This window comes from Neomonachus schauinslandi, chromosome 11, assembly GCF_002201575.2.
Source record: "Neomonachus schauinslandi chromosome 11, ASM220157v2, whole genome shotgun sequence".
NCBI classification, from domain to species: domain Eukaryota; kingdom Metazoa; phylum Chordata; class Mammalia; order Carnivora; family Phocidae; genus Neomonachus; species Neomonachus schauinslandi.
Window position 1 is genome coordinate 84954676 of NC_058413.1, and position 72089 is coordinate 85026764.

General features: G+C 43.5%; 1 protein-coding gene across 3 annotated transcripts; it reads left to right on the forward strand.

Annotated features, from left to right (window-relative positions):
• Nucleotides 1-13151: 13151 nt before the first annotated feature.
• Nucleotides 13152-52533, forward strand: SNX19 (sorting nexin 19). Of its 3 annotated transcripts, XM_021696589.2 has the most exons (11): nt 13152-14972; nt 17176-17314; nt 18343-18443; nt 18560-18679; nt 20574-20704; nt 21962-22058; nt 22554-22734; nt 25187-25316; nt 49423-49607; nt 50830-50917; nt 52021-52533. In XM_021696589.2, exons 1-11 carry the CDS (start codon nt 13266-13268, stop codon nt 52151-52153), a joined length of 3012 nt encoding a protein of 1003 aa, XP_021552264.1. In that variant the 5' UTR covers nt 13152-13265; the 3' UTR covers nt 52154-52533. The 3 variants fall into 3 exon arrangements, with proteins under 3 accessions (XP_021552264.1, XP_044775791.1, XP_021552263.1); XM_044919856.1 differs by lacking the exon at nt 18560-18679; XM_021696588.1 differs by lacking the exon at nt 49423-49607 and having other exon boundaries at nt 52021-52148.
• The last annotated feature ends 19556 nt before the right edge of the window (nt 52534-72089 follow it).

Genomic DNA, 72089 nt, shown 5'->3' on the forward strand with positions numbered 1-72089 from the left:
CACTCCCGTCTCCCCGGTCTCTGGCCACATTCCGTGCTCACCCGGCCTGTGACCACACATTTCTATCTCTGGCACCCGACCCCGCGTGGAGTCTCCAAGCCCAGCAGATCCCTGCAGTGCACTCCCGCACCGCTCCTCCCGGGGGAGGAAGGGGAGTGTCCCCTGATCTGCCACTTGTTGGGTCCCTGCTGGAGGAGCAGTGGCCCGACTGTGCCGCAGATCACGGTTTATGGTAACCCCAAGCTGAGAGCCCGCGCCTCAGCTCCATCTCTGCAGCCAGCTTCCCCACTCTGACACCTGGGAGCTCTGCTGCACTCAGACACCCCTGGACTTTCTGTGACCCCGAGGGTCCTGATACCACACTCTCCCGCGAGAGTTCCACCCCCGCTTAGGCACTGGAGCGACGTCCCTCAGCAGAGCCGACTTCTAAAAGTTCCGATTTTGTGCTCCGTGGTTCTATCGCTTGCCAGAAGTGGCCGACAGAGGCCCCCTCCCCCACCATCTATCCTCCCAAATATTGCCTCGGATTCACTTCTCCGCACGTCCTACCTTCCAGAAAGTGGTCCCTTTTCTGATGAGAGAGTTGTTGCTCTTCTTTTCTTCGATCTCCTGTTGAGTTTGTAGGTGTTCAGAATGGTTTGATCCCTATCCAGCTGAATTCCTGAGAGGAGACAAAATCCAGGTCTCCTACTCCTCCGCCATCTTGCTCCGCCCCTCGGTATAATATTTTTTAAAGATTTTATTTATTTATTTGAGAGAAAGAGAGAGAGCTTGAGTGGGGGGAGGGGCAGAGGGAGAAGCAGACTCCCCACCGAGCAGGGAGCCTGACATGGGGCTTGATCCCAGGACCCTGAGATCATGACCTGAGCTGAAGGCAGACGTTTAATCGACTGAGCCACCCAGGCACCCCAAGTGATATAGTGTTTTAAAATATTTTTTTTAATTTTAAATCCAATATAGTTAACATACAGTGTTATATTTGTTTCAGGTGTACGATATAGTGATTCAACAATTTTATACATTATAAAGTGGTATATTACCTGAGGATAGACTATACTGCATTAAAGATGTGTATATAAACCTTAAATGAGAGGTGCCTGGGTGGCTCATTTGGTTAAACGGCCACCTCTTGGTTTCAGCTCAGATTATATATATATATATATATATATATATATATGTAATAAATAAAAATTTTTTAAAACCTTAAATGAAACACACACAAAAATTGCAAATGAGGCAACAAAGGAGAAAATATGGATACTTTACTCTATGGTATACCAAGGCAGTTCCTGCATGTCAATTTCATTCAATGTTGGCCAATTTTTGGTCAGTGTTTCAGCTAAGAAACCAAACAATTAGGGCCCTTTCCAACTCCTGGATCTGTACCATTGAAATGAGAATCTCTGCAAGAGGACTGTATCAATAAATTTGATCTGATCCAATTTTATGTTCCTTCCATCATTCTTCCACACCCTTAATATCTATTCCCACACATATTCCCCAGATTTCTCTCTGTATAAATTGGAAACCCATGCAGTTATTTTAGAGTGCATACACTTCCTTTTATCTCATCTTTAAGGGCCTGCTGGACTTGAATCTTGCTGTAGGTCTAGAAGCAATGAGGGATCCCATGGAGGTAGACCTTGAGAAGAATTAGTAGTATCTTACAAGGCAACTACCTCAGGAAAGGCCATTACAGTTCCCTTGGGCAAAGCAGGTTAATCTTTTCAGACAGGGGTAGGGGCAGCAAAGAAGTCTGCTGGCCAAGAAGACTCAGCAGAACTTAAGCGTTCAATATCTCCAGCTTCATCAGGATCTGCCCATCTGCCCCCATTCGAATTTTCAGGATCCTATTCCTTCCTAGACAATGTCCTTAGTTTAACAGACCATACCCTATGAGGTTGAGAATTCAATTTGCTTTGTAATTCAGCTACTTTGAGGATGAGACTCTGAGTTTGGTTTTAAGAAAGTATCCAAAAGCTTAGGAAGATTAGAATGTTACGGTGATTTTTATCAGGTAAGATCTGCTTGGCCTCTCTGGGAGGGTCCAAGTGATATCCCTTTCACCACAACTATGGGAAATAAATTGTGACGTGAGCCCTAGCATTCTTATCTGTGGTCATTCTTCTCTGTAGGCCAGGAATTACAATGGGATTTGAACTGCCTCTGAACTAGGAAACTTAAATGAATGGATATAATTGGATCCCAAGGTAGCAGGGTGTTCAGCGGTAGCACTTAATCATCACAGACAAGGTGGGTAAGGTTACAAATGGACAGCATGGTCAAGGCAGTAATCAGAATAATCTGACACAGAGACCTATGCTGTTTGTTATTTGATCATTGTCCCTAGAAGAAAAATAGATGGGCAATCTACTAAATCAAGCAGAGGAATTTTAGGTCAAGTGGACAGAAATCTAATGTGAATCACCAAAACAGAAAGTATTGCCCCTTCAATCAATTTTCAGACTTGATCAAGTTTTACCAGGATGACTGTACATTGGAGAAAACGAAAATAATTAGACTTTGGGGGTTTATTGAAACATTGGCTCTGAACTGTCACTGATTTTAGGAAACCCAAAATGTCACTGTGGCCCACTGGTCATAGCAGGGCCTGTGCAGGTCAGATTATCAATAAGGTTCTAGTTCAACTCTATCCAACAGTGGGTACAGAGGGTCACCAAACACAACCCATGGTTATTTTCACAGTTCCAGAATGCATAATTGGAATAGACATATTGAGCAACTGGCAGAATCCCCACCCTGCTTCCCTAACCTGCAGAGGAAGGGCTGCTATGGTGGGAAAGACCAAGTGAAAGCCAGTAGAATGGCTTCTACCTGGGAAAAGAGTAAACCAAAAGCAATGCCACATTCCTAGATGGATTTGGGAGATTGGTGCCATCATCAAAGACTTGAAGGATACAGGGGCAGTGGTAATTCCACATTTTCCCATGCAACTCCCTAGTTGGTCTGTGCAGAAAACAGATGGCTCTTGGAGACTGACAGTGGATTATCATAAATTTAATCAGGTAATGATTCCAATTACACCTGCTGTTCCAGATGTGATTTCATTGCTTGAACAAATTAACACATCCCTGATACCTAGTATGTAGTTATTGATCTGGAAAAATGCATTTTTTTTCTTGATACCTGTTAATAAAGACCACCAGAAGCAATTTACCTTCAGCTGGAAATATACCTTCACCGTCCTAATTTAGGAGTATATCAATGCTCCAGCCTTATGTGATTATTCAGTCCACAGAAACTTGATTGCCTTTCCCTTCCACAAAGTATCACACCGCCCCATTACACTGATGACGCTGATGTGCTAGTAAGCCAAAAACAGCAACTATTCTAGACTTATTGGTAAGAAATTTGTGTATCAGAGGTTGGGAAATAAATACAAAAAAATTCAGATGCCTTCCACCTCAATGAAATTTCTAGAAGTCCAGTGTTATCATCCATGTCAAGATATTCCTATATCTCTTAGGTCCAATGCCTAGTGACCCTCTAGGTTTTAGAGGAAACATATTCCTCATTTGAGCATGTTACTCTGGCCCATATACCAAGTGACCCAAAAAGCTGTTTTGAGTAGGGCCCAGAACAAAAACAGGCTCTGTAACACATCCAGGCTGACATGCAAGCTACTCTGCTACTTGAGCCATATGATCCATCAGATCAATGGTGCCTGAAGTATCAGTGGCAGATAGGGATGCTATTTAGAGCCTTTGGCAGACCCTTATAGATATTTCCCCAAGAGAAATAAAAGGACATCTCCATACAAAGAACTGCACACAAAAACTCACACCAGCTTTATTTGATATAGTCATAAACATTAAAAAATCCAATGTCCATCAACAGATGAATGAATAAACATATTATGACATATCCATTCAATGGAACATGACTCAGCTATAAGAAGAATGGATCAATTAACAATTGATCTGTGCAACAATATGAATGAAACTGAAAACAATTATGCTGAGTAACAGAAGCTAGACACAAAAAAAGTTTATGGTGTCTGATTTCATTTATATACAATTATGGAAAATGCAAACTAATCTAAAGTGAAAGAAAACAAATCAGTGGTTGCCTGGGGGGGAGGGGGCAGAGCAATGCTGAGTGGGCAAGATGAAAGTTTTGAAGATGACAGATAATATTAGTTATTACTGTGGTAGTGGTTTCATGTGTGTATATATATATGTCAAAACTTAATCAACTTGCACACTTTCAGTATGTGAAATTCATTTAATGTCAACTATACCTCAATCAAATTAAAAATATTTAAATATAAGAAAATAATTACATGGGGAAAATGCCTGTTTCCCATTCAAAATGATACTGTAAGTTAAATGTCCTCTTATTATAATTTGTTATGAGATGTTTTGTTTTCATTTTATTTTATTTTATTTTTATCCTCATTAAGTTTATAAAATATTATATAAATTTGGAATGACCATATTACATTTGGACTTGATCTGGGAGAATTGGCTGGTAAAACTCTCCAGTGTTTTATTTGTGGCAAACTTTAAAAATATTATTTAATTTCTTAATAGATTAGATTTATCCAGACATTCTATTTCTTCCTGAAATTATTTTTTAATTTACATTTTTCTAAAATTTTTTTCCATTTTATCTCAGAGTTTAAGTTTGCCTTTACAGTTTTTTTATCTTTAATCTCTCCTATATCTGTAATTATGTCTCCTTTTTTGACTCAATATTGTTACTGTGTTTCTCTCTTTCTTATTCTCACTTTACTTTTTCTTCTTTCTTATTACAATCAACTTTTGACTTTCTTACAATCAACTTTTGGCTTTGTTGAGCTACTTTTTATTACTAATGCTTCCTGAATCTGTGTATATATGTCTTCATTCCAGTTCCAGAAAATTCCCTGCCAGTAGCTCTTTAAATGATTCCTCTTCTCCATTCTATCTATATATTATCATGTTTCTTATCTCCTTGCTCTCTGAGAGGCAGTCTAAGTAATTTATTTAAACATATGTTCCAGGTCATTAATTTTCTCTTCAGCTATGTATAATAAATTATTAAAGACATCTATTAAGATTTTTATTTCAGTAGTGTGATGGAGGAAAAACTTTTCCTCTATCCCCCTGGGTTCTGTGGCTGATTTAATAATTACATTGACATTGGGATACCTTGGTGGCTCAGTTGGTTGAGCGGCAGACTCCTGACTTTGGCTCAGGTCATGATCTCAGGGTCCTGGGATGGAGCCCCACTTCGGGCTCTGCACTCATTGGGGAGTCTGCTCAAGGATTCTCTCTCTCCCTCTCCCTTTACCCTCCCCCTGCTCACATGCTCTTGCTCTCTCTCTCTAAAAAATAAATAAACCTTAAAAAAAGAATTAAATTGACATAAAAGAGATAAACAGGCTAAAAACATTTTAGTTATGTATGTGTGCATGGGACTTTCATAAAAACATGAGACTCAAGAAGGCAGCCAGATAATTGAGTCTTATATACCATCCTGAGCTAAGGAAGAGGAAGAGGGATTTCAGGCTTCTGCAGATGGGGAAGCAAAGTATGGGAAGGAGAGAGGATGAAATAGATGGTAAGTCAAGGTTGCCATGTTATGCAGTTAACTGCATAACTACTCTGGGAGTAGCTCTCTTCTGGGTACAGGTACATTTACTAATGGTAATTTCATTTTTAAGTGTAAATTTTCTTTATAAGAGGGAGAAATTAAACTTTATTTTAGGCTTTTTTTTTTTTTTCATTTAGCTCAAAATAGTCCATATGCCAAAGTGGCATATTTTGGGGTAGCATGTTCTGAATTCCTCCAGCTTTTTTTGATTTATGGAAATCTCTCTTTGGCTATTTTTTAAAATCTATATGGCCATATTTGATCATCTGTCATTGTTAGGTCATATTTATGCTTCATTTCATACACAGATAAGTATCAGTTAATTTCCATTTCTACGGTCCTGGTGGTCTAATTCTGATCTATTTGTTATTTCTTCTGATTCTCACTCAAGGTGGCTTGTTTTCCCTTATACTTGATGACTTTGGGATTCATATTCAGTCTATATTAAATGTGAGGTGATTTGGGGGAACTTAAAATGATAATATTTTCTTCCAAAAGGATTTGCATTTATGTCTTCCAGAAGCTATGTCTTCCAGAAATCCACTGGTCTGGAACCTCCTCAAGCTCCCCTCAAGGACTGTGGCTAAGACAGGACTCAGGGACTGCGTTTTACTACCTTCTGCTGGAACAAGGCTCAGAACCTGGATTACAGTCCTGCTGAGGACATCTGTCTCTAGGGCCACCCTGTCCAATACTCCCATTCTACTTTCATCTCAGTTTGTTTTCTGTTCTCTTAGTTTGAGGAGAGGAACGGGATGGTGTACTTTGAACTCATTACCTACTTCTCCTCTGATGAGCCCATCAATTCACCAAAAAGAGTTTCCATTCAGGATCCAGTTGTTCTGCAGTGGGAGGGCTTATTAGAGCACCTAGTATCATGTGCGGTCAGGTGTAAAACTTAAATCTATGTCTCTTTGACTTGTAGTTCAATGTTATTTTTATTTTTGTATGCCATGAAAGCAAATGTTGGCAACTATTAAAACTATCATCCTCCTTCTCAGTATCCTGATCATCAAAATGTAACCATCCACATAACCCACAGACAGAAAGGAGCTCGTATGGACTGATTTGTGTCTCCCCAGAATTCATACCGTGAAGTCTTAACCCCTAGTACACCTCATAATATGACTGTGTTTAGAAATAAAGCCTTGTTCTAAAATTAACAAGTCAGGAAACGACAGATGTTGGCAGGGATGCAGAGAAAGGGGAACCCTCCTACACTGTTGGTGGGAATGCAAGCTGGTGCAGCCACTCTGGAAAACAGTATGGAGGTTCCTCAAAAAGTTGAAAATAGAGCTACCCTACAATCCAGCATTTGCACTACTGGGTATTTGCCCCAAAGATACAAATGTAGGGATCCAAAGGGGTACGTGCACCCCGATGTTTATAGCAGCAATGTCCACAATAGCCAAACTATGGAAAGAGCCAAAATGTCCATTGACAGATGAATGGATAAAGAAGAGGTGGTATATATATACAGTGAAATATTATGCAGCCATCAAAAGGAATGAGATCTTGCCATTTGCAACGACATGGATGGAACTAGAGGGTGTTATGTTGAGCGAAATAAGTCAATCAGAAAAAGACATGTATCATATGACCTCACTGATATGAGGAATTCTTAATCTCAGGAAACAAACTGAGGGTTGCTGGAGTGGTGGGGGGGAGGGATGGGGTGACTGGGTGATAGACACTGGGGAGGGTATGTGCTATGGTGAGTGCTGTGAATTGTGCAAGACTGTTGAATCACAGACCTGTACCTCTGAAACAAATAATACAATATATGTTTAAAAAAAAAAAGAAGAAGAAGAAGAAGATAGCAGGAGGGGAAGAATGAAGGGGGGAAATCAGAGGGGGAGACGAACCATGAGAGATGATGGACTCTGAAAAACAAACTGAGGGTTCTAGAGGGGAGGGGGGTGGGAGGATGGGTTAGTCTGGTGATGGCTATTAAAGAGGGCACGTTCTGCATGGAGCACTGTGTGTTATACACAAACAATCATGGAACACTACATCAAAAACTAATGATGTAATGTATGGTGATTAACATAACAATAAAAATTTTTTAAAAATAAAGCCTTGTAGTGGCTAATTTTGTATCAAGTTGGCTGGCCCCAGGGTGGCCATGTTAAACATTATGTCTGGGTGTGTCTGTGAGGGTGTTTCTGGAAGAGATTAGTATTTGAATCACTGGACTCAGTAGATTGCCTTTCCAAATGGAGGTGGTCATCATCCAATCCATTGAGGGTCTGAATAGTACAAGAGGTGAAAGAAGAAGGAATTCACCTTTTTTTTTCCTGCCTCAAAAATTGAGCTGGTCATCTCATCTTCTCCAGCCTTTACACTGGGATTTGCATAATAAACTCCCCCGGTTCTCAGGCTGTTAGACTTGGACTGAATGATACCACTGGCTTTCCTGGGTATCTAGCTTGCCAATGGCAGACCGTGGGACTTCTCAGCCTCACTGGCATGAGCCAGTTCCTCATAATGAATCTACATCTACGTGTGTGTGTGTGTGTGTGTGCGCATATATACTGGTTCTGTTTCTCTGGAGAACCCTGACTAGAGAAATTTAAAGTGGTGATTAAAGTTAAGTGAGGTTATATGGGTGGGCCCTTATTCTATAGGAGTGGTGTCTTTAAAAGAGAGAGACACACCAGGGAGGCACACACACGAAGGAAAGACCATGTGAAGACACAGCAAGAAGGCAGCCATCTGCAAGCCAATGCGAGAGGCTTCAGGAGAAACCAACCCTACCAATATCTTAATCTTGGACTTCCAACGTCTAGAACTGTGAGAAAATAAATTTCTATTGTTTAAACTACCCAGTCTGCAGTTTTATTATGAGTTCTAGCAAACTGATACAGGAGCTTTCTCAGTGTTCCTCATGTTTTCCTTATTCCTGGAATGACGTGTTCCTCTTGTCTTCCTGAGAAATTTAACCCATCCTTTAAGGCTAACTCAATTGTCACCTCTTCTGTGAAACTTTTCCAAATTCTCTGTGTTCCCGTATTTTGACATTTTTCTTTTATAGCACTTTTAATATTGTGTCAGTGCCTGTCTCTTGTACAAGACTGTGAATCCTTTAAGAAGATCAGCCATACAAAGTTCATATTTGAATTCCCAATACCGAGTTTAAATGCTTGTTGGATGAATGGATGAATGGGTATATGAATGGATGGATGAATGAGTATAGGAGATGCAATTTCCCCTTAAGATGCCGTAATCCCTGCTGCCCTCTGGTAGCTATTTATTCTACAACACTGTATCTTAGGCAGTTCATGGATTCTTCCAGGTAACTTGTTCTCCAATTTATGAAAAACTCCCCCCTCATATTTTGGTATTACCACAATCTACTCTTCTTGTTACATCATCCATCAACTTCTGATCATCCTCCTCATTTATTGAGAACTTTTGTACCAAGACCCCAGTCTTCACTACCCTAACATCAGTGACTTCCAATGACATATAGATCATCCTTCTCAAAAACAGATTCAAAATTTCTTCCTTAGTCCTAACATGTTATCTACATCTTACTTCAGGAACTCATTACTTGGCCATACCCAGGCTTCATCATCACAAAAAAGATTTTCGTATCTGGATATTTTGGCTCTGTAGTAAGTTGAATAATGACCCCCAAAGATGTCCACATTCTAATTCCCAGAACCTGAGACCATGTTACCTTTTATGGCAAAAGAACCTTTGCAGATGTGATTAACTTAAGTATCTTGAGATCAGAAGATAACCTTGGGTTATCTGGGAGGGCTCAATATAATCAGAAGGGTCTTTATAAGAAACAGGCAGAAGGGTCAGAGTGAGAGAAGTGACAACAGAAGCAGAAGTCAATGTAATGTGAGGCCACGAGAATCAGAAGGCAGGCAGCCTCTCAAAGCTGGAAAGGGCAAGAAAGCAGGTTCTCCCTCAGAACCTCCAGAAAGAACACATTTCTGCCAACCGGGTTTAGATTTATGACTTTTAGAACTGTGCGAGAAAAAACCTATGTTGCTGTACCCACTAAGTTTATGGTAATTTGATAGAGCAACAAAAGGAAACCACCACAGGTTCCAACAGACCAATCTCTAGCCACAGGCTTTTGTTCTTCTGGCTCACTCAGTCTCTTTCAGTACAACTAACCCTATCCTCACAACTGATGTTCTCTCTCTGGCTACATTTCCTTTCCTAGACACATAGACACGATGATTTTAATATTTTTTTTTAAGATTTTATTTATTTGACAGAGAGAGACACAGTGAGAGATGGAACACAAGCAGGAGGAGTGGGAGAGGGAGAAGCAGGAGGAGTGGGAGAGGGAGAAGCCCCGATGTGGGGCTCGATCCCAGGACCCTGGAATCATGACCTGAGCCGAAGGCAGACGCTTAACGACTGAGCCACCCAGGCGCCCTGACACGATGATTTTAAATGCTAACATCTCTCTTCGCAAGACATCAAGGTCCTAACCTGAGAGAGGTCCTCAGTCTCTCTTTATTCTTTATATGACCTTCAGGAGCTCCTTCTTTTTCTCAGAGCAATAGTTCTAAACCAAGTCACCTGCCCCATCACTACTTCTCTCTTTAGTAAGTTACCTTGACTTCTATTTTTGAGATAAAACTGAGGTGTAGCAGGAGCTGCCTCCAGCATGCCCCCTTGCTGCAGTCTCCCCAGCTCGCACTGTCCCTGCTTATTTCTCTCTGCTGCCTCTGCCTTACAGACCTTCCCTCTCTCTTCCCTGTGCTCTCTCTGTGCAAGTTGATTAAGTTTTGACATATATATACACGCATGAAACCACTACCACAGTAATAACTAATGTATCTGTCTCCTTCAAAACTTTCATCCTCCATTCACCTAAAATAACTTACTTACTTCTTTACCTTTTCCCAACGTTTTCCAACTTTCTATGAAGACTTTATTGACACCACCCAATTCCCTGGTTGACCACCCTTCCTTCGCATTCCCATTTTATTATACATACTTCTACTGCAACTGTCATACCACACATGATAATGTTTTGTTACATTGATCTATGTGTCTTTCTCCTTAACTAGACTGAGAGTCCCTTGAGGTGAATTACTGTGTATTATTTGTCTTGTTATCTCCAAGTACTTTGAGCACTTGCCTGTAATGTTTTAAGAAATGGTAAGAAGGAAAGTAGAAAGGACCTAGTGAGATGGTGAGTGATGTGGCCAGACAGCAAGCCTCCTCCCACCACATATACACACCGTCACCACCACCAAACATCAGTCGTGCCTCTCGCCTCCTCCTTGTGATAAATCTGTTTGGAGACTAAGGCTGGTCCCAGATCTCTAGGCAGAAACTCATTCCAGTCAAAATGACAAGTGTGCTGGCATGTTCATCTGAGAGTCCTATTTCATCAAATCCGCTTCAGAATCAGGAAGGCACTCTTGGCTACCTCCGTACTCCAGACCATCTGGTCAGGTGGCACAGCGCCCACTTACAAGGTCAGTTTCTTACTGCCCTGAACACTCCAGTTTATGCTGTAAACTTTCTCTCTGACCTATCACAGGAAAATCTTCAAAATCACATTAGTCTCTTTCTCGTCCACTTCTTTCAGTTCTTGGCTGAGTGGCAGGGATATTTCTCCAGAGCATCACTGTGATCTAACTGTCTCTCTAACTGAGGACAATGAAATGGTCTGGAGGACAAAGAGGGCAGCACCCACTTCTTATATTCCTTTTTTGTGGAATGGAGAGCAGCAGTGAAGTGGTCTCTGCCATGGAAACAGTGAACCACGTTCTGGGTTCTCAAGGATGTGTCCAGTCAGCTTCGTGGACATTCTGATCCTAAATCAAACTGTTTGTATTAGAATTGACAGGCATTAACTATGCTTCACATCTAAATGATGGTTCCTTTTGTATTCAAAAGAAATCGTTGCCACAACAGTAGAAATGAGAGAAGCCACGATATGTTTGCTTCTTGTTGGCACATTTTTGGTTGGAGTTTGCCTGCAGAGTCCCCTAACATCTGGGAACTAATGCTATAATGATGAAGCCTGCTAACATCATAGAGAAAGCTGAAGATGAGCAATCATAAATAACTATACAAATGATATGCATCCTGTGCCAAAATAAAAAGGATAGCCACATTGCAGGCAGAGCTCCTAGGGACCAAGATGGGGAAGAAACCTGCCTTCACATGACACCAACACATTCTTATACATGGTCCGCTCTACTGTCAGGCATTCAATTTACCTGTAGGTAATTCTGTCCGGGTAGATTTCAAAGCAAATATATTTGAGGATTGTCTGAAAATGCATCTCTACCTCTGCCTTCTTTTCCTATACATTTGGGAAAAAGGGGGAAGACAACATGGAGGGGGTTAGAAACCAACTCTCACCCTTGAAGATTCAACATAAAGGCTACCTTCTCTGTGAGGTTCCCTCTAAACCACTGCAACCCCCAGTGACCTGTCCTTCCCCTGAATACCTATAAGATTTTGCATTTTACTATATACCCCACTGACTTGCATTATTAGTTATCCATTCATGAGTCAGGAACTTGTCTCCCCAATAGACTGCCAGGTCCTTGAGGACAAGGACTGCTCTATTCGTCCACAGTACCTATTCACAGTGATTGAATACAGCAGATGCTCAAAACATCTGATTGCTTGGGTAATGCCACCAGCAAATAACCCCCAAGTCACAAATATGATTTTGTTGCACAGTATATGAAATTTAAGGAATAAATCTATCTCTGTATTAAGATTGTACGCCTCGTGTTCTGCAATTCCTGAGAACAAGGTACGTGAGCTATGTATTGGGGATTGCACGGGGGCGCCGGAGGAAGCGGGGTAAATTGTTAAAATGTATCGGGCCAATGAAAAAAATGCCCACATGGGATTAAAACAAACTGGATTACAGAGAGTTTGCCTAAGCAGTAAGAAATGTTGGACGACTCCATTTAATAATTAAAGCTAGAAGTCTCAGTCCTCGAGCGTTACTGCCGGCACGGCCGCTCTCTGCTCCACACCCCTGTGGGAACTTTGCCCCACCGTTGAGCACGGGTTCTGCAAGCCGAGTTTGGGAGACCACTTTCCGCTGGTGCTGTCACGGCTGTTCCTCGCCACCAGGGGGAGCAGCGCGCAGCGCCGCGCCGCGCCTCAGGCCGCGCGGCCGCTCTCCCAACATGCCCCGTTCCGCCGCCGTCGACCCGGAAGTCGTCCCCGGCGGCCGCTGGCCGGCAGCCGTGACAAAAGCCCGGCTGCTGGTGGCAGTCGCCCGGGGACCCCAGCCCGGCGGAGGGTTCCTCCGAGGGCGGCGGCGAAGACACCGTTGTGTCCCCCGCACATCGGGACTCGGTCTGGGCGCGCCCCCCAGCGGTGTATGACCCGGTGTTCGGCGTCTGTGAGTGTTGGGTGAGGGGCGCCGTAGGCCCTGCCCCGCCCTCCCCAGGCAGCGCGGCGCCTCTCCGACCTCTGCCTTGTAAAGGCTGCGGAATCTCCGCTGGAACGGGCGGGCGCGAGGGGGAGCAGTACCGCCTCTGTCGCTTTGCAGTGCCTGTAGGACGCCGAGGGCCCAGACCCCCGCCCGGGGCCCTGAATAGAGCACGCCAGATAGCCTTGTCTCCGTACACAGTTAACGTCCCATTCCCGAACTCAAGTGAAGTAGAAGGAGGGTGATCGATCGTCTGAGTAGCCATCTGCCCCTTTTAGCCATGAAGGCAGAGACAGTGTCCTCGTTACAAGAGGCTCCAGCTGAGTCCAGCTGGAACCTCAATAACCTGCTGAGTAGCCGGAAGCTGATGGCTGTGGGGATCGTGCTCGGCTGGCTCCTGGTCATCCACTTTCTGGTCAACGTGTGGCTCCTATGCCTTCTGTCTGCATTGCTAGCGGTGCTGGGAGGATGGCTGGGCTCAAACGCCATTGTGGGGGCTTCAGGTCGACTGCACCTGGAACGCTTCATCCCAGTGGCCACCTGCCCTCCAAACCCTGAGGCAGAGAGGCAACTGGAACTGGAGATCGACCGTACCATCCAGATGATTATTCGGGACTTTGTGTCGTCCTGGTATCGCTCAGTGAGCCAGGAGCCGGCCTTTGAGGAAGAAATGGAGGCCGCCATGAAAGGGTTGGTCCAGGAGCTCCGGAGGAGGATGGGCATGGTGGACAGTCATGCCCTTGCCCAGAGGGTTCTGACTCTCTCCGGTTGTCACCTGCAGAGCTATATTCAGGCGAAGGAAGCCCTGGCTGGGAAGCAGAGTGGTACAGTTGAGCCCTCCCAGCTCTGGGAGGCTTACTGCCGGGCTACTGCCCCACATCCTGCTATGCAGAGCGCCAGCACTGAGGTCACTTATACACGTGGCATTGTAAATTTGTTGCTTCAAGGACTAGTGCCAAAGCCCCACTTGGAGACCCGGACTGGTCGCCATGTAGTGGTGGAACTCATTACCTGCAATGTAATCTTACCACTGATTAGCAAGCTGTCAGATCCTGACTGGATCCACCTCGCACTTGTGGGCATCTTTTCCAAGGCCAGAGATAATCCAACAGCAGTGGTTAAACCAACTTCCCCAGCCAGTGCCCTGGAAAAGCCCTCAGTGCCCACATCTCTGCCACTGATTGTTGAGGTACAGAGCCTGCCAGAAGTGAGAGCCCCTTCTCCAGCAGCAGCAGCGCCGGTGCTCCTGAACTGTAATGAGCCAGACCGGCCTTCCCATCACTCCCCAGAAGTTGAAGAAGGCCATGAAGCACTAGAGGGAGAACTGGGTGGAGTGCCAGAAGAAAGAAAAGTAGGTAACAACTCATCTCATTTCCTACAGCCAGATATTCGAGGCCCTTTGTTCTTATGTGAAGACACAGAGCTGGAGTCTCCATTGTCTGAACTGAGCAAGGAAACCATCATGCTCATGACCCCAGGCAGCTTCCTCTCTGACAGGATCCAGGATGCCCTGTGTACCCTGGAGGGTCCCCAGTCTCTGGAGTCTAAGGATGTTGAGGGATCCGAAGGAATTGAAGGAGCAGAGGCCGAGCTGGGTCCAGGAACAGAAACAGAGACAGGGCTGCTGGTCTCCTTGCTGACTTCCTGCCCAGAGATCCACATTGACACAGCAGACAAGGAAGTAGAACAAGGAGATGTCACCTCTCTTACAGCTTTGCTGACAGATCCAGAAAGGACCTGCCCCCCACGACCCTCATGCTTAGAGAAGGCTCTCACCAATGGTGTGAGCTCCGTAGATCCTAATCTGCCACAGGTTCTGCTTTCCTCCTCTCCAACTGGTCCTCTCAGCTCAGCCACCTTCAGCTTTGAGCCCCTGACCAGTCCAGATGGCCCAGTTGTCATCCAGAACCTTCGTATCACTGGTACCATTACTGCTCGAGAGCACAGTGGCACTGGATTCCACCCATACACACTCTACACGGTGAAGGTAATAGGATTAGAATTATGGTCACCCACTCTGGGCTGGGAATGGGTTTGGAAAGCAGAGTCAATGAAGCTAGTATTCTCAGGGAGAGAGGCTACTCTTCATTTACTGTTTAATTTGACAAGAATCCATATGTAAATGGTCTAAAGATCATTTGTAAAGCAGAGTTGGCTTCTGTTTAGTATCTATGCAAACAATCCTAGAATCTCGGGGTTCTTAGGATACTGAGGGTCATATTTTTCAGTGCTTCCCAATAGAGTCTTGTCCAGAAATTCTCTTACCAAACTTCCCTGTTAATTTCTTTCTTTCCTTTCTTAATTACTAGTGTCTTTTGTACTTTGTTTAGGAAGGAAGTTTATTTACGTGTATATGTAAATATGTATATTTACATATAAATAAATATATATATGTATAATATCTCAGAAGGTACCAGGTTTCTAATTCCTAGAGTTGTTTAAGCACAGAAGTAGGAACTACTTGGCAGAGATGATATGAAGGTATCATATGTATCATCATGTATCAGGTGGTGAGTTCAGTTACAGCAGCGGCTCCCTAAAACTGGCTTTAGGATAGACTGCCTCCCAATCACCTGAAGAGGGATTTTTGTAAATTCTCATTCAGATCTATCAGAGCCTATCAGAATCTATTTAAAGAGCAGCCCAATTGATTTTTGAGGTACAGCCAGGTTTGGGAATGTCTGAGTATCGATTAGTGTCGCTCAGGGAGCAGAATATTCCACAGAAACTCCCAGGTGCCCCAAGTTTGAGAGCCCCACCCTGAATTCTATCTGTGTCTCTTACCTAGGCCTTTCCTTCTCAGTGCTGGTCTGAGGGACTACTGCTTTGCACATGTCAGTTCATAATGAATACTTCTCTCTGGCTCTAGAAAATTTTAAGACAGCCTTAAGCCCCACCAACAAAGAGATCATTTTTTCTGTCACCTGCCCCATAGTATAATACCTCCTCCAGACAATAATGGTAACCTACCCCTAATGAGAACAAGTACATACGTGGTTCTTGCATATCATTTCATTATATCTTAACTACTCTATCAAAAAGTCTACCCTGTACTGAGTTGCAGCTTTCATGCTGTTCAGGGTGTTTGCTCTGGGGGAACATTCAGTACAAGTTGTCTTTTCCCACATACTGGCCCTCTACGCATATGAAGACAGCAAACTTTGACCCCTTACAACATCTCCAGTCTTCGTGTGACTTCCAATCATACAGATGATACGTGCTTAGAAAAAAAAATTTCAGTTTAGCTCCAAGAATAATAATCTGCCCAAAGCAAAATAAAAACACATGTTCCTTTAATGCGTTCCAGGCAAACAAATGATTTTATTCATCAGCTGTTTTGGATTATTTGTTCTTCCCCCCCCCCCAGCTAACATAAATAATCACTGGTCAAGTATAATGGCAAATGGTTATCCCCTTATAACATCCAACCCATAATTTAGGAGTGAAAGAGGTGCTCTTGTGCCTTCTGTTTTATACTCTTTGAGATGTGAAAAATAGTAATAGAGCCATTTTAAGATTCATTTCAGAGCGAGAGAGAGGGAGACAAGCGGGTGGGGCAGAGGGAGAGAGAATCGCAAGCAGACTCCACTCCAAGTGTGGAGCCTGACACGGGGCTTGATCCCGTGACCATGAGGTCACAACCTGAGCCAAAGCCAACAGACACTTAACCGACTGTGCCACCCAGGAGCCCTATAGCCATTTTTGTAAGTAAAGAAAGTGTTTGCAGGAGGGAGTTTTGACGTGGAAGGAAGGAATGAACAGCAAAACTCATTGCTCTTTCTGGGCCACATATGTTGGGAAACATCTCATTCCTTAATTCAGCAGCCCTGGAAATTTGAGTTATTCATTACAACTCAGCAGCAATCACATCTACTAGGTTCAGAAATAGGGGCACCTGGGTGGCTCAGTCAGTTAAGCGTCTGCCTTTGGCTCAGGTCATGATCCCAGGGTCCTGGGATTGAGCCCCACATCGGGCTCCCTACTCAGCGGGAGCCTGCTTCTCTCTCTCCCTCTGCCTGCCACTCTGCCTACTCGTGCACGCTCTCTCTCCCTCTCTCTGTTAAATAAGTTTAAAAAGAGAAAAGAAAGAAAAGAAACAGAATAGGAACGTCTCCCTCCCTTTACCTCTACTCTGCTCTTACTGTGTGACCATTGAGCTGATGCCCTAAACAAATGTGTTCATTCAACAGTATGAGACGGCCCTGGATGGTGAGAACAGCAGTGGCCTGCAGCAGGTGGCCTACCACACTGTGAATCGCCGCTACCGCGAGTTCCTCAATCTGCAGACGCGTCTGGAAGAGAAATCAGATCTCCGAAAGTTCATAAAAAGTCAGGAGTTTCCCCAGCCCGCTTTACACATCTAGCTCCCTGATATGAGAGGCTGGAGGCCTACTATTTGTGGGGAAGGATGGAGGAGGAGAACACAGCATCAAGGGGCCCGTGTTCCCCCAGTTTTCTTTCAGATGTTTTGGGTTTTAGTACTGGCTAGCACTGATCACATTCTTTCTGAGGCACTTCTTTGCCACTTAATGCTTTGTTCTGGGGCCCATCTAGTTTAAGCTTAAGAAACTCACATTTCCACCTGTGTCTGTGAGGTAGCGTGAGGCGTTAAATCAACTTTTCCACATACACAGAGATGAATTGCTCTAAAAATAGTTTCCAGAAATGCTTGCCATCCTTCCTTTAACAACCAGGCTTTTTGGGTGTTTGCTATTTGATACCCATAAGGCACAGGAACAGTAAGAAAATGTAATAAAATTTAACTCTAAAAATAAGCTAGTAAGCAGCTACTTTGTTTAAAAAACAACAACAACAACAACAACAACAACTGATGATCACCCAAATAAACTTTTTAATAAGTTTAGAAGCATAAGTTGTGGATTTCAGTTATGCATTTTCTTTCTTAATAACAATAGTTACTACTGAACCAAGCTTGAAAATGTATGCCAGGTTGTCTTCTATGCACTTTACACATATTAGCTCATTTAATTCTCCTAAGAGCTTATGAGATAGAGAACTATCATTATCCCCACTTTACAGAGAAAAAAGTCAAAGAAGAATTAGGCATTCTTATAGTAGGGATTGGAGCAAAAATTTAAACTCAGGCACCTAGACTTCAGAGCCCTCATTTGTAACTACCGTAGCATATGGCCTCCTATACCTTAGCGTGAACACTGATAACGAGAGTAGATTGTATGTACTATATCCTTGGGGTATATTTGGAACTCCTGAAATAAAAAAATCTCAGGAATATATTCAACAGTTCTGTTTTCTTTACATATATGATGTATTTTATATGGAATATCTCTCAGTGAATGTAAAGTGAATGAGTTTGTGTTTTTGTTTTTTTTTTTAAGATGTGAAGGGTCCTAAAAAGCTCTTTCCGGACCTTCCATTTGGAAACATGGATAGTGACAGAGTAGAAGCCCGAAAGAGCCTCCTGGAATCCTTTCTAAAGGTCAGCATCCTTCTGTTTCGGCTGTGCTCTCATTCTAATTATCAGATACCCAAGCCAAGTTGGAGAGACTTGGGGACCAGAATTTCTCTTTGAAATCCTTCTTGTGTCTTTTGCAGCAACTCTGTGCCATTCCGGAGATCGCTAACAGTGAGGAGATGCAGGAGTTCCTTGCTCTGAACACAGATGCTCGTATTGCCTTTGTCAAGAAACCATTCATGGTGTCCAGAATAGACAAGGTACCAGCAGGGCCACTGTGTGCGCTCAGCTTTAGTTTCTCACAAGAGTGTAGGTAGTGATTGAAAAATAAAGGAAGTAGCGGGTACAGAGAGAAAGCAGAGAGGAGTCCATAGGACGTGGACTAGAATTTTTAAGACCTGTTGCAAATATTGGTTGGACCATCACCTTGCTGAATTACAGTGAGCAAGTCTGACACTATATGTGTACACATACCTCCTGGGGGATATTATGACATTGTTATTCTAGCGGAGGAAGGTGAAGATAGATCTGTACCTCCATAGATCCGTGGGGGCAGGAAAGTTTCTCCTGGGGATAAAGATCATTCCTGGTGTTGGTCACTCAGGAAAAAGAGCCCCAAGACAGGACACTAAGCTTGATTTAGACTGGTATAGTCTAAATCTCTGCTGGAGAACAGAGCATGGAAAGAATTACACTTTTTTTGAGAGGGTGTCTCAGAACCTTTGGAGATGGTAGGAGAAGGACATTTGTGCAACACGTATCCTGTAAGCAGTGATTACCAGCTGATTTTAGAGTCTCCAGGGCACAAGTCTGCAGTTTATGTTTATCCAAAGATGGCATATGTTTTAAAAGGTTAGAAAACACTGACTCATTGGCAGAAGGCGGGCCTCTCTCTAGACTTCAGAGGATAAAATGAAAAAGTGGAATTTCATGTGGTAGGAATTAGGAGACATGCACTGCTGTGAGGAAAAAGCTGCAAACTGGAAAGGGATGAATGAGGTAGAATCCCCAGAATTCCATGCAGATGTGTCCATCCACACAGATGTGTTCACTCACTGACTCACCAGCCACTTAACTGCTTGCCTGGTCAAGTACGAGCTTGACCATGAACAGGACTAGCTGCTGGTGATACAGCAGTGAACAGAGCAGATAAGGACCCTCCCCACAGACTACAATTTGGTGAGCCTTGAGAGCAAGTTATGTTTTCTAAGCTGCGTTATCTATTCATGCGGTCCTCTGTGTTCTTTCCCTGGTTTGTTATCCCCTATGCTTTACTGTCATCTTGCTCTGACACTTCAGCCCTGTCTCAGCTGTGCTGGCTGTACTCCTTGTAGAGGGTGAACACAGGCATGAATTAAGGAAGGCATGATGCTGCTCTGAGCCAGCAGTGTTAATTAGCAAGGAGCACCAAAAGAAAAGTAAAGATTTCTTCTCATTTCTTTGGTATTTTAGGGTTTCATTTGTACATTTTATATGTACATTTTATATCTATATGCCATTTTTCCATTCTGAGAAATACAGCTCTTACTCTTCAGTGAGGATTGTTTTATTTGGTCTTTACGAGTAGTTTATATCAAATTCAGATTCCTAAATTTTGACATGAGTGATTTTTGTTACTCTTTCTATAAAGAAGAGAAATTGTTTGGATTAACTGGAAAAACCAGTTCTTTACTCTGTGAATTTACTCTGAACATGTTAATATTATATATACTTCTAGAAGGTATTTCTCATTTGATAATCTTTGCTCTTTCTCTTTTCCATATATTCCTACCTATATCACTTCCATTTATTCAGATCTTGGTGAAAGTATTATTGATTTGGAAATTAAAAATCATTCTTTCATATACAAGGAAAGAAATTGAAAAATGAAAAGTATTTCACCAGCCGGCAGAACTCCCAGCTTTTTATTTATCTCACTGTTTTGGTTTCTTTTCCCATGACATTGTTTGTCTTAACTCTGTGAGGAAGCAGATTTTTATGGCCATCGAGAAAGGGGGGGATAGTTGCCAGTAAATGTGCCTGGTATCTGACTATGCTGATGAAAAGTCTCCACTAGCTACCCTAGCTATCTGCTCATCTTCATTGCATAAAGCACCATGAGACAACTGCTCATTTGGTGGTTTCTGTCTTACCCTGCACCTCTGACCCCTGCAGATGGTGGTAAGTGCTATCGTGGACACCTTGAAGACAGCATTTCCTCGCTCCGAACCCCAGAGCCCCACAGAAGAGCTGAGTGAGGCCGAGACAGAAAGCAAGCCCCAGACAGAAGGCAAGAAGCCTAGCAAGTGAGAAGCCCTTCAGTCACCCGGGGACCCTTTCCAGTTCTCAGGGTGATTGCCAGTCCTAAGCCAAAGCCTATCCCCACTCTCCAGCCCTAAGAGAGAGGAGATGGGTCATACATACCAGTTTTTATACAAAGCCAGACCTACACTCCTCAGTCCTCAACCCAAAGGAGCCTGAGATCCAGCATAGGCATCCCTGCTGAATGTCTTGCCATTGGAACCCAGAACTTAAACTGACCAGGGAGTTTTGACTAGAAGGAAAACTGTAGAATATGGATAATCTCCTTTTCTATTTTCCTGGAAAATTGAGGTGTTTCTTTCCTATTAAGAATTAAGGCTTATAACTGATCTCTGTTTGTCATCATTTCTGGAAATCTTAGCTCAGAAGATGCACGTACTAGCAATAAACAGGAAAGGGCCAGAATAAACATGCGTAGGGCCTATTTTAGCCTATTCTGTCCTGCACTAGAGTCCCACATACACCCTTTCAAAGCGAACATGTGGAAAGGAAGGGCACCACACTTAACCCTTACTGTAAACTTCATATCTGTATCTGGACCGTTATGAAGAGAGTGAGTGAGTGAAAGAGAGAGAGAGAGAGTGTGTGTGTGTGTGTGTGTGTGTGTGTTGGGGGGTGGAGAGTTTGTATGTTTGTGTCTGTATGTCTGACTGACTGTCTTTGTCTCTGTGTTCATGTCTCATGGACCAGCAATAAAACAATTTTTAGCCTTTTTTTACTGAGCCCATATTTTGAAGAGTGACCATGATATCTGTGCTTTTAAGAGCCTTGAACATGAGGTTAGCACTTGTGGTCCCTTCCCTACTTTTATTTGGAACACTAGGAGAATAAGTGGATGTATGAAAAGGGTACTAACAACAACAAAAACCTTGGTTTATGCCACTTGTCAATTTAATCTCCAACATATTTTTAATGAGTATGTAGTATATGCTCACCATTCTTTTAACTTATGGGAATACAACCATGATAGACTGGTCCCTGTTTTACATTAACAAAAGCCCTTTCCCAAATGCATCGTGGACACAACTTAGTGCAATGGTTGTACTATTTATAAAGAGTTGCCAGAATGTATATCGTTTTGGGAATTTCAGGGCCAGGTCTTTCCTGGCAACTCTGACCACAGTAAACTCCCAAGAATAAGTATGGGTGTTCTTGTTTTAAAGCATTAATACTTGTCAGCCCTTGTTTGGAGATCAAAACCATGAATCATGTTCTGTTTCTGCTCTTTGTCTCAATACCAGGTCCAGATTGAGGTTCTCCTCCAGTAAGATTGCTCCAGCACTGACTATAACTGAGGCACCTGAGAAGATTCTCTATTGTCTCCAGGAAGGCAATGTGGTAAGAATTTCCTAGGTAACTCCTGGAATTAATAGCTGGGATGTTGATACTGCAGTTACGGACAATTGAGACATTCTCCAAAGTCAGGAGAGATGTAGGTGCCTTGCTAAAGGACTTAACCAGCATCTGGATCTCTAATTTTTATTCTAAAAGTATTTTCTCTTAGTGGTTTCTAATTCCTACCCACTCTGGGCCAGTAGGTTGGCTTCTCAAGGGTCATGGCCTTGGAATAAAGGATGGCAGAATGAGAAGGACAGCCAGTTCTTGGGAGAGAACAGATGACCCAAATGTATTTGCAGCGAGTGAGAATAAAAAAGGCACTGTTTTACTTGCAATTTAGGTAGAAAGTGAAAATTTTCTGAAGGTGGTCACAGAGCACGTTGCGTTCTGTACTCATGATACTGATGCAGGGAAGGAACAGGGAAAAGCTGAAGGGCCACGGTTACTCTCCTATTTTCTTCATTCTTTATGTGATGTGCCTCTGGCTCTTTCTAGGAGTCAGAAATCCTATCCATGTCTGGGATGGAATCCTTTATTGAAAAACAGACAAAGTTATTAGAAATGCAGCCAGCAGAAGCCCCAGAAAAAGATCCTGAACAAATCCCCAAAGATTGTATGGATGGTTACTTGTCAGATGCAGCTGTGCCGGCCCGAGACCTCGGCAACGGTGATCCAGGTACGTGACAAGATCTCAGCTCCCACAGAGAAGGGAGGTAGGATGTGATCATTGGGAGTTGTTGATGTAATTTCTCTTGTGTTCAGCTAAGCAAGCCATGTGTTAAACACCAGTGTTTGAGGTGCTGTGTCAAGTCCTGGGATACAAAGAAGAATTTGACACGGTCCCCAGAGCTGAGTCAAACAGAGGAGCAGGGCACAAAAATGGGAAGTTCTGGTCCAGCAAAATAAGATCCATGCTTATCATATCATTATCTTATTTATGTTATTTTTGCCGTGCTTTGGCATTTTTGGACTACTCTCTTTACAAACTTTCTTTCGTGTCTGTGGTACCCCTTTCCTGGTTTTCTCTCCACCTCTCTTGTGGTCCCTTGTCAGTCCCCTTTGTTGGTTCCCTTACTAGCCTTCCAGAACTTTATTTTTGGCTCTCTGTTCTTACCCTGCGTACTACCCTGAGTGATCTCATTTGTACTCTTGATTTTAAATCTAACGTGTGCTGACGATGCTTAAATATTGGATGTCGTATTTCCAGTTGCTTACCGGAAATCTCCACTTAGATATACCATAGGGCAACTGAAGTACAACATGGAATTCTTCCTTTTCCCTGGATCTTTTCCTTCTGTTTTATTTACTGCCATAGCAAATGACGCCACCTAGTTCCCCAACATAGAGCAGGAAGGGAGAAGAGGTGAGGACAGGGAGGTTTGCTTCCCAGAAGAAGTGCAGATGTTTTTTTTACAGAGGAAAAAGTGGGAGCCCTGGATATTAGTATGCTTGCTGAGCTAGAACGTATAAAAAGGTTTTTCAGTTCCACCAAGACAGAGGCTCCCACTGAAAAGAAAAGATCACAAAACCTGGGGTTCAGAAGGGGAAGAAAAAAAAAAAAAAGGCTGATTTCAGCATTGTTTCTCAGGTGCCCTTGAACGACGTCACCTGACCTCTACCGTATGGACCTCAGCTTAACTGTGTGAAAAATGAAGTTCACAACCCCACCTCTTCCCACATATCTCACTGGTTAAGTAAATGAAGTGTTAGGACCGCAAAAGCGTCAGAGAACTGTAGGAAGTTACAAATAAGAGGAAATGGGTAAAACAGTATAATTCTAGCCAAAGTCAAGCCTGTAAATTTTGAACATCATATCTCTAAGGGTATAGTTTATGCCTGAGCTTTTCTTCTAGCCCTGAGAAACTCATAATGCTCACATGACAGGAAATTTACCATTTTCTTCAGAGGACTCAGTGCCTCATTTTGCTTTATTTTTTACTGCTATGACTGGCTGTCACCACATGGTGGCAGCTCTAGGTAAACGCTAAACCTGAGAAAATCATAAAATCCACAAGGGTGGCTGATGCTCAGGATGGTGCTGTTTCCTAAGGAATTGAATATCCTGTCTTTGAGCAAATGACTAGAAAGAAAACATATCAGTTCCCATGCCCCCTTGAAAAGCAGCGCAGAAAAGATATATATATTAGATGGGATTAAGAAAAAAGTAGGATTCGGTTCTGGAAGATTCATCCAAATCTGAAGTTACTAAATGTCCTAAAGAACTCTTCAGGGAGGAGAGCTTGGACAAGCTGGCCGAGACAATACGCATTTGTCCTAGACTAACAAAATTACTGTTGATGATTAATTATGATACTAATCACAGCAGTAGCACCAGATTGCTGAGATTCATTCTGGAACATTATGTATTCCTGGGGACATCTCCTGGGAAGCAAATCACAGATGACAAGGGACCCCCTGAACGGGGTTAAAAGAACAGATGCTTCCATCCATAAAGTACATCTGTTCAGGAGACTTCAGCTTAGCATGCATGTGAAGTCACTTGTGGTCTTTCCAGTCTTTGAAAGAGGAAAGAAATCAGTCATTGTTATGGCATATTTTACCAAAGGTAGAGTGCTCTTCCTCGAACCACATGTTCTCTCAAAACCAGACTGAAGCCTTCTGGATCCCAACCCAACAGCTCTGTGTAATGGAGATGCTTTCAAAGCAACTTGTTTACGGGAGAATGAATCCCAAAACTTTCCCCAAATCTGCTGCCCACAACATTTCCATGATGTTTTGTGGAGGCCAGTGGAATATAAAGATGGAAGAGACTGGGCCTTGCCAGTTCCAGTTAGTCACTAGTTGGGAGCAGTTACTTGGAACAGAATGTATTTAGTTTCCCGGGGAAAATACAAAAGAAACAGAAGCTAGATAGGTAAAATAATTATATGCAAAATCATTTAGAAAGATAAGTATTACTGAGTGACTAAGGAATATAAACAAAGAATTATAAAGAAATACAGAGCCTATCACTGAACTTTTTAGATATAAACATCTCTTGATTTAAGTACAGAAGAATTACAGAAATACAAGATGATTGATATAAAGGTGAAGATCCAGTGCACTGAAATATGTTCCTCCAGAATGGGTCTCTTCTGAGTTACTTTTGATGCCTTTTCATACCCCAGGAGCAGAGACAGAGCTCGCTGACACAGCCCTAGATCTGCTCCTCTTGCTGCTGATGGAGCAGTGGAGATGGCTATGTACAGAAAACATGCAGAAAGTTCTTCATCTTATGTTTGGGACCCTAGTTCAGAGGTAAGATGGCAGAGTTCTCCATTGTATTAGAGTCTCAAGTTGGACAGGGGTTAGTTAGATGTGATGCTGAATTCTGCACTGGAGAGGGAAAGTCTAGAATCCAGGAAACCTGCAGCCATAAGGAAAGACAGAGACTCTGTCATAGGTGCACAGGGATGAAGACTGCCTGAAGAGTACCAAAAGGCTTGTGTTAATCACCGCATCATCTAAAGTATAAATGGGTCTGCTTCTGTAAGACCTCTGGCATAATCCACTGAGTTATAGACACTGCCTGTGATCTTAAAACACTTCACCTCAACTCCTCCTGCTCGGGGATCAGTTCTCCACCCAGTTATACCCCCAACCCCTATACCTTTCACCTCGTTAAAATTGACATTTCTCTTCACTGACAGTATGTATTTACTGTGATGATAAACAATGAGACAAGGAGAAAACAGATCAGTGCTCTGGAAATAAAGATTGTTTTCTCCAAAAGGTGTGTAAATATTCACAACTAAAGAAGTACTTACACAGGATGGTAAGGAATAAAAGTATACTTAGATATAAAATGTGGACTGTGATCCCAGCACCACTTGCATCTCCTGAAAGGTCTGCACATGGATGGAGTTTTTAGGTGCTAACTTCCTAACCATGAAACTGACACAAACTTTGCTAAACTCAGGATGGCCAGAGACACGGTTTCAGAACCAGACAGATATAAACAGTGCTTGCTTGTGTTTTGACCATTCTTGTTTTGATTTCTCTCTTTTGAGACATCCTGGCAGGTCCTAAAGTAACAAGAAGCCCAATTCTGACCTCTTCTGTTAGCATATGGCTCATGATAATAGGTCATACCAAGAAGAAAAACTGTTTTTAAAAACAGAATTATGTGTCAGTTCTACAAGTAGAAAATCCATTAACAAGGAGCAAGTAAATCTTCCCTCCTACTCTCAGAGTTACTTAAGATCAGGGAAGCTTAAGGAGCTTTAATAGTAAGAAGACCTAGTGAAAGAAGAGGATGCACTTTCATATTTGCTGAGCGCTCATCATAGGCCAGCACCTGACCTCTGTGTACATACATTTTCTTGTAGCAGCCAAGTGAGGTAGGTAGCCCATTTTATAGAAGAAAATAGAGGTTGGCAAGGTCAGCTAGCATACCCAAGGTCATAGTTAATGACACCTGCGCTTTGAAGCTAGATGTGTGTAACTCCAAAGCCAATGTGCTTTTTCCTACATGTTGTAGCTGACAACTGGTCTCCAAGCGAAACCCACGTATAAAATGCTGACTAGTCTCCATGCCATTTGACTTTCCCCTTTGTCCCTCCTCCATACTCAACTCTGCCACTAGAGTGCTTTTTCCAAAAAGCAAGTATGAACATATAGTCCACACTTAATATCCTTCAGTGGTGCCCTCTTGCCTACAAAAGTGATTTTTCCACTGTTTCCCAGAATTCTAGGGTTCCACAGAGGTGCTTTAGAAGCTAAGGCGAAAACTGAGTGGACAATGATCTAATCAAAGAAATTTCATTTTGGTCAGTGTAATAGGCTAGGGATCTGGGTAATTTTTTGTTTGAAAAAGGGCTCCACTGTGTTTAAAATATATATTTATTATATTAAAATTTCAGCTCCTTTCTTATGTGACATGGTTTGGTCCCAGCCTTATTTCTAATTCTCCCCCATGCAAACCATTCATCGTGACCTGAACACTCAGTAGTCTCTCTTCCTTCAGGCCTTTGTTCATCCTCTTATCTCTACCAGAATGGTCTTTCTCTGTTCATTCTTCTCCTACTCATGTCTCTCTCGTTCTGTCTCCTTCCCTATGTCCAAAACTCTCCCTCTTGTCTGCTTGGCCTACTGCTAAATATTTTTCAAAAATTAAGCATTAAATGTCATTTATTCTGAAACTTTTTTGTGGTATCCTCTCCCACCTTCCCCCAGAACTAAGGAGCCCTCTTTTCTACTTTCAAAGTTGTGATGATTATACTTATCACAGTGTATTAGAGAAATGATATTTTTTCCCTAAACCAGTAGTCCTCACATGGGGGGCAATTTTCTCCCAGGGGTATTTGGCAATATCTGGAGATATTTTTGGTTGTCACAACTGCGAAGGGAGGCAGGAAGTTATTTCATCTAGTGGGTAGAGGCCAGGGATGCTGCTGAACATCCTACACTACACAGGACAGCATTCTCCCCACCCCCCCAAACAACAATGAATCATCCTACCCAAAATATCAACAGTGCAGAGGTTGAGAAACTTTGCCCTAGACTACCAGTTCTTTAAGGAGTAGACCTGGCTATATATCCCCAGCAACTTACACAGGACCCAGGACATAGAAGATGCTCATTAAATGTTAGATAAAAGAACAAACATTTCCTTTCTCATTACCTTCGTACTTGAAGTAGAGTCTCTCTGTTTTTATTCAGTCATCTGTGAATGTTGCTAACTGAGCCTTCATTTCTTTCTTCCTCTATTAAGTTTCCCCTTGCTGATCTTCCAAGTGCTTTCCCAAAACTGGAAGATTCTAAAACTAGCTAGTATGTGATAATTGATTACCCCCTGTCCTTGAAGTCATTTACATGATGAATTGGTTTCAAAACACAAGAAATTATTCAGTAGGAACAGAAAAGTATAGGTGAGTCAGGAGAAATTTTTAAAAGATTAAGATTCAGGTAGGAAGAAGTTTACCTAAAGTTTGAACAACTCAGAATATTAAAGGGCTTGAGCAAGTTAACAGGTAAGGAAAGAGAAATATATTTGGGAATTATAGGCAGATCATTGAAGAAGTAGTATTTTACATAGTTAGGGTTCTATGGGAAATTAAATATAAGGGAATTTCTGATTGAGAATTCTAAGCCAGATTGCATTTACCTCAGTGGGCGATGATTATAAATTCTCTAGGGATAAGGAAGAGACAAAGATAAAGTGGAGCGGGTGGGATGTGCAGAAGTAAATATATTGTGCCTTCTGGTGTGAGCATACTGGTAAACAGTTGTCCAGGCTGTTTGTAGCATTCATCCACTTTACCTTGAAATACTCTTACCTCTCTGTCCAGCTGGGAAATTGTTTTGGTCTGACTCCTTTATTCACCGGGCTGGTCAGTAGGAATGAAACAGACTCAGTCCCTACTTTTCACATTTTGTACAGTTTCATGGTGGTTAAAGCTGAGGGCCTTATCCATGATCATTAAGCTAATGCGTGGTGGAGCCAGAAATCAAATCCAGGTATTCCAAAGCCCAGGTTCTTATCTACACTATATACTACTTCTCTGCTATGATTAATCTCTCTGAGCTTTGGTTTCCTCATCTGGAAAATAAGAATACTAATAGTATCGATCTGTTTAGGTTCATAAAAAGTGTCCAAGTAGATATTAGGTCTTAATATTTGCACTTCAGAAAAAGGAAAGAAGGATAAAAAGTATTTTCTTTTTCTAATTGCTCCAGCTAGTGGCCCGAAATTTGCTCTACTTTTATGTCTTCAGGATGACTTGTGTCTTCAGGATGACCCACTCTATACCAGTCTCGTCCCGTAGCTACCACTGTCCCCACTATGCCTGTCCGTGAGTTACACAGAATAGAGCTCCTAAACAATAGAGACTTTGTAAGGCCTTTCAAGGTGACTTTGTGCCAGTGGGCTCATTTGTTAAAGCAACAACCAGAGTGTTCCCGTGTCTTACATCGGGAAGCAGACTACCTGCGTCTCTTTCCAGCATAGACAAGCATAGGTTAAGTACAGAGTTCAGTATTTTCCAGGATTACTAGTGCTCCTGGTTACATGGGTGGGGAGAGCTGCTGGAATCAAGTAGTGCCTTTCCTCATGAAAAGAACTTTGAATCAAGATAAGTTTTATCCTTCATGTCCCCATCTGTTGACACTTCCACTAGAACCACGCTTCTGGTTAGCTGGGTACATAGCTGTCAGGTGAATGAAAACGAGCAAAACCCACGGGTAGCTCACACCATAAGCAAAATCAGGGAGAGGGCTTACAGCTAAATTTCCCTTGACTTTCCTTTTACTTTTTTTTTTTTTTTAAATGAGGTGGCATCTCTTTGTTAAAGGAGGGAAATTCTGGATGTATTTAGTGAATTTGAATGAAGCCAGTATGAATCTTGTGCAAGAGCAGAATATTGTGGCTCTTACTTTTGGAAAACTCTTTGTAACTGTGGTCTGTTATAAATTTTTCCAGGTGATGATATTTTATACTTATTCAGTTGTCTAATATCCCTTCCTGTCAAAAAGGTCTTACTTATTTCTAACCAAATTTTATCCTTAAGTCTATTTTGTTTTGTGTTAGCTGCAATAGAAATAGGAACACAGCCGGCTGACACCCTTCTCACCCTGAGTCTCCACAGACTAGAACTAAGAGTCTTATCCTTCCCTGGTCAAGGCCTTTCATCTTTCCCTAGAAATCATTCCATCTTTTTAATGATATATAAACATGACCCTCTTCTCAAATATCTTGTGCTGGGTTCACAGTGCTCTTGAAGCTTTTTTACAATAGGAGTCAAGAAGAAACCGTGGCTATCTGGAAAAAGAATCCCAATTCCCCTTCCAGAGGCATGAAGGATCTGTGGTCTGTGGTCTCGTACCAGCAAGTTCCCCTGTGTGTGGTAGACACGGAAAAGACAGGTCTTATTTCAGGACTCAAATTGTAGACATTGATCACATTGTCACCTTCAGGATATTTAGTATCCAGCAAACCTCTGTTGAGAGTTTACTTTGTGCAGACACTGTGCTGAACACACAAGCGTATTATATCACTTAATCCCCTCAAAAGCCCTGTGAAAGAGGTATTATGATCCCCATTTCAAAGATGAGGAAGCTGAGGCTTACAAAGAATTGTGGTTATTTAATCCAGATCACAGAGCTAGTAAGTATGCCACAGGCAGAATTCGAACCCATGTTCATGTGATTTTCAGCTATAATGACTTTATCTTTCATGGATTGCCCTGGGATTTGAAGGGATTAAAAACCAACAGATATCTTTGCCTCAGAGTAGTCTACATTCCTCCAGAGGAGATTATCAGTCACTTTGTAAACTCCACGGTTCTGTGATGCACATTCACATGTAACACAAAGGGCCCTGCAGCATCCTAAGGTCAGCCCATGTTACTTCTCCCCTGGACAGCTTACATTTCTTTTTATTTTTAAAAAGAGGTTCATACAGTGTTACATTCTTGGGCTTTACTTGCTTTGGTAAGCAAATAAGCTGAAATTTGATATCCCCCCAAAGCTACAGCACCTTCCCTGCCACTCCACCTACCATTGCTACTCTGAGAAAAGGTATGGTGTGGTCCCTGCCTGCTTCCTGCTTCGGTGTTGGCCTCTCTGAGACTGTCCCCATCACTGCTGCCCAGGGAGCACCATGTTTGCTGTGTCTCTGAAACCACAAGGATCGGAGCTGTATCCTTTTGCAGATTACGTGGGCTCTCCTTTGAGCTCTGCACTTTAAAGAGAAGGATAGTCGGTATTGTGGCCACTGATAGTTACTGCCGCTTCTCTAGTATCATGAACACACTGCAGCTGGGGCTTCAGGGACTGTACAGCCATCTAGATTTGCATTCATCTCCTTAAAATGTCCTAATTTTCCAACCTCCTGCATTATCATCTCCAAAAAGATAAGTTCTCCCTTCAGCTTTGTTTACTCTCCTTGCTCCCTTAAAAGACCTATATATGCGTAACTGCCTTGGATGCCAGGAACTCTTGCCAAGTCATGAGTGTGCGCTCCCTCACTCTCAAGCTTGCGCTCTAGCCTGCAAAAAAAAAAGGAGAGTAAATTCAACCTCATGACCCCTCCTTCTAAGCCAAGGTTGGAAGAGTTCTGAGCTGAGCCAGGCTTCATAAATCTCCCTTGATTGTTGATGGCGTGGAGAGAGTGGGGGAAGGGAGCTGAAGAGAAGTTAGATGCCCAAAAAAGGCATTGTTAAGTCAAAGGGAAATCTTGGACGCATGCGCGCCTGACCTCGTGTGTCAGCTTCTGTGCTGGGAACATCCAATTATGTAAGAAGGAGCACTCCTTGTTTGGAACTAGAGACAAAGGGAGGGGCAGAGGAGTGAGGGTAGCAGGCTAAGCCAAGGAGTGAATCCAGCTTGTGCAGACTGCTCATGTCCGAAAACAGAAGAAACTTACCAGTATTCCTGCATGCATCAGAATCAGGGTTAGGAAATTGGACAAGTACTCAGACATGACTAGGTTGGAGGGAAAGAGGAGGGATGTACTGTGCTCCATTGATGGTAGAAGGTTTGGGGCAGGAAGATCCAGCCAAGGTAAGGGGTGAGATTATTATGGAGTCCTGATGGAGAGCAAAGGAATGAGAAGAAGCTGGACTGGTTCCCTGCCTGGATGCCCAGAGCAATGCCATGATAAAAATATGAAGCAGGCTAGCAGTAGAGTACACGAATGCCACGTCCTGTGGCTCTGCCCTCCCCATGGCCCCAAAGATGGCATCAGACTCTGTGTCAGAAGGGCAGTAGACACATTCCTGGCATCTACATCAGGATTTCTTAAAGAGTGAGTGAGTGAGTGTGTGTGTTTGTGTGCATATGTGGTGTGGGTTGGGGGGCACGTGAGAATGGAATAGCGTAAAAAGAGGAAGGAAGAAAAGAAGTTCTGTAATCTGTGGGCAAAGGAGAATAGAAAAGTATGTGAAGTCAGGAATTCTATAGAGATGAAGGAGAAAAGAAAGAATGTGTCAGGTTTAAGGAGTCCAACAAGCAGTGGACCCAGGAGAAAATTAAATGGCAAGCTCTGGACTTTATGCCAGGCCATGGACTCATTTTCTTAGAAATGCAGTCCCTACAAACCATCTCCCAGGAAAGGTCAGGAGAAGGAGTGTGGAGAGAGAGGAGGGGACCCCTGCAGAGGGCTGTGCTGCCAGGCACGCGTGTTCGTCTTCCTGAAAGACAGTTACGAATGGCTGACTACGTCCTCTGCACTAATTCTCATAGGTCACCCCAGAATCTGAGGTGTTCCTTACGTCTTTCTCAATGGGCATGTCTAGGTAGCAGATAGATAAAGGGTCTCTCTGACCTTGGTTAGATCTTGAGGGAAACTCCAGGCCTGCCACCAAAGGATACAAGCAAGTGCCCCAGGAAAGGAGCTGACATTTAATACTAACTATACCAGCTAAGCAGCTTTGTGCTTCATGGACTGATGTGCAGTGCAGTTCTGTGAGATAGACCTATATTTACACATCTTACAAGTGAAGAAAAGGATATTCACATTAAGCTTCCCAGAATCATAGAGCTAGGAAGTATGAGCCCCAAGATTTCTACTTCAGTCATCCTGGCCTCAAAGCCCATGCAATTTCCGCTACTCTGTACTGCCTCCCCACTCTGCTGGGTTTCTCACCAAGCTGTGCCCACTAGAACTGGCCTCACGTGCAAGTCCCTCTGCCTTATTTGTGTCTAGTCTCTCTTGCTTTCCATCTGACTGGACTCAAGGACACATGCACATTTAAGTAGTATATAAATTGATTTCCATCTACATATTTCTGATTTTATTCTTAAAACACTCCTGGATCAGAGATTGCATAGTTTCCTTTGGGTATCCCTCTTCTGCATCCTGTTCTCAGTGAGAAAAAGATTTTCAGAGTTAAGATTCAGAGTTTTCTCAAGGAACATAGATTACAGCTTTTCTCCTTTGCTCCATAAATTTCTCTTTCTTGTAATTCAGTTCTGGCGCCTTGTGGTTTCTTACACCTGATCTCTTTCTATGCAGTTTCTGTAGGAAAATAGCATACTTTTGCAAGAGCCCCAGATACAAACTAAATCTCAAAATTCTTTCAAACCAAGTCTCCAGATTTTCCTGTCAGATTATTTTCTGGCCCTTTATTGACTTGAGTCATTACTGACTCGAGTAGTTTTTAGAGGTCCTGAAAATAATTTTTTGCACTGATGGCTTTGCTCACGTTGTATTGTGCTTCCTTGGGAGAAAAGGGACGCTGCTTGTCTCATGCCTCTCCCACTAGACCTTGACAAAGGGAAGTTCTCAATTTCTGTAGATGGGGCCAAGAAGGGCCCCAGGAGTCTCTCCTATTATGAGCGGCCTCCCTGTCATATTTCTTGGGTGTCACTTACTCTACACCCACCTTCAAATGAAGATACCCTGTCTTTTCTATCCTATACTGACAGGTTCTACTTGAATACAGCTTTAAGGTTGTAAAAGATACGTGGTACCTGATTGCCTGTGCCTGTGTGTTTTTGCACTTCTGCGTGTAGATTCTCATACACTCAGGCAGAATTGGTTATTGCATCAGTTAAGAATAAAACAGAATCTCTTGAGGTATTTAGACCTCAGTACCTTTCTTCAGGTCAAGTTACTGGTACCTCTTGCCCATCTGTAGCTACAAATAGGAACCCAGGACAGTTCTGAAGGACAGTTTCAGTATCCTCAGAGCGGGGACTCTGTCTTATTCATCATTCTGTCATAAGCACCTAATCATATACATGGAAGGCACTTAACAAATTTGGTCGAATGAACATCACATGCCATTCCAATCAAATCAGTCCCTCTGTTTATCACTAGTGAAGTTCTCAGGGATTCCTCAGTCATGCTGGGGGACAAGAAACACCAGTGTAAACTGAGTCTCTGTTATATCCCTCCCCCACAGCTCTTTAAGTGAGCACCTCAAATTCCCAGGGCCATGGTTGAGCCTGAGAAGAGGTTTTTCCTTTGGGCCCTTTAGGCCCTCTCCTAGCCTAGTGGCACTCTCCTTTCCAGAAGAACATAGTGTCCTCTCTGCCATGGGCTTCCCACTGTGAGGCCCATCTAAGCTGGCCCTCTCTGGAAGCATGTCCTGCTGTTGTGCTTCTCAGCCTCCCTCCTTCCACACAGGGAAATGAGAATATGGGCTTGGAAGTCAGACATATCTGAATTCAAATCCTCCTTTGTGTCTTACTATATGTGTGACTTAGAACAAGTCACTTAACCTCCCTCTGCCTCCATTACTCTCCAAATGGGAATAAGAGTGCCCAGCTCATAAAGTTAGTTGGAAGATAAGAGATGATAATGAAAGCCTCTTGACGCATACCTGGCACATAGAAGCTCTCAGTAACTGTGAGTTCTCGTCATCTTTACAAGCTCCATGTTCCATTTCCTTGGGAACTCTAAATTGCTAGGGCAGTAGCATATCTGATGTAAAGAATATGTTTACATTTTTTTTTTTTAAGATTTACTTATTTGAGAGAGCGAGAATGAGAGAGAGAGAGAGAGAGAGTACACGAGAGGGGGGAGGGTCAGAGGGAGAAGCAGGCTCCTCGCTGAGCAGGGAGCCTGATGCAGGACTCGATCCCAGGAGTCCGGGATCACGACCCGAGCCGAAGGCAGTCGCTTAACCAACTGAGCCACCCAGGCGCCCAAGAATGTGTTTACATTTTAATGTGTTTTTTTGGAAAAGTCCTTATAGTGTGCTTGCTTTGGGATCTGTTAGTAGCAAAAGACCCTGGGAGACAGAAATTCTTTTCTGCACCCTTCAAATCCGGGTCCCTTTCTTCATATGATCTTTAACTATGCACTCTTCCATCCTGTCTTATATACTTAAAGTCTTCCCTGGTCATATCCAGAGCAGAACGTCAGAGTTCCTTCAGAACCAGGGAACTGCCTAACCGGGTGCTCCTAACCCTCTTCATTTGCTTCCTAGGAAACTAACTTTATGTAGTTCTTGTTATGGTGACCTCTTTACAAATAATTTTTGAAAAGTCTGTGTAAGATTTGATGCCTGTGTGTACTTACTAAGTAGCAGCTGCCGGCTAGCTCTTCAGATCTAATGTTTGACTGTTTCTACTTCAAGGTCCTTTCAGGCTAAGAGAAGAGAGAACCCATATGAATCAATTAGAAATATTGAACAATGTGAAGCTAAATGATGACTGTAAACACAGTAAAAAAAAAAATTAGGATTCTTGGGCGTAAACATTAGAGAGGCTTTATAGAGGAAAATAAGTGTTTAGAACTAGATGTAAGATAGGTATCATTTAGACAGGTTTAATGTAAAGAATATTCCAGACACGAAGCATTTTAAAGAGAGGAGAGGGCATTATTTCTGCTTCTAAATAAAAAGTAACCTTTAAACATATTTTTAATATCTTCATCTAGTTACTCTCTGAGAGAGACAGAGACAGTGTGTATATGTGAGAGAGAGTGTTCATGCGCACAGAAGACAGAAAGATCATTTTGTTAAATATGTCTTGGAAAGCACAGCAAGGTATTGCGACTTGGGGAGTTAGAACAGGAATTCTCCCTCTGGGCACAAGGTGGCACTGCAGGTTAAACTATACCCATTTGCCTTCGTTGAGGGAGTGTTCATTTTGTAATCACAGGTCCCTGTCTTGGTGGTGATAGTAATGGAAACCATTCCCTGTCTTGTTCCATGATTCAGAAGCTACTTACCTGCCCTCTCCTCCAGGCCAGTGACTTTTAGATGAGCCCAGTTTCTTTTATCTCTTACCCTTCTCCCCTCTCTTCCGATCAGTCTTCAGTGGACACTTGCTTCTTTGAGCAGTATGTACTGCCAGAAGTTGCCCCTTTGAGTGCATTCCACCCCTCAAGGAGTCAGTGCTAGAGCTGATTCATTTGAGAACATTTTGACTCAGAAACCTACAGTAAACCAGAGAGTCTACAGTGATTAAACCAGCTGGACATCCGAAAAAAATCTGCTGGTATTCTCTATAAGCTATTTGAAAAAAATCTTTTGGTATTCCCTGTAAGATAGTTGGTCCTATACTCAAGGCCTTTTTGGATACCAGAATCCTAGATCTCCATCTCACTGAGGTAGACATTGTCAGTGCTAGATTGCACTGATGTTGGGAATCTTATCCACCTCTTAAATGATTAAGGGTGTTTCTTACTGCTTTCAGCCATGGATGGAGATCATTTGGCTCTTTCCTGTTAACTTTGTGTTGGAGACACAGCCATATGTTAATTCTTGAGGTTCGATCTTTACCTCTGTCTTAATTTTTTATTATTTTTTAAAGATTTTATTTGAGAGAGAGCGAACAAGCAGGGGCAGGGACAGAGGGAGAGAGAGGAAAGCAGACTCCCTGCTGAGCAGGGAGCCCAATGCAGGACTGGATCCCAGGACCCTGGGATCATGACCTGAGCCTAAGGCAGCCGCTTAACCAACTGAGCCACCCAGGCACCCCTACCTCTGTCTTTAGATATAGATTCACCAAGTGCCCTGTGGAGGAGTAGACCTTACGGTACTAGTGCAGGGAGGGAGTAGGGGTGAACTAGTAGGAAATACACCTTAATCTAGTGCTGATGTAAGTATGGTGCCAGAGATTTTCGTGGGGGGAATTTAGCCTTTCCCCAATAAATATATAATCTGTGTAAACATGGTATGCTTGTTATATAAATGCAGCTTCAAAATAAGTCCCCTGTCTACCTCCTACCCTGTCCCCCTTGTTTTCTAACCATAGGTGGTAGCCCCAAAATCCCTACTAGTATGTGGAGATTGTGGAGTCATCACCACAGCTCTGTTACATATCCTTAGTATCAGGATGGATAACCGTCTTTTTTGGAAAGGTTTTAAAATTCAGGCTATAGATAAGAAACTGGAAACAAATACCTTTGGGTTACCTCTTCTTCCCCAAGGTGCTTCTGTTCATTATAGTTCCTTTTCCCTGTGTTCCTTCCAGTATTTTCCCTGTTTCCTTAACTTTGACATCTGCTTCTGTCTGTCTCTTGTTCTCTTTGAGGCTGGTCTTTTCCAGCTTCCTCTAACCATTTTCACAGCATAATTTGGAACCCTATCATGTGTGCTTATTTAAACCCAGTCCCTAATTCTCTTCCAGATCATGGCTGAGCATACTCTAACCTGTAATCTAATTAGACGTCGGGAGCCAGTCCCATCATGCTAGAGCACACAGTTACCATCTTTCCATCCTCCACATTTCCCTCCTCCCTCCTCTCCTGCAGTGGTGGGGTTTGCCCAGAGCAGAGCCTGGACAGCTCGCTGTTAGGTAAACTCACCAAGAACAACAGGGGTTTGGTTGTCAAGACAACAATGAAATCGGTGCCTTCTGCCCTCCTTTGTGTCTTGCCTTTCTTTCCAGTGCTCCAGTTCTAAGCATTTCTCTCCCTCTCTCTGCCCTTTGCCCCTCCGTGGACTCAATATTCTTCTGAATGGGTGGCCATTTTAATCAGCCTTCCCCTTCTTCCCCCTGTCTTCGAGCCCTAGGTGCTGAGAAAGAAAGGCTCATGATAGCTGCCTGGTGACTGAGAATGACCCAAGCTTGCTGTTCACACGGGAGTGAGGAAAGACAGGAAAAGAGAGATTTTGGATCCTGCAGTCCAGTCCTTGCAGTTGAATTTTCACTGTTACATAGGGGTCTTGTTTTAGGAAGAATTCTGAAATATAATCTTCACATTACCCATAATCCCCTGGGGTTTCTCCCTAATCTTCCTAAACATACAGGACAGAAATAGTTCACTGTTCTAATATGTATACCCCTGAGCCTGCCAGGAGGGGAGTCCCTTTTGCAAAAGGGACATTTGAGGCATGAAATGCAAAGCTCACTCAGGATCTTTCTATCATTTCTAGGACCTGGTAGAGTTTTTTAAGAGGACCCAAAGGAGCCTTCAACTCATGCACAAACACACAAGCACTTTCAAAAATGCTTTCATTTTTCTCATTTGATCTTGATACAACTTTGTGAAGAAGGCAAGGCAAGAATTAGACCATTTTATTAAGAAGGAAGTTCGCTCAAGTGGTCAAGCCAGGCTCAAAACTGCGGCTTCCCGGTGTTATTTCCACTCATTACTGCACACTGCCTGTGTGAGGCTCTCTGACCACTCAGTGTGTCTTTTCCCTAGAAGAGTATGAACTAGTTTTATACTCAGTATTGCCTTGAAAAGTGTGGTGACAGAGGAATCTCTTGGGCTTGGAGCAGAAGCGTGGACTGTTCCAGAGACTCTAAGGGGGTTTCTGGTTGTGAGGCAGATGTCCTGCTGCTTTTACATGGATCAAACGTAGAGCACAGAAGCATCCAAGAAGCATGACTTTGTGCCTAGCTTTCAAGTCCATCAGCTGTGATGTTTCAGAGCTGGATTATGGTGCATTAGCAACATAGTAAGGGGCCGAGAAAAGTTAATCTGAAGGTCTTCAGAGGTACACTAGATTTGTGTAAGAAGCTTTCAAATTGGAATCCTAAGGCTATCACAATACTTAAATCTAGAACAAATTTCTAGAGCTCTCCCTTTGCAATTAGTCTCATTTATCCCGTGAACACAGAACTTCTCAAATGTGTTCCTCTCCTTCTGTATTTGTTAGAAAGGTAACCTGACCCTTGCTTTTGGTCACTTTTTACCCAAACATTCTGCTATCTTCTTTTCTTCTTACTAGCTTCAAGTAATGGTCTGGAATCAGTTTGATGATGTTCCATCCATCAGGGGCATTTCCCAAAATACAAGTGTGACTCACAGTCCTCATAACCCCTTTGCTTTTGCTTGACTTTCAGTTTCTTCTATACTCTGGGCCTATTTGCCAGGAAAAGTGACAAAAACATAGACTGCTGGCAGGTGTCTCTCTTCTCTAGGATTTATAGAAAGTGCCAGATACAAAGCATGGCTGACCCACTCCTTTCCTTCTACCTCTCTTTCCTTCCAGGGGAATACATAACCAGGTGTGAATTGCATGGATTATTCATGATGAATTCTTAATTCTAGCTCAGCTGACTTACTGCCCAGGATACTTACTGCATTTACCCTACAGCTGGTTTGTTGGCACACAGTTTAATTTTAATGTTATCTAAAACAAAAGGTTATTAGGAAGGTAAATCTGCCAAATGTTTCTATGAAGACATACAAAATGCCAAATACAAAGGATTTCTAGATTGTACACTATTTTTTAAATCTCTTACTGCCTCCCTCCATAAGCATGAATAATGAAGAGCTTACTATTCTTTTGCTGCTTTAAGTATTGGGATGTTTGCCTTTTGCAAAGCTTATTTTGAGCTGTGCACCATCCTTTAAGACCATTGTTTGTCCCACAGAGCGCATTAATTCCCTTAGTAACTAATATTTGTTGATTATCCATTCTGTGCCAGACACGATGTTAAGTGATCAAAATACAGAACAAGACCCCAAATCCCTACCCTAGGAAGTTTAATATCCAGTTGGAGGGGCAATCTTATAAATAAGGAGTTAGAATATAAAGTTGGGATTTTAAAAAGGACTCTATAGGTGATGAATAGAAGGGATGAAGTAATGGACGATGAGAGGCCCAGAGAAAGCTCACAGGAGAGGTGACTTCTGAGACAGGATTGAAAGGATGAAGGGAAGTTGAGAGCAGACATTGGATAACAGAGTATTGGTGGCAGAGCAGTAAACAGCCTGGCAAATTTGTGATACTCAAAGAAGTCAGGTATGATTAGGAATAGAAGATGTGCAACAGGAGGGGCCATATTACCCTGAAGAGGGTGCGGACTCAGAGCGAGCCAATGAGCCATTTAGAGATCAAGTTTGCCTCCATTTGCAGGGAAGCCTTTTACACAGTGCAAACAGGTGATGACATGACCAACTTTGTAACTAAGAAAATCACTTAAGTAGTTCCCTGGAGGATTAATAGAAGGAGGGAAAGTTAGAACCAAGGAGACAAATTAGGAAAGGGTTGCACCGGTAGAAATGAAAGGTGAGGAGGAATTGCTATAAAAATGGGAAAGGGTAAGAAGTGCCTGAGATGGAGGAGATTTAGCGATTGTTTCAGTAATTCCATGGGGTTGCAGGGGGGTATGTGTATTTGGAACAGGGAAAAGGAGGAACTGAGAGTGATTCCATTTTCTGCCGGGTAGATTGAGACGCATAATTAAGAGATGATATAGTATCTTTCTGCCCAGCATATCTGACATGTGATTAAAAGTCCATGGCTGCTCATCAAATCAGTACATTATTATCTCCTATTGTGTAAAAATAAATGATGACACATGAGGAAGCAGGGACTGTATTCCTAGTAATTTAGGACTGAGGACCTGAGAGCCCAGATTGTATTTTTTATCTTTTCTTCTGTCTGCAAGTTCTTTTGTCTTTGGAAGAAAAAGGAAAATGCAGAATGTGTAAGCTGGTACAAAGGGAAGGTTTCCACAGTTTCTGTTCTTTGGCACATGATACTCACAAGGCAGATTCCCAACTCAAATAGAGCATAACTCAAGGATGTAGAGAGAATATACATGGCAGAAGACCTGTTAATTCAGTGAAGAGCAAGAAGCCTAAAAAAAGTTTTTTGGTTTTGGTTTTGGTTTTTTTTGAGTTAAAGCTAACACTGGATATTATGGAAAACAGCTGACAGGAAAGTGGAGGTGGATGAAAGGTTAAAAGAATTCACAGGAGAACAGAACAGAGAATGAGATAAAAAATAATACCATTTTATAGGCCATAATAATGAGTTAACTTAAAATTCTAACACTCAAAGTTATCACTGAGAATTGTGGAATAAGATAGTTCATTCAGTACTTGATGGCTTATTATATGACTGGCACTATTATGGTAAATGCTGAGGAAGATACCAAAATGATAAGATCCCCTCCCAAACCTTAGAATCTTACTCTTTTGGCATTTACATGAAGCTCCACCAATATGTGTGGAGTAAATGGAATAAACAAACACAGAATTCCAGTGAGGAAAGGAAAGAATCAAGATCAGATGAAACCAGGGTAGTTAACTGATTCTAGAAGTATGCATATATTTTAAAAAGGGTCAGAGGGGAGGACACATACTGAGTAATGCAAAATAGTAGCAATAGAACTAATAAGAATGGTGTCCAGTAAGCTTAAACTCAGAGTTGAAGTTGTGAATAAATGTTAGGAGAAAAGACTTAAAAAAAAAAAAAAAAAAAGCAAAGAAAATACAGGTAAATTTTTTGAAACAGATGCTATAGTATTCACTAGCTACATTGAGAAAACATTTGTTCATTTATTCAACAGTGAATTGGTCTGTTTGCTAAGCTGTTTAATTTCTGGGTTTTTTCTGTCAAGGAAAATGGTTTGACAGCAATTGGAAAGACACAATTAAACTAGAAGACTAAAATAGGAATGCAAGTAAGAGAGCACTTAACCTATTTTAAGGCTCCTGTACCTGACCCAGATGAATTATATTCTACGGAACTAAAAATTTGTATTTATCATTGAAGACCTAAGATCATTAAAAAAAAAAAAACAATGGCATATAGGATGTGTTGAGTTGGAGATGGACAAATATCTTGCCTTATTAAAAAATGGATACAGGTCGTTAACACTTGACATTTATTTCTAGAAATTTCTGAAGCAGATTATTAAATAGATGTTTTGTGAACATTCTCGGAGAGGGAAATGGCAAGCCCCAGAAATTAGTATGTGTTCAGTGGGAATGCGCCCTGTCTGATTAGCATGGTTTCTTTCTTTCTTTAGTAGAATTATTAAACCATTAAATTAAAGGAATGCATTGGTTATTAAATTGTGGGTGGATTTCAACAAGCTTTTGCCATATTCTCATAACATCCATGTAGACAAAATGGACATACGTGGCCTGGACTATAGTACTTTAAAAAAAAAAAAAAAAGATTTTATTATTTAGAGAGAGAGCACATGTGTGAGTAGAAGGAGGGGCTGAGGGAGAGAGAGAAGTCCAAGCAGACTCCGTACTCATGGGGCTCGCTCTCACAACCCTGAGATCATTACCCTGAGATCATGACCTGCGCCGAAATCAAGAGTCCAACGTTCAACCAAGTGAGCCACCCAGGTGCCCCAATGGACTATATATAGTACTTTTAAGTGATCCATGGTTAGTTGAGTTTCTTTAGCCCAAGAGTATCTGTCTAACAAATGTATGTCATCCTGGAGGGAAATTTCTAGTGTTAGAGCATTTTTCTTGTTCTTATCCTGGTTAATTTTTTCATCATTAAGTTTGTAAGTAACTCTAACATTAGAGGTATAATTAATACTCTGGATGACAAAAATCAAGATTCAAAAGGTTAGACTGATAGATCAAAACCAATAAGATGGAGTTAATAGAAATATTGTAATTACAATTTAGATTTTTTTAAAAAATTGCACAAGTACAGAAGGGCAAGACCAGGCCTAACAGAGGAGCATGTGATTTTTTGTTAAAGTACATATGTGGAACTAGGGTCCTAGTTGACTGCAAAACTCAGTATGAGTCAGTGCTTTGAAGTGTGTGCCCAAAAAGGCAACACAGTCTTGACTATATTAATAGAAGTATAGTGTATGGATGAAGGAAGGCACTAATCCTCTGCATTCTTTCATTTTTCGCTGGTCAGGGCACATCTGGAGGTTGTGTTTAGTTCTGGGTACTCCATTTTAAGAGAGAATAAAAAGCGGCACACACCCAGGGGATGGCACCAGGATGTGGAATGGTTCATTTCTCTCCTTCATTCTTCAGGACTTTATTGAGTGTATTCTGTGTGCTCAACTTTGAGGTTGCCAGAATTGAGGATGTGTAGCTTATAAAAGAGACTTAGGGGGGAAATAACAGTTGAATTCAAAAATGCAAAATGTTTATTCTGGAACTCTGCCCATTTTTAATTGGATTATTTAGGGTTTTTTGGTGTTGGGTTGTGTGAGTTCTTTATGTATTTTGGATATTAACCCCTTATTGGATATATTATTTGCAAATACCTTCTCTCGTTCAGTAGATAGCCTTGTCGTTTTATTGATGATTTCCTTCTCTGCAAAAGCTTTTTATTTTAGTGTGTTACTAATAGTTTAATTTGCTTTCATTTCCCATGCCTGAGGAGACATATACAGAAAAATGTTTCTATGGCCAATGTGAAAGAAATGACTGCCTATGTTTTCTTCTAGGGTTTTATAGTTTCAGGTCTCACATTTAGGTCTTTGGTACATTTTGAAAGAGATACGACCTAGTAACTTTAGTACTTCCTGTTAACTCCAGAGGGTAGAAGTAAGAACAATGACTAGAAGTTACAACGAGGCTGATTTTGGTTGCCCGTATTTAAGGAGCATCTCTAATAAATTGCAGTTATCCTTTTAAGGAATTAAGCAACTTCTCATTCCTAATTGGTGGCAGAGCTAAGATAAAAGCCCAACTTTCTGGATTCATGGACAAGAACCCTTGGCTCTGCCATGATGTTACTCAGGCAATTTCGACTCTGGGAGGAAGTGAGGTAGGGATCACCTGTTTCCTTCCAGTTATGAAGTTGTATGTTCCCATAAGCCTTTTGCTATGCAGTGCTCCTTTTTGGCTCTCTGTTTTCATGTGTCAGTTGGTGAGATTATTGGAATAGATAACCTCTAAGGTTGAACAGATGATTTCTTTAACTTCCTTCCTCGATTCAGAATGCTTCAATTCTTAATGCATACTAGTTTTGTAGCTGTAACTTGTACGTTACTAATCAAAAACAAAAACTGTGGCTAGATATAGAAGTATGGAACTCAGATTCTTAAAGCATGGTGTTTAGGCAGTATGTAGTCTTCCCTTGAAGCACATGTTTTAAAGATGTGGATCCATGATTTAAAACATGAAAGCAAAAATCAAAGAAGAAACTGTGTAGACTCTATGAGCCGTTTTAGGTTACACAATAGTTATTGGGAAAAAGAAACAGGGGTTTCTTGCCCTTGAAGTTCATTTCCTCCCCATTCTTCTCCCCCACACAAGGCAGGAAAGTATCGTGACCTAGATACATAGTCAGAGGGCAACAAGCTGAACTTTCTCAGACACAGCTGAGTAACCTGGGCCTGGCCAGTTCTAGGACTGAGAAGGCTAGAGCCGAGAGCTGACAAGGAGGAACTGTCTGTAAACATGAGAAGGGGCCATGGCAGAAAGGCAGAGGCCTAGGAAAGGAATCAGAGGGACGAGAAGTGTTACTTTTATCAGGTGTGAAATTGGCAAAAACAGCTTGTTTAATGGGAAATGCCCTGGATCCACATCATCATCCTCAAGATCGCCTTTCTCTCCACCCTATGCGTTGGGGCTACCGATTTAATGAGCAAATACTCGTAGGACTGTGCTAGGACTATGGGTACAGAACACAATGTTCATGGTTTATGCCATTGTAAACATTTTACAGGGTACTTGGGGGTGGGTGGAGGTGGGGAGTGTTTCCAGGAGGCTAAAAATGTAGCTTGGGCTTTTCCCCCCTTTCTTGGAACTCCTAATTCCTTATACTATCTCACTGTTTTTCTAGCTATTTTTAAACTTCAACCCACAGTAAGAAATACGTTTACATCATGACCCACTGTGACCACATGGTACATGCACGCACACACAAATACACATCCGATAGATACATATAGACATCCATGTATGAAACAGAAGGGGCCCAAAACATGAGATACACGTTCATGTTTTCTCATTTTTCCTACTTAGATGTTGTTAAATGTCACAAACCACAAAGTTGAGCGCATGGCCACCTCTAATGCTGTTCAGCCCACAATTTGAGAAATAGTGTGCTACAGCCACGAGTATTGAAATGACTGGAAATGGCCCAACACATGGCATCCAATACCCTAGTCTAAGGCAGTGATTCCCAACTGGGGATGATTTTGCCTCTCGGAGGACACACAGCAACGTCTGGAAACATCTTTGATTGTCACAAAAGAGGTACCTGGGAGTGCTGGAATGCTGCTAAACACTACGGTGCGCAGGACAGCCCCCCACAACAAGGAATTAGCAGTGCAAAATGTCAGTAGTGCCAAGGTTGGAAAACCCTACTCTAAGGGTAATAAAATGAGGTGACACTTCTAATCTACTGTAAACCTGTTCAGAATGGTAGGAGCTGTAACCTGATCTTCTTTTACTCTCTCTTTTTCTTTGAACTGTATTTGGTACATTAAGGTGATGTGGAAGTGTAATTGCCCTTGGGTTGCCCACAGACGTAGCCGGATGGATAAAAAGGGTATGAGGAATAAGTCTGTTGTTTTCTTTCATCTGGACTGCACCAGGCATTTTTGTTAGAAGATTGTTACTGCTGTTAGGAATATTTTCTGTGTTATGACTTCGCTGTCCTCCCCATTAGACCAACTAATTCAGGGCCCCTTCTCACTTAGCCATAGCAGCTCTTAGGAAAGAAGTGAAGGGACAGTGGCTAATTAGATTAGACACGGTCCCTATAAAGCTTTCTCCCCCTACTCATGAGGTTTGATTCTGTTGTTTTGATGGGAAGTGACCTTCTGCTAACCTTGAGGTGCCATCTTAAGCCCTAGCATTAAACTGTCTCCTTTTTAGCCACTGCTTCATTCCTCTATCTGTAGCTATTTCAGACCAGCTTCTTGTGAACACGGACTAGACATTCATTCCCAGTGTAGTGGAGAGCCCTAATCTCCACGTCCTCCCTCCTTCCATGTCTGGCATCAAGAGAAGCTCTTGGACATCTCAGTGTCAATCTGTTGTTGCTTTTTTCTCATTTTATTGGCTATTTCTGGGCCCACTAGTAAGGCTGCCATGTGCCCTGACTCATTCAGAGACGGCCTGACAGAACAGACCTGGTTTGGCTTTTCTCCTTCTTCTCCTAATGGGGAAAAGAGGTAGGATGGTAGAAGGAGATAGCTCTGAATCAAATATCAGAACTGGAATAGTAGTAGAAAATAAAACCAATGCTATTTGTGGCTATTCTCTACCGTATTTATTTTAGTGTATTTATCTCATGAGTATTGAATTACATAAACAATAACTTTTGTATTTGGTAAATGAATTCTTATAAATAATTTACAATAAATCAAGGGATGTGTGTGTGTGTGTCCACCTTGAAACTTTAGATTTCTGTGAGCACATAATAGTAAGGAGTACCAGCAGATTCCAGAAACTGATAGTGGCAAAGCGCCTGTGGTACGTTGGACTTCAGACACATGCATTCCATTCCTTTTGCTTCAAGAGAGCTATAGGGACACAGATTTCTTTTTAACTTTCCCACTTGTAGGTTAAGAATAGAAAGACAACACGTGGAGTAGAGAGATGAAGGGAACTAATAAGAAGCTAAGGCGTCAGTCTCTTTTTTAATTTACCAATGTTAATCTCTTCGCCTTCTCTACTCTAACCCAATTTCAGTGAACTGAGCAGGATGAAGGGAGTTAGTAAGGCTAGATAAAGCACTGTGGTGGGATGTGTGGAGCTCCACTCTGGAGAAGGATGATAGAAGAAGAGGAAGGGAAAATGGGGATGGAAGGGGGAGAAGAGCTCATTGGATGAAGAAATCCCTGCCCTCTTCCTTGTCATCAGTTGTTGGTTCTATGCTAGGTGTTAGGCAAGGCAAATAATATGGGAGCCCCGAGTCTGGCCATTTACAACTTTAAAAAGGCATTTTGTGGAATAACAAAACATGTCTTGGAAATTGTTCTAAAGCTCACAGATTCTTTCTATTTTGTCTGAGGGGCAGGGCAGTTTGGGTGGTGGAAGTAGTTGGCCCTGGTCGTTTTCTTGGTTTGGGCTGTGTCATTTTTTCCTTCCGCTTTGGGATGCTCATCATTTGTGATGAGATAGCATACCTCAGAAGTTCTGTGAGCTAGAACTGCTGCCCTGCCTCTTTTCCACAGGCTGCCTGGGGCTAGGAAATGAAACCTGCCTAACCCCAGATGTCCAGGAGAAAGCCTCTGTGTTCGTGGAGGAGGAAGGGTGGGAGGAACCTGGGCAAGAGGAGAATCCTGAAAAGGGTGAATGTTTAAATCTGCATGGTACCAGCGTGTGTGATTGGCGTCTTTCACCTTTGGGGTATAGAGAAGAGTAAGGGTAACAGAAACCACAGCAGCTCATGGGTAGAAGCCACTTTCTACATTATGTGCCTCTTTTTAGACATGTAGTTTGTTTCATTTCCACCAGTTTTCCCAATCTTATATTTTCTTAGGTTTCTTATGTTCCTTACATTCCTGGGACCTACTCTTCTAGGGCCTTCTGTTGATCAGTTGTGTGCCTCAGGATTTATAGTGCTTGACAGTTCCTTTATCAGCAGCTGATATTTACTTGGAGGCTTGAGTTCTGTCTGTCCGTTCTGCTTAACTCCCGCTACTTGGCTTGACTCACTGACTCACCCTCATCATCAAAGGGCTTATTTTTACTTTCCCTACTTTGGTTCTTCTTCCCAACATTCCCATTTTAGAGTTTAATAAGCTGTCGTCCTGTAGATTTGTATACATTTATACATTCATGTTTTGCCACATGCTAAAATTTGTTTTGCACCCAGCTGGTGTGCTTGAGTCACCAAGTCACAATGGAAGAGAACAAAGAGGACATCCTTGGCGTGATGCCGCACGGGGGCCTGTTCCTATCCCGTGAATTAACAGTAGTTCACAACGGTCAGTCTCCTCTCTTGTAAGATGCCCAGAAGGTGACTGAAGTACCCAGATTTACTGATGACTGTTCTGCTCTGAGAAGGATTGAGTGGATGCTGAGGTGCCTCTGAAGAGTGGGGTCACAGGCATCAGTGGCCCCAGAGGACAAGAATCAGGGCACACTGGCTTATGTGCAAATGCGAATGAGAAACTGAGCTAGAACTAATTCCAGCTGAAGGGTTCTGGTGTAAGGTTCTCCTGACTTTTTGGAGGAGTTCAAGATTTTGGCTTTCAGGTGTTCGCCCCCTCCCTCCAGTCACTCAGATGAGACCCTGGTACACATCCTTCACCTTAGCAGAAGTCACACAAGCATTTATGGCTTGAGATGAAGAACGAGAGTTGGGTCACTTGATCCCCTGCAGAGAATCTGACGAGGGCATTGCATCCACCTCCCTTTGCTGACCCTCTTCTATAAACAGGAACAGAAATTCTTGCTACTGGATCCCTTTCATTAGGCGTCTTAGGCTCGCTGAATGAAAAGCCCTATAAAAAGGAGATGTGGCCCTAATAATAACAAATACGATCGTGATGGCTATTTTGGGCAAGAGCAGCTTTGTGCCGCTCTTGATCTCCATCGGTGTCTGCCATTCCTGCCCTGCCATTACCTTTCAGACTTCCTATTCTTAGAATCCTTTGTGAGCCCTCAGCTTGGGGGATTGCAGCCCCCAAGGCTGGAATGCCTAGCTTGAGAGGAATGCAGACTGTCTGGCAGAGTGGAGGTTAAATAAAGTTTGCCTTGGCAGCCCCCTCTGCTCTTGGATGGGCGACAAGTAACTCGGGTATAGGAGCAATGGCATGGACTGCCATGTGGTGCAGTACCAAAAAGAGTAGACATGGTTGATGGTCCGTTCGTTATAGGCGGAGCCCTGCCAGTCTCAGCCCTGCTATGTACTAAAGAGGCCTGGGCAGCCTTGAACCTCAGCTAGTAACCGTATCACTCTGAAAACATGCAGGAACAAATAAAGAATGAAAGTGAAAATGCCTTGCAGGAACTGCAGATTTGATATGTTTGCCCCCTCAGAGTTATTGCCTCATTTACTGAATGTGAGATAAAGGAGGAAATTTTCATTGTAATAAGAACAATTGCTAGTCAGTCAACAAACATTTCTTGAGCACCAAGGCACTGTGGGAAACTTTTTAAAAGTGTAAGACCTAGAATTCTTGTGATGCTTATAATTTAGTTGGAAAAGTAGAGCGGTAAACATATGAGGAAATAATTTATATTCCAAAGTGAAATATGAGTTCCAAACGTGTGCAATAGAACTAAGTGCCAGAGGAGGTCTGAGGGGAGAAAGAGGAGCGCTTCTGGCTAGAATGATCAAGAAGAATTTTGTGGAGGAGGTGGGGCTCAACAGGTCTTGCGAGAATGGCAGACTTCTACTGGAAAGAAGAGGGCCTTGTCAGTGAGAGGACTTTTATGAGCAAAGGACAGATGAAGGGCACTCTCAGAACAGCTCATGGGGACGTGAAGAGCAGCTGGGTATGGACAGGGTGGCAAAGCAGAAGGATTTGTGTAAAATCACCAAACCCTTAACTCTGAAGGCTATGTGTGCACATTGCTGAGAGGACAGTGCTTCCCACCAGAGGATAGTTGGCAAGCTCCAGTCCCGCCCAGAGACAGGGGCCCTTCTAGTGCTCTGTTTTGTGAAACCCCTGATACAACATGGAGCTCCTAGTAGACAGTAAATAACAAATTATTATTATTACTCATCTTCAAATTCTCTGGTCCCAAGTTGTCGAATTGGCTTGATGTCACTTGTGAGAGTTGGCACTCCCTTTGCTTTGCCCTGTTCTGATTGCTCACCTGCCTTGCCACAGTCTTGCCTTCAGATTTATCTGACCTTTCTCCTCTCTTCCACCACAGGTGGCTAGAGGTGCAGGTGGCTAATCTAACATGTCCACAGCGCTGGGTGCAGTACCTCCGACTTCTTCAGGAGTCCATCTGGCCTGGTGGTATTTTACCGAAGTGTCCACGGCCTGTGAGGACCCAGGAGCAGAAAGTGGCTGCTGAAAAACAGGCCTTGCAGAGCCTCATGGGAATCTTGCCAGGTAATTGGACAATGAGATTGGTTATACTGATAATTATTCCTTTCCCATCCTGCTTTGCCACCATTACCCCACACCCCTCAAAAACCTGGACTCAAAAACCTGTCGACCCACCATTTCTCAGGCTAATAGGTAAATGATCAGAGCTGTGATTCTTTTACCCCTCATTCAAGTGATGCTGAGGGAATGGAAAGGATCACTATGACCACACCATAAATAGTAGGTGAGAATCCTGCAGATACTTGGAGTAATAACAGCTCTGCCTACACCACAGAGGCAGGTCTCAGAACTCTTCCCACCAGAGGAAGATTTCAGGTTCTCTGCCAACTCATGGTATTTGGACCAGGGAAGAAAATGATATGTACCACAGAAGTTTAGCCTTGATAAATTGGGGTCATTGAATAAGGTATATCATCCTTAGCAGTAGATAAAAACAAACTCTGAAGAGGATTTTTTTTTCTTTACTTTCTATACATTTTTAGAAGGTAGGGAAGGCAGTTTGTTACCTGTGGCTGTGCTATAGTAATGAGGGTACAGCAGTGAACTGTTAGCTCTTAGGACAACGTTATATACTCTTTGTTTTCTGTTGTATTTATTTTTTTATTTAAATTTAACTAACATATAGTGTATTATTAGTTTTAAATGTGGAATTCAGTGAGTCATCAGTTGCATAGAACACCCAGTGCTCATTACATCCCGTGCCCTCCTTAATGCCCATCAGACAGTTGCCCCATCCCCCCACCCCCCCAGCAACTCTCAGTTTGTTTCCTGTGATTAAGAGTCTCTTATGGTTTGTCTCACTCTCTAATTTCGTCTTGTTTTGTTTTTCCCTCCCTTCCCCTATGCTCCTCTGTTTAGTTTCTTAAATTCTACATATGAGTGAGATCATATGATAATTGTTTTTTTCTGATTGGCTTATTTCACTTAGCCTAATACCCTCTAGTTCCTTATATACTCTTATCAACCCCCGTTCTCCACCCTAAACTGTTACATCAGATGTACCTGCAGTGACAGGTTACAGAATTATTTCCTCAGGTCCATTCTTATTTAAACACTTAAGAAACATTTTTCTTAGCTTTTCCCTGTTTTAGTTTGGCTATGTGGTTCAGAAGTTTGCCAGAAATACCCAATTTGGACAAAGATAGCAGATACCACAAGATAATCTCCTTAGAATCTAAGGCTTCAGTGGTAACACTGCAACCACATGCTTATTTTTCCTCTTCAGATATTGTGGTACAAATCCTTGGGGTGAACAGATGCCGGCTGAGCTGGAGTCTCGTCTTGGAGTCGCTACGGCAACCCCTCATCAACAGGTAGGCTGAAAGGCATGTACGCAGCATCTCCACAGCTGAAGCGGTCTCTGGTCTCAGAGGTGTCCACGGTTTCTAAGTGAGCAGCGCACACTGAGACGAATGGAACTGCAGTCTTTCTCTGCCCTGGGCCCTGACTGCAGAGTGTGATGTCCGGCTCCACACACACGAAGGAAAACCCACACTGCCTGCTTCTGAGCAGGTTCTCATGCAGCAGTGAGCCGGTGTTGGGCCCGCCACTGTTGGCATGTGGAAGAACTCGATGCAGGCCCCCATGTGAGCTACTGAAAATGTCCTGTCACCCTCCAGGCTTATTCAGTGCGCTTAACACTTCTTTCAACATGTGCCAGCCCCTGTGAACACTGTATACCACTGTGTATACCTGGCCTGTATACCACAGGCTGGATAATGATTTTCAGCTCAACATTCAAGGCCTCACAGCAAAGCTGATTTAGCATTAGAATCAGGAATTGTCTTTGCTTAATAGGAAGGAGACAAGATAATGAGGTTGAGCTCTGATAAAAGGACTGGAAATAACTGAGTGAACAGCGCTAGAATAATCCAGAAGAGGTAGGTATTTCCCTGGCTGGTACCTTGGGATACAGTGCTTCTGAAAAGTATTCAGGACTTGCAGTCCTTTCTCAAACCCTGTCCCGAAGCAGACTGTATCTATTCACCATCACTACCCAAGGGTGCTGGCTTTTGCTTCACTGCCTGTCACCTGTGGATCTGTGACAATTAATTACGAGAAACAGCCATAGTCAGAAGCTCTGAAAATTCTTAGTAAGTTGATATCACAGGGATTTTTTCCCTCCCTCGCAGTTCTTCAGGGCAGTGCTGATGTGCTAAGGTAGCTATATAAATAAATGTAGAATTTCCTAAAATCTAGTCTCAAGTTCTATTTCCACCTTTATTGGGGTCATAACCTTTAGTCACCAAACTTTTATTTCATGGCAGAGCCTTCATCTGGCTACTGAAATTTAGAGTTCACTAAGGATATGAGTAATGGGCAAGGAGGGGAAGGGAAAATAAATGTCATAAACAGGATCTGGTGTCTGTTGACTAAGCCAGACCCTCCTCTAAGTTGTTTTGTCCATTTGTTTCAGGCACTTGATTTACTGCCTTTGGGACATCATCCTGGAATTCTTGGATCTCAGTGCCTCCGTTGAGGAGTCTACCGTAACCACCTCTGCCTCAGATACCCCAGGCAACCCCAAGAGAATGGGTGTCTCCCCTTAGCCATAGGTTATTCACCCATTCTTTGAAGGCTGGGAAAGGAGAGTTGCTCTGCCACCCCGCGACCAGTCAGGAACCTGTGCCCTCTGCAGCTGAACTGTAGCTCAGAAGACCTCGGGTCCCAGGGGCACAGTTCTCCCCCAGCTCTACTCCACAGAGCAGGCGACCTAGCAGATGATGGGGGAAATATGTACCAATCATATGCATATCCATTTCCATACTTTTTCTGTGGTGTTTGGATTGTTGCTGGTGGGTAGATCCTGGAAAAGGAATCTGTAAGGTAGAAGAATGAGCCCCTTTTGCCTCTCCTTTGCCCTCCTCCCTAAGATTGTTTGCCAGGAGCCTGGTCCTGTGCATACATGTTCCTAATCCTCCAACACACAAGCTGTAGATAGACCAAGTGAAAACTGATAGCCAGATTTCTTGGAGGAGCAGACAATTTTCTAGAGCTCTCTGTTCCCACCAGGAAACTGCAGATTCATTCAGGACCACTCTTGAAAGCCAGACCCCCCACGTTCTGTCTAGTTTCCCAACAATTCCAGAAGAAGGAAGGAAAACATTTCTCAAGGGACTTTTTGCTGATTGACTATTTTCCAACACATCAGCCCTATGGAGGATGTCACTGAAGGCTGCTTCCCTGGGTGGCTACACTTTTTCTGTGCAGAAGACTTCAAAGCAGATTGCCAAAGCTTCTTGGTAGATCCACCCCACTCTCCACACCCTTTCCTGAAAGAGTTGCATCACAGATTTTACTTATTTGCTTTCCTCCTAACCCCTCTCCAAGAGCAGTTGAGTTTTGGTCTTTATGACCTTCCCTCTGTCTCCCTTCAGCAGAATCGCATGGCGGATTGCTTATTCAGCCCAGTGCTTCCAAAGGGAATGGAGACGCTTGCTCCGTGGCTGGGAATGCCCAAAGAGTAGGAAACCCAGGGGGCTGTGGGGCTTCTCTCTTCACAAGTCTCCAGCAGGGGACTTTGAAACTGAACCGATAATATTAGCAAACCTGCAGGGAATTGATTACCCACAAAAAGCTTTTTACTTCCTGTTCTTTAAGGATCTAATGAGTCTTTAAGAACACTTGAAGATGAAGGCGAAGGTGCTATATCAGGCTGTAGTGTCTTAGAAGAATAGAACAATTAGGAGAACTTGTTGGTAGGAAAGGAGGCAGACAGTGTTGACAAGGGAAGTGCTATACATTAAATGCATGTGAGTAGCTGACAGAAAAGGTTTAAGGAGGTCATGGGAGACCCTTGCCTTGTGCCCCCCATCCCGTTAGCTTTGCACCTGCCTATTAGTGCCCTTCTGTCACTGAATTATGGATCCTCCCATTTGGAGGGGGATCTTGGACTTAGACTGGACTTAGACTGATGAGAATGGGATGGGTCTAGAATGGGCATCAGGTTCTCAGACTCTGACGTAGATGATGTGCACACAAAGTGGTTTATGGGAGAAACTTGTGCAGTCTTACACTTTTTTTACTCTGGAGGCTTTTACCCATAAAATGTGTTATGCTATGATTGGAAGGCTTTAGGTAGGCGATTACTGCCTAAGGACAAGATGAATGAGATCATGTCTCATGGTACCTTCTAGCCTTAAAATATGATTTTTACAGCGACTTTATGGCTTCAGAGCTTCTCCCAGCCCGGACATTCACAGGCAGAAGGAGCGCAGCATTTCTGGCTTTAGTAAGTAAGTGCAGGAGTGTGGGACTGCAGGGAGTCCAGCCTCACTTACTGAAGCCGATCCTTCACCTTTTTCAGCTCAGGCCAGGATGCTCTTCGGGACAGATGCAGTAGCCAGCTCATTTCCACTACCCTTCTCTCCTGGTACTTTACCCTCATATGTACTTAGCCACCTACATTGCTTTGGATCTCTGCTATTAGGGCTCAGATGTCACACAGAGCCAGTACGTAAACTGACGCACCATAAAATCCCCGTGGCTATAAATTCTGAGCAATTTTTTGACACTTCCAACCCAAAGAAAACTTCCTTATATTGCATGTTGCGTAAGAGATGCCACCTCTGTGGTCTGTGCCCCAAAACATAAGCTGTCCTCGGGCCCTCCTTCTGTCTAGAAGGGAAATCATGGATATCGCCAAGGAAATAGTCAAGTTTGGGTGGCAGGCACAGACAACAAGGGAGATCAGCACTTGGGAGAGAGCCACAGGTATTAAGAAAAGATGCTCCCAGCTGAGAAGTGATAAAAGGCAATGAAGAATCGGGCCTGCACTAACCCAGAACGTTCGTGATTTTTCTTTGGCCCTACCCAGCACATTCATTTCCAGTTGCTACTCTTTTCTTTGTTTATAGCACCCAACAACAGTTGTTAGGTCCTAGGTGGAGTAAAAATATGTGTATATGGTTATATGAGTCAGGATGCTTTGGACTGAAGGAAAACTCGAAGGGAATTTTGTTTTCTTCCAGAAATGAGTACCTGAGTAGGTAAGCCCCAGGGGTGGATGGATTCAGCAACTCTGACCTCATAAAGGGCCCAGATTCTTCCCATCTTTCCCCTCTGCTGTTGTAAACATGCTTGTGTAAACATGCTTGTCCGGTTCTCAGACTGCCTACCTGGTTGCTGCAGTTCGGAGCATCACATTCATATGTAACAATATGAAAGAACAGAGTCATCTCTTCCATGTTTTCTTTTAAAGAATGAGGAAACCTTTTTCCAGAAACCCTTCAAGAATGCTCTTCTCATGACTCATTGGCCAGAACTGTGCATCCCTAAGCCAGTCTATTGAAAATGGCATTACCTGGTTGGCTTGCACTGGTATTTACCCCCTTCCCCCACAGAGAGGAGGTCACGCTCCAGGAAAGTTAGATACCGAAAAAAATTAGATGTTAGCAAGGAAGAAGCAGAGGATGGGTGTTAATAGACAATGTCTGTTACATCATCTGTACAACATCAACAGATCCCCCATGGTACTCTAAAAATACCTGGAATCGGCTAAGAACATTTGCTGAAGGCACCACATGAAGCACTTCACCGGGAGTAACTCATTTAACCCATACACAGCCCTGTAAGGTAGGTTCTATTATCTATCCCCATTTCATAGATGAGGAACACAAGGCACAGAGAGATTGTGAGTTGCCCACAGTCACTTGCAAAGAAATGGCAGAGCCTGGATACAAATCTTGCCAGTCTACCCTCAAGCCTACATGCATAATAACCATTATACTAGTCTGTGTTTCTTCTTAGAATAAGATCAGGTTCTCATTTTTAAGGAGCTCACGATCTAGTGCAGAAGTTCGCAGACTTTTTTGGTAAAGGGGCAGAGAATAAATAGTCCAGGCTTGGCCATATGGTGGTCTCTGTTGCAACTCAGCTCTTCCATTGTAGCATGAAAGCAGTCATAGACAATACATAGTGCAATGACTGTGGCTGTGTTCCAACAAAATTGTGTTTGCAGAAACAGGCAGCTGACCAGATTTAGCCCATGAGTTGTTTGCAGGCCTCTTTCTAAGGAGTTAGAACAGTGCTTCTCAAACTTTAGTGTACATGTGATTTACCTGGGACCGTGGTAAAGCATATGCTGCATTTCTAACAAGCTCCCAGATGTATGCCAATGAGAATACAGATCTTCAACCACAGCTTGAGTATCAAGGGGTTAAAACATAGACAACTCTCAAGTGTGATTAATATACTATTAAATATATAGGAAGGGCACTTCATTGAGAGTAGAGGGCCATGGAAAGCCTGAGGTGATAATATGTGAATTGACTCCTGGAAGATTCATGAGAATTAACCAGTAAAAACATGGGGAGGGTGTCCAGAGAAACAATGAACAATGTGTGCAAAGACAGAGTCGCCACAGAAAGACAAATACTGTATGATTCCACATATCTGAAGTACCTAGCATGGTCAACCTCACAGAAACAGTAGAAATGTGGTTGTTGGGAATTAGGGGAATGGGGAGCATGTAATGGGTACCGAGTTTCAATTTTGCCAAATGAAAACAGATTCCTGTTTTATCAACCGTGTAAGTAGACGTGACACTCCAGAGCTGTACACTGAAAATAGTTAAGATGGCGAATTGTAGATTCTGTTTATTGTACTACAATCAAGACATGTAAAATGAATAAAAGCTGTGGAGAACTACAAGGCACAGGCTGCAGGGAAGGAGGGGCAAGGGCCGGGAGAGGGGCCTGTCTGGGGCGGCGTGCTGAGGAAGCTGGCACTGTTCTTCCTCTCCGCAGTGGGGAATTGTTGAGGAACCTTCCTGAAGAGTATTTTTCATTGAAGTTAACAGTGCCTGCTTATGGGAAACATGGGAGTTCGATTGCACATGTAAACAGCCCTTGGATTTGACACCTGTCTCAGTCACTTTCTGATCCCCCCCACCTTAATTTCTTCAAGTCTGTTCCCATTATTTCTTAAATATGAGATGGCTTCAGCGTCTATAGAGTATAATGAGCTGGAAGCAATAACAGCCTGATTGAAACCCTAGCTCTGCCACTTAATCAGCTGTGAGGAAGTGGTCAGGTAACTTAGCTTCATTGGGACTTAACATTTCTCTCTTAGAAAAAGGGACAAACATATTACAACCGTTCTGAGAAGTGAATCGTAAGAACAAGCTTTATAAAATAGCAAGTGCTATGCTATAAAAATGTCCATGGCAGCATTCTCCTGCTGTTCTGGAGATGCCTTGCTTCAGGAACCATGCAGCTGAGCTGTCCTCTGGCGAGCCCCGGTTGCCCAGCCCTCTCAGAACCTGCTGTTTGTCTTGGTCTTCCTTTGCACTGGAGCAATATGTGTTCTCCCAGGAGGAGGAAAGGAAGGTTGCCAACCCTGCTGGATACAGATGGGAATGCGAACCAACCAGGGGAGGAAAGGAAACCATGATGCTTTTGTAGCCCAAGGCCCAACTGGGCGAGCTCTTCCCTAACTTGGCATCTCCGTTTCCTTTCCACCGAGAGCGCCAGAACTCACTGGGCAGTAGCTGCCTGCACTGGTTCTGTGGGCAGGAGAGTGAAACCGCTGCAGGGTGCCCTTCCGCTCACAAGCCTCCATCACTCCTCTGTGGCGTAAGGCACGAGAGCGGCTGCTTCGCACAGAACCGTTTCTCAGAAAAGAGCCAGTGAGGGGAGACCACCGAATCTTACTTCCGTGTCCTGACTCGCCCGGTATTTCTTACACAAGGACGTCCCTGGCTCATTTTAAAAAGAAAGACAAAACCCCAGAAGAATGTGTCAAGCAAGTGAAAATCATCAGAGCCCGTTGCCTGCTGTGACCCAACAGCAACAGGGTTTGAAGCCAAGGCAGCACTGAAGTGGTGGAGGAAATGTGGGCACCACAGCCTCCTGGGCAGATACGCTGTGCAATTCTCAGACTTGCTGAGCCTTCTTGCCGCCTCCCTACACCTCTCACCTGTCTCTGGTCTGAAAGTACATTTGAACTCTGCTTTTGAAGCGCAAACAAGCATGTGACAGAATCCCGAGAACTCCTGTCTCTGATGTCTCTTCCACATGACAAAAGCTGGTTTCTCTCCACATCTTGACTCTTCAGACCTCACCTCGTCACTCTTCAGTAGAAGTCACCACCACCCTGTTGCTGAAATGTGGAAGTTTGGGAGGGGAAAAAAAAAAAAATGAAAGGGGAAAAAATAATAGTATCAAAATCCAAACTTAGAAAACATTTCTTGAAGTGACATTATCTACTCCTTTCAACTCAAAATAGGCCACTTTGTCCCCAGAGTTTTGTTTAGGAAATGCAAGCTAACTTTAATATTAGGGTGTTGTAATGATTAAGAAGGTAAGTCTGTGTCCTATATCTAAATCCATACTTTGGCTCCTCTCCCCCCGCCCCGCCCCCGCCGGTCACTGTTGCAGCCTGTTACAAGCAGTGGAGAGCTGGCTATAATTACTTTCAGACACTTGGCGTTAATCAATGAGGGAAAAGGCCAAGTTAGATAAACCGAAAGTCTGTGATTGCAGAGAAAGGCTCTAGTATGTCTGCAGAAGCCGAGACTTCGCTGTTCTGGGTTGAATTGGATTTAGTGACCTTCAAGCTCAGGTCATCGGCCCTTCGCCTGTGCTCCTTAGAGAATCATCCTGCCCCAGTAGCAATGGAAAGATTAACAAAGATTTAGCAAAATATCTGCATTTCATATCTTGCCTTTAGGGAGGAGTGACCTTACTAAGAAAAAAAAAAAGCCCTTTTGGAGTTTACATTCTTTACCTGTACTAACATGGAATCCAAATTCAAAGAATGGCAAGCCAGTTCCTTTCCAGTTTTGTGTCCTTGTGTCAAAAGTTTGCCTGTAAATGCAAATAATTCAAGAATGCTGAGGGCACCTTTCATTAAGCCTTCCTGTGTCTCGGGGAGAGTCACGTAGGCTTGGTGGGCAGTAGGACTTTTGCTGGGAGACAAAATGTGTTATGGAGATGGTTTTGCAGGAGGTTGGATGAGATGGTTTCCCTGAAATCTAGGGGCCTGCGTCCTGCTCTTTCCTACTTCTTTCCTTTGACCCATGTTCTTCCAGCTGTGCACACGTGGGCACCCTCTGTCAGGGCCAGTTCAAGTTTCACCGTCTCCATGGAGCTTTATCTGACCGTGCCGGCCAAAATTCTCTCTCCTTCCTCTGTGTGACTTTACACTGCCTGTCAATGTGATCAAAATCCATGTGCATTTTATGGGGTCCTCAGTAAGAGATTCCAATTCTTCAAGGGCAAGGAACATACAATCTGTTTTATTCCCATTATAACCCTATTCCTCAACCTTCCCATAGACCCACCTAATGCATAATGCATAGTAGGTACAAATAAATGCTGAACTTCATTTAGTTAAAGGAGATTATGCTTATTAACTTTTAGAAGGTAAAATATGTTAATAAATTCAATGAATGTACTGGGGGCAGAAGATGTGTGAGAGGGACAAGGGGAAAGCACATTTTCGCTTTTCTGACCTTATATCTGTTCAGCAGCAAATATCAAATGAAAGAAGTTGGTTTTTATATTTCCTGTGCCAAAATCCACACCATTTTATAACAGTACTGTTTGCAGTCTAAGTATGTGGGCCGTGAGGTGCTAAAACTAAGCTTTTTAAAGAAAATTAGTCCCGATTTGAAGATTTTTTTTTTTTTAATCCTCCAGTCACAAAAATACACAACATACCCTGTCTACTCTCTACTCCTCACCTTTACCTACTGGATCAGAAAACAAAACAAAAATCTTTGGGGAATTTTATCAACTCTTTCCTGCCCCAGACACAAATTTGTAAGAAAGCAATTACCATGAAGAGAAAGGCTTGCTTGCTATCCAAATTCTTTAAAATTATCTTGGAAATCCTTTGGTCCCAGATTTAAGATTCTTTATTTCAGACCTTCTCTAACAGCTTATCTAAGCCATGTCCAAGATCCCACAAGCAAAACTCTTCAAACACAAAGGAATAAACTTGAAGAAAAGAAAGGACAGCAGAAATTCCCCCTCACCCTTAAAGGTGTTTGCTGTCTTCCCCACATTTCCTACAACTCTTTGCCCAAACACAACAGATCAAAACTAGGCAGCTGCCATAAGAATGAAAACTAATGAATCGAACACATCTGGATTCGCTACAGGTCAACATGTTGGCCCTGGGGGGATAAAATCACATGCTATTTTGGAGCCCCAGAACGAGCCCCCGGGCCATGATTTGAAAGAGGGCAACAGCAGGTAAAGGAGCACAGGAGGAAGTTCAGTCTGAGAATTAAACCAATGATGCATTTCATGAAAAGAAGGAAACTCTAGACAATATAGTGCTTGGGTCATATATTATCTTAGAGTAGGTCTGCTGTGAAGGATCCCATCTGCTGTGGAATGAAGTCCATTCTGATGCCAGTGAACATTTGCACAACACATGATGTGGAATAGTCTCTGGAGCCAAGATTGGTTCTGTATCCACCCCAGGGCAGGTTGGTCAGTCTCCAGTGTAAACCTCCTTGGGATTAACCACTTATTCCAGTGTTGTGCACTGGCTAATTAATACCAGACCTGTTCCAGAAAGCTTTGTACATCCTGCATATGGATGAAAATCCAGAAAGTTTTTTTGGTGATCTGTTTGGATGGGATAGAGAAAGCTGAAGCAGAAGTCATCCCCATGTACAGGTGGGTTACCTTGCAGATGGGGGCTTGTGGGGGGCAAATGACATTTACCAGGCAGAAGCTTGCCTGGACAGGTAAGAGGGGAGAAAAGGGTGCATGTGTGGATGCAGAAGTAACATCTGTGGCCTTAAGGCTTGAAGAGCAGGGCAATGCAACTTTTAGCAGTCTGAAGAGGATTGAGGCAAGAGCTTGTGTTTCAGCGAGGTTTTGGATATGGAAGAATGCCCACTGTTGGGGTGGAATGACCTGAATTCTTTACAAGATTAGGGTTTCTGTGGATTTTTCCCAAGTGATAGAAATTTTTCTCTTCTAGTCTCGTTGATAGCAGGCAGTGTTGGACCAATAGTTTGCCTAAACCAATTCCTTCTTTTTCTTTTTTTTTCCAATTCCTCAATTCCTTCTCTATTATTTCTGAAACCCCACCTTTTTAAAAACTTTATTTAAGAGAAAGAGAGCATGAGTGGAGGGGAGGGGCAGAGGGAGAGGGAGAAGCAGACTCCCCACTGAGCAGGGAGCCCAACACAGGGCTTGATCCCCGGACCCTGGATTGATGACCTGAGCCGAAGGCAGACGGTTAACCGACTGAGCCACCCAGGTGCCCCTCTGAAACCCTTTCCGTAAACACTAAGTAAATAAGAAAAAAAAAAAAAACTTTTCAAAAAACTGCATATTTCTGGGTCTTTTCTCTTTTTTGTGTGTGCAGCACCAATACTGCTTTTCTTCATCCTTAAATTTTTCTCCTGTATCAGTTTACGAATGTTCATGGGTTGGCTTGGCTTCCCCACTAGTCTAATTGTCTTTTTGATAAATTAATATGGACAGTAACTTAAGGTTACATGTAAATCTTAAACATGATATTTCTTGTACTTGACTCACATTTGATATTCTATGAGGAAGACTGCCCTTACCGTCCCCTCCTGTGAAATCGGAATAATCACCAATCCTAAGATTAAACATTTTGATAAATTCTTTCCATGTCCCAAGCTATTCACACAATGTTACAGACTAAATGTTGTGTCTGTCTAAAATTCGTATGTTGAAGCCCTAGCCCCCAGTGTGATATTATGTAGGAGGTGGGGCCTTTGGGAGCTACTGAGATTTAGGTGAGGTCATGAGGGCAGTGCTCCCATGATGGGATTAGTGCCCTTATATGAAGAAGAAAAGACAACAGCACTTCCTCTTTCCTCATGCATGTAAAGAACAGGTCACGTGAGCACATAGTGAGAAGATGACCACCTGCAAGCCAACAGCAGAGGCTGTAGAAGGAAACCCACCTGCCGGCACCTTTATCTTGGACATCCAACCTCCAGAACTGTGAGCAAGAGTTATTGTTTAAACCACCAGTCTGTGGTATTTTGTTACAGCAGCCGGAACTAAGATACACAACTATAAAGTTTAGCCACGTAAATCTCTTCCCCTGATTTTAAGTCCAGATTCTGAGACTCAGAGAATTTAGTGACTTTCCGAGCCTTCCATGGAAAACCTGTTGTAAAAAACAGTTCAAGCACTAAAAAATATAAAACTGCCCCTAGAGATATTGCTAAAGCTTTCCTCTCCCTCAAATTACCTCTATGAGTTTACCCTCCTAGAGAAACTTTCTGAAAACTGGTGACAAAATACTGAATAATTAATGCTCAAACAGGAAGGATGATGGGTAAAAGCAAAAAATGGTTGCTAATTGCATGTTTGTAGTTCTGTATGCCTTTTACCTACCCACACTGATAAACAATATATAATAAAGAAGTTCCTTTTTAAAAAATAAAATGTAATTAAAAGTTTATCTTAAATTGGCTGGACTTAACACAGCTTGCTTGAAACATACCAGCTGTCTTCATTGAGAAGCACCTAGGGTGGACAAGTGTCCATCCTAACCTGGCCTTCCATGATGTCTGCCTGTCTTCCTTACTGGGCTGTAAATCCCTGGAAGCCAGATTGTCTTGTTTACTGCAGTCTCTCCAGCATTAAGCATTACACCATGGCACCTCACTATTTTCTCCTTATGCTGTCATCTCGCAAATTCTCAGAAAGCTTGTCTAGTCCCTCTCTCCTCTCCACATAGGCCTGTGACAGACTTTGCCTGGATACAGTTGCTTGATCCATAAACGAACTTCCAGCCTTCTTGTGTCAATGAGTAACATTTTTCTTTCCTTCTGGTAGTCTTGGAATCCTCATCGACATCTGGCAATTTTCTTTCCATCTTCCTACACACACAATAGAGCCCACACCCCTCAAAACCCCCTTGACTAGCCAGATGACGAGAACACCAAGTTCCATGGAAGCAAAGGTGGAGCCCTGGCCTTGTGTCTGCCCCACCCTCCCCTCTGCTGTGAGTATACCGACTTCTCAGTTTGATACCGGAAGAGGGTATCTGGTGAGAATTTCATAGCAGCAGCAGGCTTCATCTGAACCTTGGGGTGCTCCTATGGTCCTGTTGCCATGGTATCCAGCCACCACCTAACTCTAATGCCCTTTGAGACCGTCTGATCTGAGGTGGTAATGTCCCCAAAAGCAGACCCCGGACTGGCAGCTCTTAACTATGACCCCTCTCATAAGCACATAGCCAGCTGGAACTTCTTGGTTGCTGGGGTGAAGGGGCCTCTTTATTACCACCGGAGGAATTAGATGAATTCTGGGCTCAAAAAACGGTGTTGCCTTTTTTTTACCCTAAGAGACATATTCTCCAATCCCCAACCTAGCTTCTGTGACACGGTTTTCTCCCTTTCTTATTACATTCTGTGTTCAAAATGCTGAGCTAAAGTGGGAGGGAGCAATAGCCCAAAAGGATTTGAGTTACCTGCCTGTCAGGAGGGGAAGTCTCTGCCCCCAGTGTGGGAAACAAGAAGATGGTGGGGGGAGCAGAAAGTCAGTCTCCTGGGATGTGTTGTTGTAATTGATTGTTTCCACTCATAGGAACACACAGCACCATAAATGGGAGCAGATTTCAATCTTTAAAGGGCAGCATTCCTTCCCACAGGAACACAGGTGATTAATAGTATCCATGAGACCCATATGGATGGTGCCTACTTAACTCTTTAGGCATGTAAAGGCAGAGAAGGAAACATTTCAAATATGAGCTTGAAAAGATGACCACTTCATTCTTTGGAATTGTCACATGATACAGATCTTGAACAAATTCCCATTCACTCCAAACCCAGGCAGAAGGGAAGCAACAAGCGGGAGGAACATATTTGCCTGGGCATTGGAAGAACTGGCTTCTAGTCATGGGTCATAGTGATCCTGGGCAAATCTCTGCTTGCCTGGACTGAGGCTTCTTTCCGCCATACAGAGAGGTTGGCCTGAATAATAGGTAAGACCCTGTCCAGCTCTGCAACATCAGAGCTGCGTCTTCCAATTCTCGGCCAGTTTCTGGAACAGTGATAATGCTCTCTAAATGTGTGTCATGGAAATGAATGTATTATTATATTTCATCTTGACTTTTATCTCAATAGAGATTTTCTTCCGCCTCATTTGGGTCTCGATTTCAGGAAGGAAAAGGGAAGCATAATGAAGGAAGGAAGGAAAGAAGCTTTGAGATATTCTGAGAGGAATGTCTTGTCTCTCTCTGGGCTCCTAGTATATGAAGTTCCTATGCTACATTTTTCCTCTTTAAGCCTGCCAAACTCAAATTGATTAAGCATACCATCCAGATTTAAGGAATAAACTACATCCCCAAATTTTCATGGAGTCCAAAGACCTATTCATCTCCAAACAGCCTTTCTTAGGACGATGGTGGTATTGATAATCAAAGTACACACTTTTATTTTTCATTTTCCAAATTATTTTCCATGAACCATCTCATTTTATCTATTATTTCTCTAAGGAATGTAATACCTTACACATATATAGGACTTTCTAAATTACAAAGTATATCATATGCAATATCCTATTTAGATTTTGATACTTTTTAAGTTAATTTGGGAAGTTATTCTTGTCCTCATTTTACTGAAGAGGAAACTGAAATACAGAGAGTTTTTCTCTTCCCAAGATCACTTGCCCATTTTCTCAAGAGGCAAAAGAACCAGGATTAAGAAATTGGCTCTGCTAATAGCCTCCTAGCTCTCCCACTGATTAGCTCTGTGTCCTTGGGTAAATTATTTAAAATCTCTGTGCCTTAGTTTCCTCATCCATTAAACTGGAACAATAATGGCATTTTCCTCACAGAGACTAGGTAGGGGAAGGGGCTAAATGAGTTAATATGTTTAGGATCTTTAGAAAAACGTCTAGCACACATCACATCATAACTGTCATTATCATTGGCAAAGCCTAGACGAGACCCTGGGTCCTCCAACTTCTAGCTCCATGATGTTTCTGCTGCCTCACACCAATATTATCCTCACCATACAGATGAGAACCTACAGCCTCCAACATTTAAGCACAAAGCTCATCCAAAGCCTTTCTCGAACAGAGAAGTCTAGAACCTAAATCTCCTGGACTCCATTTAGTCCCTCCACCATTAAACCAGGCTGTCGTCCACTGCTCTTAAGTGTTTAAAAGTTTATAAACCAAGCATGCTCATGAAATACTACTGACAGCCTGAAGGTAGACTCTCCCACTCTTCTGGGGCAAGGATTTTCTACCTTCAGTCTTTTTTTTTTTTTTTAAAGATTTTATTTATTTATTTGAGAGAGAGAGAGTGAGAGACAGAGAGCATGAGAGGGGGGAGGGTCAGAGGGAGAAGCAGACTCCCTGCCGAGCAGGGAGCCCGTTGCGGGACTCGATCCCGGGACTCCAGGATCATGACCTGAGCCGAAGGCAGTCGCTTAACCAACTGAGCCACCCAGGCGCCCCTCTACCTTCAGTCTTAAGAGAGCAAAGGTTTTCAGATAGCTCATTGCAATGGGCGCGTGCTTACCGCCACCTCCAGGCCTTTTCTTAATGCTGTCTGTCCACAGGGACAGCCTCTGTTCTTTTCCTTCCAACTGCAAGTATCTTTAGTGCCAGACGATTCAATATTTGACCGTTTATGGCTCTCTGAGTACAAGTCTTGTGTTTTGTTTTGTTTTTTTGCACTTTCATTATGTACTCCTTGAGAGTACCGACTATGTTGTGTGTAGGTGTGTATTCTCCACTGCACATGGCAAAATGCTCAGTCAATAGCAGGTATATAAATAGTCCTCGACTCATGAGCTGATTAATTGCTTGATGAGCCGATAGTGCACTCTCCCAGGGGTTGACAAGTGTCCTTACCTCTTAGTTGCAAGCTCAGGATGATCAAAGAACTTGCCTAGATAGCATTTACCACCACAGTGACTGAGCAAGGTAGAAGTTTCAGGAGTTGTCTGTGGGGGGAAGAGCAGGGGCTGGGGAGGGGAGAGAGGTCCCCCTGCTCTCACCTGGCCTGGCTGCCACAAAGCCTCAGAACCTGGCCCATGCCGCTGTCTGAGTGCACAGTGTGTGCATGGAAGACTCAGACCTGAACCGGACCTGCCCTCCCGTCCACAGTCCGTACCTCTCGTAGCATACCCGGACCAGACGTGACCTTGCTCTACAGTTAAAAACAAGTGAAAAGTCATCTGCCAGGGTCACTTGGCACCAAAGTCCTGTGACAGAAGGGGCTCCACTTAAAGGGCAGCACAAATCCAGGGCATTAAAATAACCTGAATGGTGTCGTTTTCTGATCAAATGCCTTTCCCTGTCGGGTTCGTGATTTTTGAGCCTGAGAATGTCCCCTCGAGGCTCAGGTTTCTCTGCTGTCACACTGGTCTCAGACCTGGAATGTGAGCACTGGCCGTGGAGGTCTGAGGTAGCTATGTCACAATCCCAAAATGGAGAGACATTATCTCATAAGTGGTGGCAGTAGGCAAGCACCAGGGTGCTGCTGGCGGCCACAGTCGGAATCTGGCCCCGCGAGTACTTGTCTCCCGCGGCCGCCGTTGGACAGACGGTCTGAGGCCCCAGATGCCAATCTGTGCCCTAGTAAATTGGGGTCCCGCAAAGCTTCCTACCCAGGAGTAGACGCAGGGAAACAGAAGCTGAGATACAGACAGACTTGTCTTTGTAACGGGTCATGTTGGTTTGCAGGAGGGGTGTTCCCGTGTGCACCTGGAGGGCCTGGTCAGAACACAGAGAGAGGCCATCCACGTGAAGGACAGGGTCCTGGAGGCAGGGCGAGGCTGCCATCCTTCCTTCCCTGGGCCCCTGAGGGCAGGATTGCTTACCACAGGGCAGGTGGGGCCCGGTGGCCTATGAGGTAACCAGCCCTTTCAGCACTTGGAGAGGATGAGGCCCCCAGGGGAAACCATCAGCCCCGTCCTAGTGTGATAGAGGCCATCAGACTCCTAACCACTTTGATCATGAACTATCTTTGGGTTGAAGAGAAGCACCTTCCTACCCAGCCTTAGAGAGGGGGGTCCTCTCCTCCTTGGTAGCCTGTTCACCCACTTATTTCCTATGGCTCTGCTCTGAGACACTTCTGTTACAACCAAGCTGTTTCCCAAACAGGCCCTGCCGGCTCCTGGCTCCTCCCAGCGCTCAGTCCTTCTGGGACTGAAGAGCCTTCCCGTCCTTAGTCTGCCCTTTCTTCCGGGCCCACACTTGATTAGTTCCTCCTGCCGAGCCAGGCGTCTGAGCGCTAGGCCTCCAGGCCCTGGGGCTCCTTCAGAATCAGTGTCTGCTCCTTTCATGTGACCCGTGGCACACACCTGCTTCCCGCTCCTTCGCAGCGCACACGCGGGGTAGAGCGCGCTGGTGCGTGTGGGGGCGGGGGAGTCCTTCAGCGCAGACGCTGCCTTCTATCCTCCGGAGCTCCCAGTGCCCAGCGGCGTGCGCTCAGCGCTGCCTCCGCATGCCCTCGCTCCCCGGTGCCTTCCGCCACACTTCGCACCAAAACCTAAGCTAGAAGCCAGGGATACAGCCTCATTTCCTAACTCCCCAGTTTCTTCACCTTCCTCCCACACGCCAGGCATGCTTCCTCCTGCCTTTGCACTTGCCCTTCCCCCTGCCTGGTGTGGCTTTCCCCGGACCCCCACCTGGCCACCTCCCTCCCTCCGTTGTCTCTGCCCAAAGGCCACCTTCTCAGAGAGGACTCTCCTGACCACCTTTCGGAAGAACAGCATTCCTCGTCCCATAAGCCCTATCCGGCTTTACTACTACTTCTTTCTTCTCCTTTCTTCTTTCTTCGTCTCCGTCTCCTTCTCCTCCTCCTCCTTCTCCTTCTCCTTCTCCTCTTCCTCTTCTTATTACTGAGTGACATGTTATTATATTACACTATATTACATCACACTACGTATTTTTTAATGTTTGATTGTGTGGGACCACCATCAGAATGCAAGTTCTTTGAAGGCCAAGACCTGGCTTTTTCACAGCTTGTCCTTGGTACCTACCAGCTGTGTCAGGAATGTTGTAGGTTCTCAATACTTGTTAACGAAATCGATGGGGAAATGAATGAGCAAACCAACATTTCTCTGTTAAATAAGGACCTTTCTGGGCAATGATGTGACATGTCTGCCATGAGGTAATACAAGGCTTCCTTTCAAAAAACCAAAGAGCATTAGAACTATAAAAGGTCCTTGAAAGGAGGTCAACTCTCAACTGTACAGAGTAGGAAACTGAGTCCCAGAGAGGGAAAAATGAATGGGATAAGCATTTGAAGAGTTAATATCTCTGACTTCTAATAGTAACTCTTCCTAGGACATGGCCTGATGTGACAATTCATCTGAACAAATTTGAAGTTACCAATTTTCTACTGGTTTTGCATTTGAATAATTTTTATTAGAATCAAAAACAGACAAGAGAACAAGGCCAGTCGCATAAGATTTCACCTTTTCATGTTTCCAAGCGTTTTCAGAGGCATTACTGAAAAGGAAGTATCTACACCGATTTAGTCCAGCGTCCCTTCAGTAGCCCAGACTGGCACAAATATTGAAGCATTGTTTCTTTATTCTTCCCAACCTTTGTGTGTCAGGCAGGACCCTGCAGGACCATTTCCTTTTGGAATAAAGAGGAAATCTAGGCATAGGCTCATGGCTAAGCTGCAGCTGGGGCTCCAGGTCTTCATCTGGCCTTCTCCGTAGGCACCTGTGTAATCCTGACTGCAGGTCATTGAAAATGGCCTGGAACCATTCAGCACCATTAATGAGTGATTCAGCTGACTGTGGGCCTCAGTATTCATCAGACAACGGCCATTCTCGGTTTTCCTTTTTTTTTTTTTTCTTAATTCCCCAGAGGGTTCTAAGAAAATCCCACCCAAAGTCTTCTCTCCCAGGTGGCCCTCAAGGGTGGTTGCCCCCTTGCTCTTCTTGTAAGATTATGTTTGACAGCAATGAAAACCAACAGTTCAACAGCAATGATTTCTTGGCAGGACAGATTGGCATGAGACTTGTCCCAAAACAAAATAAGCCTTTCAAGGAAGTGTATTTCAAGTTGGACTCACGTTCCCAAGACACTGAGATTCTTATATGGCTGACACAGGAGCCGAGGCTGAGCCCCAGCCAGGGCCGTCAGTGATTGTCAATAACACGACAGAGCAGAGAGGAGACTCAGGGGCTGAGTATGTTCCTGGACAGTTCAAACAGGGGTAACTGGAAATGCCACAGAACTTGTTCCGGGGAAAGGCTTTTTTCTACTGCAGGTTGATTTTCTTAAAAGGCCTTGTTAAGTGACTTCAGTCCTGGAGGAGGGTGTGCGGGTCAGAGTAACATCTCCTTTCCTTTCCTTCCACTTCTTCTCACTACCCATTTCTTCCCACCATTTCCACAATTCTTTTCATGCCACCTACCACCATTTTACTGCTCTAAGTGCCACTTAGAGGAGCTCTCTGGACATTATGCCACTTGTGAGCGTGCCATGTCACCAGCGTGTGGCATCTTATAGGCCTCTGGTCGTCTGCATCCTAAGTTGTTATAAAGCCTTGCTCTCTAGGCTCGGTTGCAGCGCACAGGCTCACAGAATGACTCAAACATCAGTGGTGGAAATGTCCCCAGGAGCATCATTTTTAGCTATGGCCTGAGGATAACCAAGTTGCTTTTGCGCTGCATCCTCTGAAATCCCACAAGAGGGCGCCCAAGACCTCCCAAGTCAGGTTACGACCAGTGGCATTGAAGCCAGGAGGTGGCGCTGTTGCCTTACCATCAAGAAGGGAGCGGCTCCAGATTAGGCGGGCTGTGAGCGTACTAGTTGGGGGACACACAGCACCTCTGCGGGCCGCAGGTGATCCCTAGAGGGGATGTTATGCTGTCCCAGCAAACATCCCTACCCCACCCTGAGATTAAAGCCAAGCTCCAGCCAGCCTGATTCAATAGAAAAACTCTAGAGGAGAAATCAGAATTTTTGGCTTCCAGTTCTGGCTGCCCTGCTATTTTGCTGGGAGGGCTTGAAGGAAACCACTTATTCTTTTGCCCCTGCAGCTTTCTTGACCTTCCATGCATTCAACCAACACAACTTAAGATTCAGGAGTGCCATGTGGGCTTAGGATTTGGGAATAAGAAAGACAAACTCGTGTCCTTGACAAATTCGTTGTCTGCAGGATAAAGAAGGGGGGTACATATCATCAGAAAGTCACAGGTTGAGGAGGGAAGCGTAGGGATGGAGGCACACACGGAAGCACACGGGAAGAGGACTCCACCAGCCTGATGGGGCGGTGAAGGGTTCCTGGTGATCCTAGAGAGTCCCAGACTTGAATGGGAACCTTGTTGATAAAGAAGGTTTAGAAGGACAGAGGGGCAGCCAGAGCAAAGGCAGAGGCAGGAAAGACCCTGGTGGGTGAGTGGGGCTCTCATGTAAATGAGTAGTGTTAGAAAGTGGAGCTGGATGAGGACATAGGGGGCCAGGCAGGTGGGGTTTGCAGGCCCTGTCCAGCTGTCCCTCTAGAAGTTTTGTGGTCCACATGCTCTGAGAAAGGGACAATTACAGAGACCAATGGTGTCACTAATACATGTATTTATTTATAGGTGCATAAATCTGCACTCATTTGGAGATAAAGGAGTAACCCCCAAGGGCGAGGGAGGATTGGGAGAGACATCGGAACAATGTCCACCTTCTTTTTTTTTTTTTTAAGATTTTATTTATTTCAGAGAGGGACAGAGAGAGTGAGACAGAGAGACAGCACGAGCAGGGTGAGGGGCAGAGGAAGAAGCAGACTCCCCGTTGCGCAGGGAGCCCAATGCGGGGCTCGATCCCAGGACTCCGGGATCATGACCCAAGCCGAAGGCAGACACTTAACTGACTGAGCCACGCAGGCGCCCCCAGTGTCCACCTTCTACTGGGTCTTAGCTTGACTTGAAGTCACCACTAGGCACCATTGTTCTCTCTCTTTCCTTTCTGACCAAGGAGTACAACAAACTCATTAGGATATGAACTTGTTAAGCTGAATAGCAGCCATACATTTATTTAACAAGATAAATATGCACATTATTTATGCAAGGTAACAAGCCACCAATTTATGAAAGCACATATTGTCATTTATTTATCAAAACAAAGGTATGGGGGCACCTGGGTGGCTCAGTCGGTTAAGCATCAGACTTCAGCTCAGGTCATTATCTGAGGGTTATTGGATCCAGCCCCGCATCAGGCTCCATGCTCAGCAGGGAGTCTGCTTGAGATTCCCTCTTTCTCCTTCTGCCCCTCCTGCTGCTCACATGCACGCTCTCTCTCTCTCTTTCAAATAAATAATTCTAAAAAACAACAAACAAACAAAAAACCCCAAAGGTATGTGCTCACGTTTTATAGATGAGAAATAGGAGACCCAGGCCACACAGTTCATAGACGGTGGTGCTGGCACTCTGTCTGGGCTTTCTAATCTAGAAACATGTTCTCCCCTTTTCACCAGGATGATTCACTCTGAGCGCTTTTGGGATTGACCACCTCTGGGGAAGGCAAGTCCAGCATCACTGGTACCTACTGCATTCACTCACTCTGTGACCTTGAAGGCTACAAATAGGGGTTGAGGTCTCACACAGGATGCTATATTCACAGAAAGAGATGTTGGATTCCTGGTTTCAGTTTTCATCCTAAAACCCACTGTTCTAAAATGAACACCAGTTGCTCACCAACACTGACAGAGCACACAGTGCACCATGAGTTCTAGAGAGAGAGGAGAGGTTTTCAAATGCACTACTGGACGTGCATTATGACTAGGGAAGTTGTTAGGCTGGCTGTCCAATGCTTTGTTGGCATCTGGGACGACACTGCAGAGCGGGCCATCCATGTGTGTCTGTGACTTGATATACCCTTAGTTCAAATGGCATCTTCCCCAGATGCTTAGTCTCCAAACAGAAAACAGTCTGAAATTTCATGTTTTAAAATTTCTCCTCCAAAATCCTTGCCAGTGTATTGATGTTTATGGAAAGAATGTTTTTAATCAGCTAAGTGTACTGAAGTATGTAAAGTTCCCGGAAGGAATACAGCCCACCAGTGAGGCAGAGAGAAGGGAAGTCTAGCAAAGACAAATGGAGGACCCCATACTCAACATCACTGGAAAGAAGCTAAGTCCAATAAGAGGATAATGATGGGGGCAGACTGTAAAAAAAAAAAAAAAAAAAAAGCAATCTGTGAGAATGGAACACATGACATGCAAATAGTCCAAAGAATAACATGTAAATTAGCATCAGATTTCCAAAGAATCTTTGAGTTGAGAGCCTAGAGAAACCATCTCTCCAGATGATGCTACTGAACCCCAGGGAAGGGAAGCAACTTGCTCTGGTAGAAACAGCTACCATCAAAGAGGGCTCATAGGGGGTCAGGCCCTGATTTCAATACTCCGTGTGAATTAATCCATTTCATTGTCCCAGAAAGGGCATGAAGTGTGAGGTTTCCCCCGTATTGGCAGGTGGTGAAACAGATGCTTAGGGAGGTTAAGGTACTTGCCCAGCTCATCTCATTAGTAAGGGGCAAAGCAGGGAACCAAACCAAAGCATTCTAT

What these genes read in the sequence shown, in the direction of transcription:
- SNX19 (XM_021696589.2), top strand. Translation starts at nt 13,266, where the DNA reads ATGAAGGCAGAGACAGTGTCCTCGTTACAAGAGGCTCCAGCTGAGTCC. An exon ending in TCTCCGAAAGTTCATAAAAA is followed by an intron (nt 17,315 to 18,342) that starts GTCAGGAGTTTC and finishes TTTTTTTTTAAG; the next exon opens with ATGTGAAGGGTCCTAAAAAG. An exon ending in TCCTGGAATCCTTTCTAAAG is followed by an intron (nt 18,444 to 18,559) that starts GTCAGCATCCTT and finishes TGTCTTTTGCAG; the next exon opens with CAACTCTGTGCCATTCCGGA.